General features: G+C 42.7%; 4 protein-coding genes and 1 long non-coding RNA gene across 5 annotated transcripts in view; 2 read left to right on the plus strand and 3 right to left on the minus strand.

Annotated features, from left to right (window-relative positions):
- LOC308310674 (sodium- and chloride-dependent GABA transporter 2-like) overlaps window positions 1-12,551 on the minus strand; it is a gene marked incomplete at its 5' end in the record, with an annotated part of 14,572 nt that extends 2,021 nt beyond the window's left edge. Inside the window, 11 exons of the mRNA XM_080757054.1 lie at window positions 943-1,080; window positions 1,411-1,523; window positions 2,616-2,740; window positions 3,830-3,933; window positions 5,861-5,995; window positions 6,402-6,534; window positions 6,989-7,070; window positions 7,361-7,501; window positions 8,433-8,567; window positions 10,918-11,112; window positions 12,497-12,551. Of these exons, the coding sequence (XP_080613180.1) occupies window positions 943-1,080; window positions 1,411-1,523; window positions 2,616-2,740; window positions 3,830-3,933; window positions 5,861-5,995; window positions 6,402-6,534; window positions 6,989-7,070; window positions 7,361-7,501; window positions 8,433-8,567; window positions 10,918-11,112; window positions 12,497-12,551 (1,356 nt within the window). The remainder of the gene's footprint in view (window positions 1-942; window positions 1,081-1,410; window positions 1,524-2,615; window positions 2,741-3,829; window positions 3,934-5,860; window positions 5,996-6,401; window positions 6,535-6,988; window positions 7,071-7,360; window positions 7,502-8,432; window positions 8,568-10,917; window positions 11,113-12,496) is intronic.
- Window positions 12,552-16,362: 3,811 nt separating this feature from the next.
- Window positions 16,363-44,176, minus strand: kdm5a (lysine demethylase 5A). Its single transcript, XM_080757618.1, has 29 exons — window positions 42,692-44,176; window positions 41,752-41,829; window positions 40,812-40,934; window positions 39,530-39,700; window positions 37,926-38,120; window positions 36,708-36,786; window positions 36,460-36,551; window positions 35,717-35,875; window positions 35,405-35,524; window positions 34,658-34,816; window positions 33,940-34,121; window positions 33,569-33,731; window positions 32,690-32,809; window positions 32,307-32,501; window positions 31,427-31,608; window positions 29,937-30,061; window positions 29,512-29,662; window positions 29,210-29,330; window positions 27,864-28,040; window positions 27,253-27,431; window positions 26,902-27,040; window positions 25,601-25,780; window positions 24,731-25,297; window positions 23,906-24,064; window positions 22,926-23,054; window positions 22,365-22,512; window positions 21,962-22,182; window positions 21,245-21,730; window positions 16,363-18,267 (listed from the first exon to the last, which is right to left on the minus strand). The coding sequence occupies exons 1-29, from the start codon at window positions 42,836-42,838 to the stop codon at window positions 17,929-17,931; spliced, it is 5,286 nt and encodes a 1,761-aa protein (XP_080613744.1). The 5' UTR covers window positions 42,839-44,176; the 3' UTR covers window positions 16,363-17,928.
- Window positions 44,177-44,713: 537 nt separating this feature from the next.
- On the minus strand, window positions 44,714-48,117 carry LOC308311077 (aldo-keto reductase family 1 member D1-like; the record flags this gene model as incomplete). The annotated part of the gene is made up of 9 exons (XM_080757597.1): window positions 44,714-44,809; window positions 45,566-45,648; window positions 45,753-45,918; window positions 46,126-46,235; window positions 46,409-46,531; window positions 46,948-47,025; window positions 47,408-47,524; window positions 47,667-47,834; window positions 48,025-48,117. 9 exons carry the CDS (start codon window positions 48,115-48,117, stop codon window positions 44,767-44,769), a joined length of 981 nt encoding a protein of 326 aa, XP_080613723.1. The 3' UTR covers window positions 44,714-44,766.
- Window positions 48,118-54,869: 6,752 nt separating this feature from the next.
- On the plus strand, window positions 54,870-56,253 carry LOC308310675 (uncharacterized protein; the record flags this gene model as incomplete). Its single annotated transcript, XM_080757055.1, has 4 exons — window positions 54,870-54,953; window positions 55,062-55,141; window positions 55,586-55,634; window positions 56,155-56,253. 4 exons carry the CDS (start codon window positions 54,870-54,872, stop codon window positions 56,251-56,253), a joined length of 312 nt encoding a protein of 103 aa, XP_080613181.1.
- A 970-nt stretch (window positions 56,254-57,223) lies between these two features.
- On the plus strand, window positions 57,224-59,594 carry LOC308311091. Its single transcript, XR_013963585.1, has 4 exons — window positions 57,224-57,349; window positions 57,576-57,672; window positions 58,113-58,199; window positions 59,331-59,594. It is a non-coding gene; the product is annotated as an uncharacterized lncRNA (long non-coding RNA).
- Window positions 59,595-60,948: the final 1,354 nt, after the last annotated feature.

The raw sequence follows: 60,948 nt of genomic DNA on the forward strand, positions 1-60,948 counted from the left end.
TACAGGACATAAATACAGTATGCACAGTCCAGAGTGTTAACCCATTTTGGCCTGACGTCAAAATAAAATAAAACGTTTGCTCTGAAAGAATATATATTCAAAGATTTGTGCCACATTTTTCAAAAATAGCAAATCTGCTATTTTTCAATAGTTAAAACACCAAAAGGGGTTCCCGTACAGAATGGGTTTTAATTGAACTCTGAAAGTACGTAGGAGAAGTGGACAGAACAGGTCAAGACAAAACAAAGCAAATAAATACTACACAAATCAAGCAAATATCATGCCCCAAAAACTCCCTCTGGGGACAAGAAAGTTTGGGAATCAAACAATTATTTAGAGATCATTCTAATCTGTATGTCACGCCATTCCTCAATTTCTGATGTGACGAATTGAAAGAAAAACACTCTAAATGCGAAAAGCAGGTTCTAAAGATTATTCTCCTACATTAACACGCTGCAGAGAGAGCTCTGGGAGGCAGCTGTGTCAGAGGCAAAAATGAGTGAACTGCATGAACAGTTTATTTCTCCAGAACAGAGCATCCTGACATGGATTATACTCCCACAACCTCCCAGGTGTGACCCCCAGCCTCAGCCACAGGAAGTGTGTGCGTGCATTCATCTATTTGTGCATGAGTGTGTGTGAGTGTGTGGTGAGGGTGCGAGTGTGAGTGAGTGTGTGTGTGTGTGTGTGTGTGTGTGTGTGTGTGTGTGTGTGTGTGTGTGTGTGTGTGTGTGTGTGTGTGTGTGTGTGTGTGTGTGTGTGTGTGCTCTGCTCAGGCGTTTTGCCTGTTGTGAGCTTGTATGTCGGCTATTTTGAGCTTCAGGGTTAGGGTTAAAATGCAAAGAAATTGTACAAATGGCATTCATATCGTCGCCATCATAAAACGCTGATGTCCTCAAAAGCATGCGTATGTGTACAGTATGTGTAGTGTGTGGCCCTCACCTCCATCAGCATCACAAGGCCCATGAGGAAAGACACGAACGCCACCACCAACAGAAAGAGCTCCCTGCGGTTCTTGCGCCGGAACGTGGCAGGGTACATGTCCACTATGGCCGTCACCAGGCTCTCCACGCACACAAACTGACAAGACACGTTCAAAGCCATGTTTACGCCACTTAAAGCTGCACTCGGTAACATCAATGTCACGATTTAACGCCGGGTCCACCGCACCAGTGGGAAAACATTTTACCCGTAGGGAAATTGAGCACACCTACTTGCTCGGGGGTGTAATAGATTTTGACCTCCCGCCAGTACCACTTGTCAATTTGTGAAAAAATCTAATAATATTGAAATATTTTAACACCACAATTATCTTCTCTTATGGGGGAACCTGGTACAACCATTTATCAGATCCAGGTCCACAGTCAAATACATGAAAATGTTTGAGAAACAATGCTGTAAGGTCTATACCTGACTGTCCAGCCCCAGGAAAACGATCATGATGAAGAACAGAACCGCCCAGACAGGAGAGTATGGCATCATGGACACAGCACGAGGGTAGGCTATGAACGCCAGCCCTGGACCTGAATGAAGACAGGACAAATCACCAGTTGATTGAAAATATTATTCAGGACAAATTGTAAAAAGTTTATGCACATCCGAAACACTTGCTGGAAAGAAGAACACATTCAAATAAACAAGTCAGTCCTCTTGAAATCTGGGCACCCGCATCTCAGCGGCATCGACTTCCATTCTAAAATGAGTATGAACTATTAAAAGAAAAAAAACACATGCAGGGAACTAAAAGTAACAACATGGGCCCGGGCGGGCCCAGCGGTCCGGTACCTAGGCTCCTAATGCAGCCTACAGCGGGTTTGAGTCCAGTTCCTGATGAACTACGCTGTATGTCACTCCCCGTCTCTCTCTCCTCCTTTCCTGTCAATCACCACTTACTCTATCAATAAAGGCAAAAAGCTTTCAAAGACTTTACCATTATTTTAAACTTTCCGCGCTATGAGCTTGTAGATCTGCCATTTTTACAAAATCCTGAAAACGTGTGTAAATCTTTGAATATATATTCTTTCACAGTGAACGTTTTTAACTCAAATATTTGCTTCTGGGGGTCCCTGGAACAAGTCTGCGGCCAAATACATATAATACATATAATCATGTCAAGGACCCACATATAATTATGTGGGTTGACATGAAAAGGTTTGAGCACCACCAGTGCACCACTGATACGTTTTTCAGAAAACTGTCAAGATTTAGAAGACATTTTGTAGAATCAGTTCTCAGGTCGTAAAGGGACACTTTTGCAACCAGAGCTTATTTGAATGATGTTTAGGACACAGAAACACTTTCCTGGGGTTTTTATGTGTGTGATATGTTTTTTTTTATATTTTAGTCACTCACTTCTTTCCTGGACTACAAAGTCACACCTCCATGCAGCCCTCCCCCTCGCCACAAGGAGGGGAAGTGCACTAAAGCATTATGGGCATTGTAGGAATTCAGCAATCCAGTCAAACACACAGACTTTATTATTATTATGGCTATAGGGTGCAAATAAAAAATTGCGCTACTGTTATCTACTACAAATACTATTAACATTGAGTGACTGCAGTTTCTTCCAGTGGTGAAATGTCCCTTTAATGGGTAAAGCTTGTTGGGTGACTCACCGGACTCCGCTACCTCCGAGATGTCGACGTTCTGTTCGTACGCCATGAAACCCAGGATGGAAAAGATGGCAAAGCCCGCCACAAAGCTTGTAGCGCTGTTCAGGACGCACAGCGACACGCAGTCTCTGGAAAACAGTTTGTTGTTGTTAGCCAAGCAATGGAATCGTTCGTTTCCAAAATGGTTCGTAAATAATTCAGTAGAGGAGCTGGTGAGATGTGTGAGAGTTACAACTTGATTCTAAACATCTCTAAAACCAAAGAGATGTTCATCGACTTTAGAAAAAATATCTCGAGTCCCCTTTTCATCAATGGAGAAGAGGTAGAAAGAGTCTCCTCCTTCCGGTTCCTCAGGACCACCATCCATGAATCCTTATCATGGGATCAAAACACCAACATCATAATAAGCAAATAACACCAGCGTCTCTATTTCCTGCGGCAGCTTAAGAAGTTTAAAGTCAGCCAAGCAGCCATGACTCACTTCTATAGGGCCACTATTGAAAGTGTTCTTACCTTCTCCATGCTTGTCTGGTTTGGTCACACAACCTCTCAAGACAAATCGAAGCTGGAAAGAGTAGTACGTCGTGCATCAAAAACCATTGGATGTAGCCTCCCTACACTTTTCTCACTCTACTCCACCAGAATAATTAGGAAGGCTAAGAAAATCATAACAGACAACTCCCATCCTGCACATTACCTCTTCAATCTCCTCCCAGCAGGCAGGAAATATAGAAGTATCAAGAGCTCAACATCTCGCTTCAGAGATAGCACTTACCTCGTAGCCATTAGACATCTGAACTTGACTCATTAGGCACAGTTGGGCTGATGTATGTATGTAGCAATATGCATATAGCACTTTAAAAAAACTGAATGTGCTGCTGGTTTTTGTAGTGTATTGTCTTTCTTGTTTTTGTATCTATGGTTGTCTGTATATGTTGAGTATGAACCAAGACAAATTCCTATCAACTTGTTGACATGGCAAGAAAAAAATTATTGAATCCTATCAATAATAAATCAATATATATTACATTTGTTCTCTTTCTCAAAAAAGAAACATTACATCCAGTCTGTAAAAAATATTTTGTTCTCCCTTAAACTACTATTTTTGAATGTTCCGAATGTATTTAGGAATTTCCAAATGTTCCCCCCAGTATACGTGATATGTGGTTAATTAAAGTGCCTTGATGTGCCAGTCATTTCCTGATATGAGTGTTTACCTGTAGCAGTTGTTGTTGTATTTGTTGTAGCTGCCCAGCGCTGTGAGTGAACCCAGACAGATGGCATATGAAAAGAAGATCTGAGTTCCGGCGTCCATCCACACCTAAACACACACAATAAACATCACGTTTATTTGAGACGGTGGTTTTCTAACGTTTTACCTGCATTTAAAGTACGTACGTAGAAACATATGTGAAACATTTCACCTATCGACATCGACATGAAGCCGGGTTGAAAGTGGTTAATCTCTGATGATCGGCCGATACAGATACAAATCTTGCATTCGAATATTTGCAAAAATATTATGCCAAAACTCACATCAAAACTGTAGGTTATAACTTATAACATAACCCTGGTTATGTAAACAAACATTAGCGAGCAATTAATTAAGAAGCCATCTTATAATAAGCACATTGCGAGCCTAATGTAGTTTAACATAACTATATAGCTGATTCACTTTTATACCACTTAAATGGTATAAAATAAAATATTGCAGTAATTTAAAGTGAAGTAGAAAAAATACAAAATTCTACAACTGTCACACACTATGACCCCGTTTCCACTGGTTGGGAACCGGTTCAGTTCAGAACCAATTCTTAGTCCATGAGCCAGAGCTCAGAAATTAGAACCTTAATTATCACTATGAATCAATTATGAGTTAATTATCAGGGTAATTATCGTGGTCAGAGGTTCAAAGAGAAAATAGTAAATATAAAATATAATATTATATTGATCCTCTAAACAATTATAGATATGGTTTTGCACACTCAATTCATAATTAACGTTCCAATTTTGGAGCTCTGGCTCGTGGACTAAGAATTGGTTCTGAACTGAACCGGTTCCCAACCAGTGGAAAAGGCTGTAACTGAGGAGATAACTATGATCTGAATCATCATTCTAACACTGCACATTCTCTCTTTAGGCTAACTTCTAGACAGATAAATTACATTTAAATTAATTCCCTGGACCCCACGTTGAGAAGTAAATTTACACACATTTGCCTCGAGTCGAGGCAAACATGTCGATGTGTGTTTGTAACAGGTGTATTATTGTGTTTGTATGCAGAAGGGTACACGTGTGGAGTGTTTACATGTTCTCATTAACTTCAGGTAATCACTGACCAACAAACCAATATGACACTAGGACACGTTACTACATTAGGCACATCTTGTGGTCCACTACTTATTAACTACTTCCAACCTGGCATCCCTATTTTTGGCATGTCATTATAGGTCAAAATGTTCACAGAAATTTCAGTTGAAAAAAATAATTTTATCTAAATGTTCTACTCTATCTGGGTAGCATCGAAAAATGTCTATGTTCAAATAAAGGCAATCGTGTGAAAATGCTTTGAGTAAAAACAATGTGCACAGCACTAGTATTCCTCAGATACCATGTTATAATGCATGAGTTTTAACTGTGTTAACGTAACTCAGAAAAAGTACAAATGGAACCAAATGGACCAGTAAGGGTCCAAAACTGAGCATTTGACTGTTCTTGTGTCTGGTTCTCAGCCGGTCTGGACCAGTTTAAGCTGTGGAGGGGGGTCGTGTCTCTAGCTGACCGACACACTCTGACATCTCTCCCTCCTTTTCTTTGTGTTTGCGAGCCCAGCGGTGTGCGGGCCCTCCGCGTGAACTCTGTGGTCTGGGACTCTTTCATGGAGCACAGATGGGCCCTCACACACACAACGACACCATCCCCACCCCACCGCACAGAACCCTGGGATGCCTGCATCTGGTGAGCCCCCTCGCCCAACGGGGTTGCAGAGCAATCCGGAAACAACCGCTGCGACGCTGCTTTTAGTGTATACTGAAGTGTATTGCTACTATATTGTTTCTTCATGGTTGAAATATATAATTATTATTTTTGTTTTCTGCCTTTATTTGATAGTGTACAGTAGACTGACTGCAGGAAACGGGGAGAGAGAGAGATGGGGAGTGAAACGCTGTCAGGCTGGCCACTCGATAAGCAGCCTAGGTGTGTGTGTGTCTGTGTGTCTGTCAGTCGTGTCAGTTGTGTCATGGTACCTGTGGATCAGCCAGTCTTCCCAGGTCAGGATAAAGGTAGAACTTGATTCCTATGGCAGCTCCAGGTAGAGTGAGTCCTCTGACCAGCAGCACGATCAGCATCAGATACGGGAAGGTGGCGGTGAAATATACCACCTGTACACGCAAACGTGCACACACACGCGCACACACACACACACACACACACACACACACACACACACACACACACACACACACACACACACACACACACACACACACACACACACACACACACACACACACACACACACACACACACACACACACACACACACAGATATTGATATTGCACTGACACACGTCAGTTACTCCTAGGGGTGCCATGTGGCTCACCTGCATGCTACATTAGTAACTGACTACAGTCATTCTTGCAGCTGACCCGGGTTCGAATTCGACCCAAGGCACTTTACTGTCTTTCATCTCACTGTCACAAATTAATACAATTAAAAACTACATCGAGGATGTGATTATTAGGCCGGATTGGACCCAGGAGATCCACTACCGTCCCCCTACCCACCTTCCCTGTGGATTTGGTCCCCTTCCAGATGCAGAAGTAGCACATGACCCAGGCAATGAACAAACACAGTGCCAGGTCCCAGTTCAGAGAGCCCATGTGGTCGATGCCCGGGGATATCCTCAGAGCTCTCCTCCTGCACAGAGAGAGAGAGAGAGAGAGAGAGAGAGAGAGAGAGAGTCGCAGTTGCGTTAATTTAACTTAGTAATGAATGGTTAGTTGAGCGGGTTACTTGGCCAGAGTTCGGGGGGAGGGGTATAGATATGAATGTGGGGGTTTAGTATACAGAAGTAATGCCTGGTAATCAGTAATCATACTAATCACTAGTAATACGTAATGTATCATTGAGCAGAGCAGTGGTTCTCAATCCTTTTAATTTCAAGCACCACCCCAGTTTGCTCCAGCAGCATTAGGCCGCGGATCCCCATAATTCTAAAAGTGTACAAATGGAACTAAATATAAATACTATAGCTACTATAACTATAAATAATTTAGCTGGGGACTCCCTGGAACCCCCCCCCCCACCCAAGGACCCCTGGGTCCCACTTTGAGAACCACTGGAGTAGAGGTTAGATGTCTGGAAAACTCACTCCCAGAATTCCATGACAGGTGAGGTAGCGTTTGGGTCCATTGTGACGTTGTCCACTCTCCTTTGGTACTCCACGCAGTTCTCTGAGGGGGAAAAGCCCAGCTGTCATTCAATGCAACTCCAGTTTCTCCACAGACATGGAACTTATTACTGTATACAGGGGTAGGGGGAGATTATGCCAAAGAGGAGAGGCTGGTCTGATTTCGATTTGAGATTTAAAATTGTAAGTCCCATAGCCTTGTACTACGCAGGGCAGAATCGTAGAAGCAGTAGAAGGCTATGGATCAGAGCTATTATCACCCAGGCTATGGCCAGTCTGAAACCTGTTTTATTAACGCCATGCTTATTAAACTAATCAAGTAATTCATATCACCTGTGTTCCACGTGTTATTGCAGGAGGACCAGGGCAGGTCCCAGGTGAAGGAGAAGGACAGGTAAAAGATACCCCAGGCCAACACAACGATGTAGTAGAAGTTGAGGAGAGTCACTATGACCTGCGTGCCATAACCTAGACCTGCACACATCATATCCAAATGTTACTGTACAGATATGGCCCTATATCTTGCGCCACCCCTTAATCCCTAAACTTATTTGCCATTTTTTACTATTTTAAAACATTTAAAAAAATAGTACAAATAGCCGATCTACAAGCTAACACCGTGTCGATGTAGATTGGCTAGTTGAACTATTTTAAAATGTTTTAAAATAGTAAAAAATGGCAAATAAGTTTAGGGATAAGGAGTAAGGGTTGGCGCAAGATGGAGCCCCCCATGCCATATACCTAGACTAGACCTGCACACATGGGTCCCTATTTTATCCAGTGCCTTCCTTACCCCTTATCCCTACACTGTCTTTTTTGGGTTTGTTCTTTTTACTATTTTGGAAAAACATCTTAAAATTGTTCAACTAGCCGATCGACACGTTGTAGGCTTGTAGATTCGCTATTTGAACTAAAAAATATAGTTCAACCTCACAACGTATCGATCAGGTAGTTGAACGATTTTAAAAAGTATTTCGAAATAGTAAAAATTAAAAAGAAGTTTAGGAATAAAATAGGATAAAATAGGGCCCATGATATCAGTTGATGTGCAAAGTTAATTCAGAGAGTTGGAGGTGGTCTCTCTACACTTCCATTGAGACATTTATCCTTGTGTCGGGTAGACAAAACGTACAGATTGTAGCTTTAAGTTTAGGGATGAGGTTAAACATGTCAGAGTAATCAGATTGTGCCCAGCGGGTCTAGTACATGTATATAATATACATCTAAACCCAAGTTAAAGAATGTCTCTTAGATTCTAAATTAATATCACCTTTTATTGTCAGCAACTTCCATCAATCTGCTCTGTGGCCTCTCTCAAAACTAAAACGACCATGCAGTCCCACGTTGGACACCGAGCCTGCCAGAGTCACCTTTACTGCTGTACCAGAAAGAGTAAACGTTGTACCTTCAAACAGAGGACTGATCTTCCTCCAACAAGTGATGCCTCCCTCGCTGGTGAACTGTCCCAGAGCCACCTCCAGGAAGAACACAGGGACTCCACAAGTAAACAGGAAGATCATGTAGGGGATCAGGAAGGCTCCTGGAGGGCAAAGAGGAACAGTTAAGAAGGGGAGGTTGGAGCAGGATTCTTTCATGCCTGACCCATAGCCGAGTGACCTCTGTAATGAGTGCTTTGAATGAGAGCTGACTGTCCAGGACAACACCAAGGTTCTTGGATGTTGGAACCGAAGTTACCAATATGGAAATAGTTAGCTCCTGCATGGGGCAGGACCAGGGGGGCAGTCAGACAGATATTTTGTGAAGCCACTAAGGTAATCGGGACTTCCTGAAAGTTCATATAATGGCCTGTTGTGGCGCTGTCATTGGGCCCAAAAAAATCCATATCTCCATAGAGGTCCATGTATTTGGGCCCAACTTTACCTAGACTGTATTAACTTAATAAACATGGTCATGAATACTTTCTGCTTCCAGTCACTAGTTTAAAGTCTCATTTCTCATGTCATATTTTCTTTTTGGAAAATTATGGTCCCATTTATAAAAGAAACTACCATAAAGTCGCGTATGTTCTGAGGGGCGTGGCTACCGTTACAGTCTATGATCGGGAGCCACCCCCGTTCGAGTCAAAATAAAAACCAACGCAGAAGAAGGGGGGAAGTCCCGCCTCGTTGTCTGGGCCAGCCAATGGCCAGCTGGGCCCAAACGGATCTATAAAGATGGCGATTTACAATTCAAGGACTGACTGGCTTCATATTACGTCCATATCAGACCCGGAGAACGCTTTGTCCATATCTTTTTACAGTCTATGGGCAGGACATAGCTGGGAAGAAGAGAAGCTCAGTCTTGCCTGGGTTCATAGCTTGAGGTGGTGAGAAGACATCCACTGTGAGATGTCAGACACACTCAGGAGTCAGGAGAGATTCACGTTTATTTTTACTATAAGTAAAAGTATCAATACTGCAATATAGAACAACTCAGTTACAAGTAAAAGTCCGGAATTCAAAATATACTTGAGTAAAAGTACAAGTATTGGCATCAAAATGTACTTAAAGTACTAAAAGTAAAAGTACTCATTATGCAGAATGTTAAAATATTTTGAAAATAGCAGATCTAAAAGGCATCACAACGCATTGTGAGCTTGTAGAACTGCTATTTTAAAATGGCTGAAATGTATATAGCGCTGAAGTGGTTACTGTATGTTTTGTAATAATAATCAAAATCTACTAAGTAATCAGTAAGTAAATAAATGTAGTGGAGTAAATGAAGAAAACAATATGAGCCTCTGAGATGTAGTGGAGTACAAGTAAAAGTACTGGAGATTGAAAATACTCAAGTAAAGTACAAATAACTAAAAATTGTACTTAAGTGCAATTACGTAAATGTACTTAGTTACTTTCCACCACTGCTTGCCCCTCTCTGCAATAAACCTGTTTGAATCAGGCCCAAACCACACCAGCTGCAACTCCTTGCAACAAAACAAACCACACCAGCTGCAACTCCTTGCAACAAAACAAACCACACCAGCTGCAACTCCTTGCAACAAAACAAACCACACCAATGCAACTTCTTGCAACTTCCATTGGGAATAATGGTTGCAAGTAGTTGCAACTTAAGTAGTTGTTGCAAGGAGTTGCATGGCGACCCTCTGGTGTGGTTAGGGCTTACCTGTCACCTCTGTCCCAGAATGTCAGAGGAACCGAACTTTACCGAAGCCAAAGTGGTGCCCAGACTTAACATCATTAACAAACATCATTATCACTGTTCTCTCACATAACACACACGCACACCTCATGCATGCACGCACGCACTCATGCAACTTCTGTGTGTTCCAAGTGACTTTGGGCAGCCCCGGGATGTGCAGAGCGCTCAGATTTCAGCCATGCTGTGCGATCCAGCAACAACAGCTGTCTGACCTTATTGACCCTTGACCCCTGACTCCCAACCACCCCACAGAGACACACAGAGAGACTAGGTATGTGTATGTGTGTGGGAGGGGGGTTCTGATATACCAGCTAGACAAGCACGCCCCCACAAATTACTCTGATCAAACGTTCTTGGCATTGGTCGTTGATACACAGATTTGCAGAGCGCTTAACTCTCCTATTAACTTTCATCAAGTGAATAATTGCAACTATTGACAATTCAAACATGCATAAATGCATACGGACATGTTTGCATGCTTATGGTATGAACACCTGCATTATACACATACAAAACAACATGCATACCTACCTGCATGCAATTGAACAGATACTCACGCATACACAAAACTTGCATTACTACATACAATACATGCATGCATTGTATGCACTATTGTACATATATACACACACACACACACACACACACACACACACACACACACACACACACACACACGTGCACGTGAACCATTGATGCATAGTTCTATAAAGTCCCGTGAAGTCCCTTACCTCCGCCGTTCTTGTAGCAGAGATAGGGGAAGCGCCACATGTTGCCCAGTCCGATGATGGACCCAGCCACAGAGAGGATGAACTCAATTTTATTGCCCCACTCTCCTCTCTCCTCCAACTTCTGCTCCGACTGCGGCAGAGCCTGCTGCTTGGGTCGGACGGAGCCATTGGAGATGCCTGCACTGGCCGCGTCTCCTGCAAGTCAATTAGGACACCTGTTTTCTGAAGCTTTCTCACAATGATACGCTAATCATTCTTTTCTTACTTTAGACCAGTGGCTCCAATGAATCTCCATAACGCCGAGCAGTGGTGGAAGAAGTACTCGGATATTTTAACTTAAGTAATAGTAGCGATATAAAGACTCATTAAAAGTATACATCTATGATCTGCTGCTATTGCTCCCACACCTTTATATCTTATCTCAGGTACTGTTTTTTGCTTTCTTGTTTGTTTGATTTTTTTTCAATAGAAATAACGACACGATGGAAACTATGCATGAAAACTAATTTCACCCACTTTTTTTTACCTTGTAAACCTGTGATGTCTGATGTGACAATACAATAATCTGCAAAGTAAAAGTATAGAAAATTGGAAATATTCCAGGAAAGTACCTCAGAATTGTAGGCCCTACTTAACTACAGTACTTGAGTAAATGTACTTAGTTACTTAACATTGACCCAGAGACTGTAAAAAAATGTAATCCCTTCAGCATATGGGAAAGGTACCTGCACCCCACACGCTCTAGATCAAAGGAAATATGCCTACAGTTAATTGAACTCAGAGTGTGTGTGAATGTTACCAATTTGACCTGAAAGGGTACATTTTACATTCGGTTACAAATGGATACATTACTAATAAATAAAGAAAAAATATTATAATATATATTTCAGTAATAGCAGCATTGTAAGAAATAAATAAGAAGTCAACTGATTGACAGCGTCTTGCAAAACCTTATTTGTAGTGCATCTTAGAATTGTCATTTGAGTTGTAAGTTCACATTGTTAATTTACTTTCTTCTTTGCACTATGTAGGACTGTATTGTATCAGTCCGAATTGCTAGGAACACGTTATATGTACAAATTATTTTTTTCATTGTAGACAAAATAACTTTTCATCTAGAACCGTTGGCTGAATTTTAAAAGCCATTATCTGCAGTAGTCAGTAGTCCCCAGCAAATATAATATGAATTCAGTCTCTCACTCACTTGTTAAAGGTTACAATATATTACTAAAACATGTCCTAATTATAACCTGAATTAAATTGTATAAAAATACATCTGTAACTGTACAAAAAAAATGAAATTTCACTACAGCCTCTAATCTAATGCACTAGTCCTAATGAACAATAATTAGAGAAATGGCAATTCACTTCACATGTCTTACCATGCATTGCAGTGCCAACCGATCTTCTGTGTCCAACTCTTGTGTCAAGGCTGAAGGGATGACAGATTTTTGATCTTTGGAGGTTGAAGTTTTAGTATTTAATGTGTGCGGGGATGGGGGTGGGGTCTAGTAATGCTAAACATAGGCCAGCCTCCACTTTTTGTCCCTTTGACTTCTCCCTGATCAAAGTGCAGCACCCAGCATGTCTGCAGGGGTGAAGAGGTCTTTTCCTGAGAGATTACTCTGTACCATGATCCATTGCCCATCCCCCCCCCCCCCCCCCCCCCCCCACACACACACAGTCAAAAGTGGGGTCTAAATGATGTGGTTTTTGACGAAGGTGTAAAGCTCTGTATTCTTATTGCAATCAATGGTAATCCCAACTGTTTAGTAAACAGACAATAGGAAGAGCAGAGGCTCCCGGAAGACGTCTGGCATGGCATTGTGAGCCTTTCTCTCTGTTCTTTATCTTATTTCAACTGACTGAATGCACTTCTCATTAGCGAATAGTACAAACTTGAACTCAAAATACTAGATGCTGCAATGGTGAAGGAAAAAGGTCATTTTAGGCTGATAGGATTTTGTCATTCGCATGAATGTACTGTAAACTATATACAGCATACCAACTGTTGATTTCTTTGACAAACTATGACAAAAAAAATGTTTGTTGACTTGACTACCTTTTTTCACTGAGGAAAACAAAATAAAAAACTAAGCTATGATGACTAAAACTATGACTAAATATATTGACAATTTCATCAAAACTAGACAATTTTTTTAGCGAGAGACTAGTGGAGAAAGCTATATCCAGTAGAACTAGAAGACAAGTCATTTTATACTTTGTTGAATCCCCAGATCTCTGCCCTAGGTGTAAGTGTAAAAAAAGAAGTAGGTCCTGTCTTGGCAATGACCCTTGATATCCAGGTACTGGAAAGACACAGGAGCTCAATATTCCACATATTTGTAAACGGATCAAGACTCGTTTCTCTACACCGAAACAGAACCAAATGGACCTTTACACTCTCAGGGTTAAGATAAGACTTGGTTCTGGACAGCTGATTTGAATGGCTTAACTTCTTCTGTCCCAGCTGATCAGGGAGGAACCCTTCTCAGTCATTCAGAGGTCCAGAGAAACATTTCAGGTTGGAACAACTCCAGTGGTGGAAAGTATTTGTTTTAAGCCCGATAGACCTGTAAATTATAGCCCAAACTATAAAAGCTTCCTGTGAACTCCCAGGACAATCATTATTCTCATTAAATGCTAAATGCTTCAAAGGATAAGGGCATAATGGGTAAGGACAGTGCTCTAACTTGTTGGATATTGTGCATGTGATTTCAAAGGACAGTATACCACTCACTGTGTGTGGCTCCTCGTATGTAGAGATTGGTCTGTAATGCGGCCCTCACATAACACGTCACACTACCGATCCAACCAATAACAGTTTTGGTTGTGTCGTGAACAGTGCACGTTTGTGACGTCCGCTGTCTAATTACAAGTGAAACCTACACAACAAACCACAGGGTAAACGGTCAAGTAAATAGAGTGTCAGTGCCAAGATATAATTTAAATGTTACAAAGTACAGTGCTGTGCACTGTGTATGGTTTGAAGGACAATAAAGTGAACTTTCAAATAACTGACTGTAAGGGTATCTCTGTCTAAATAACATGCCTACACAGCATTCGTGGACAAGCAAACAGCATGCTGTGTGTCTGTCTATATACAGCCAACATATTTCTGCTCAACTAGCATCTATCAAAGATATGGAACAAACGGAAAGGAAAGAAGAGTCTGGGGGGTGAGGTTGAGTCTGAGGAATTAAGGCTTCTTTTGTGTCATCAACGTGTCAATTGGTATTGGTACTATTAGGTTTAAGAGGACAAATAGGCTCTATGCACGCAGACCAGGCGGCGGCCCCTTCCCTACTTCCTTCACAAGTGTTACCGATGATATTAATTATATTAAGGCTCTATTCCATTTAGTGTACAGTGGTTCTCAAACTTTTAAATTTCAAAGACCCCTATAACTCAGTGTACACAAATGGAACCAATGGCCCAGTAACCTTACGGGTCCATTTGGTTCCATTTGTACATTCTCAGAGTTACACACCCTTACTTAAGGCCACTTTGAGACCCACTGGTGTTGCAGTGTTTTTCCAGTGAGCCACCATGCAATAGCAGCAGCAACCCGATTGCTGCACAATTAATCAAAAAAAGATCTAGATCTGGATTCAGACACCTATGCGATCTCATTTCCTGAATTTGCGCAAGAATCGTGCAGCACTAGTTGGCTCTCCAACTCATTTTAGTTACACTTATGTTTTTGCTACAAGAGAGACTTTAGGAGAGGTTTAAGTGAAGCCCTTTGATGTTGTCTGTCCACAGTAGTTGGCTCCCGGTGCCACATTTTGTATGTAGTAATGCTCAACAACTAGAGACTAAAGTAAAGACAATAAATATTTTCACGGAAATTACAATAGTCTGATAATCGTGATCTCAATTCTTGTGGAGGAAGATGGAGATTCACATTTGAGCAAGAATCGTGCAGCACTAACCCCGTTTGACCAGAATGTGCACCCACTTCCAATGCCATCAATGCATTCAAAGGGAGAAAATCACGTTACATCACAGCTTCCAATGGTCTCAGTAGACGACCTACTGACCTACCTGGCTAGCCGTCTAGGTTCTCCCTTTGAATGCATTGATGGCATTCGAACTGAAGCGGGTGAGAATGGAACAGAACAGAACAGAACCTGGTAAGGTATTAAGGTATTATCATAGGGCATAAACTGACTTCATTTCCCTTGACTGCACTATATATAAATAAAACTAGTCTCTGGGTTCCCAGATTGACATAACACAGGTTCTGGAAAGATTGTAAGTAAACATTCTGAGGTGTAACTGTAGAAGACAACATTTGTCATTAATAATCTGTCATATAATATATAGCCTATGACAGTACACAATAAAAACATTAACAAATACAACTGCTAGGGATGAGAAATGATCTCTGATCAACAATGTGGCAATTTTTGCTGAGGTCTGAAGGCTGATTAAGTGGAGCAAATTCCAAGGCTGCACCTGGGTCATTCTTGAGTATAAAAACAGCATACAGTACACACTGCAGTAGCTTCACAATGAATGTTTTTAACTAATAAGTAGTAGAACATCTTCTCAATTCTGTCATAGCATGAGTGTTGTAACTGTATAACAATGGGAATTCAAATACAACAGGACACATGTGAGATGCACAAAACCATGGTAACTGAGCAGAAATTACATAATCTACCTTGTGTATTGTGACAATGCCAGTGACAGTCCGTCCTGGTTAATGATCTAGTGCTCCTTCAACATGGCTAGGACTGGTGTTGGTGACCCATGGTTCCAAAAAAACCCGTGTGTGTCTGCAGGGTTCTAACTCACTTGTGGCAGCGGTCAACGGGGTGACAGAGGTGACTGGGTCAGGTAGAAGCAGCTGAGGTCAGTTCAGACCGGATTAGGCTCGCTTCCATCCCCTGATGCAGGCAGTACAGTAGATGGACTTCGATTGGATATCTGTTGGTCATTGGCCCATTAAGACCTGAGGCTGATTCTACAAATGCCTTCTAAATCAAATCAGCAGTTCTCAAAATGTTTCCGTAATTCAAAATTGTAAAAAGGTAACAGATGTTCAAGCTCGCAGCACGGCATAAAGAGACACGCTTGCAAGCTTGTACATCTGCTAATTTTGAATAGCCAACTCTCAAACCTAAAATGACAGATTCTTTCCCGGTTTTAAACCCTTCTGGACGGGAACCCCTCTTAGGGTTCTGTGCAGTATGTACAGTATTAAAATGCTGCTATATAAATATTTGAAGTTTTTCAGAAAGCTTAGGTCAGGATTTAGAGGGCTTCTTAGAATCAGCCTCAGTCCAAAATGGGGGTTAAAACAAAAAAAGACAAGATCAGAAGACCTTCAAATTGGTTTGAGCGTGTAGATGGGTTATTTTCAGGGGGCAACACCACTGAACACCAGAGAATAAATTCAGTAATGTCTAAACATTAATACTCTTAATAAATAAATGTGTTGCGTTGCAAGAGCATTGTGGCTTTTCGCATTTTGTTTTCCTACCGAATGGCAAGATTAAATAAACTAGAAACTAAATAGAGCACACCTTTAAACAACCTCCAAATTATTAATAATTAATGAACGAAAAGATGAAGCTCTTTGAGAAACGCATGGAAATATGAAAAATGTGGAAAGCTCTCAAGACAGTAGAGGCAGTACAGAGCAAAAAAAGAAAGAAAAAGACTACATACATTAAATCTGTGACTTGCTACTACAGTATGTCTGTCTCCTAATGAAGGTAAACGATTAACTCAGATAACTCAGTGTCATATTCCGTAATTTTCTCTGTAATATAGATTGGCTGACTGGAAAGGGCAAAAATGACAATTCGGTTATGCCATTTATGGAATAGGCGGGCCAACATCTTACATAATTTAAACAGAATTTAGGAAAATCAAATGTGTGAAGTAAAAAAAAAAAAAAAAAAAAACCCTGAAAGATAATTGTGTGATTTAACTAGGAATAGTTTTTTATTAAAGGTGAGAAAACAGAAAAGAAACTCAAAACAACAGCCACAATCCCGATTATTTAATCGCTTAAAACCTATATACATTATAAATAATTCCACTACATTACAACTGTTTACAACTGTTTGCATTTGTTCCTAGTTATTGTAATCCTAAAAAATTGAGATGTTATGTTTCTGAGGAGCAAGGCAGGGAGGAGGACCAGTTCCACATTAACTGCTGAGTTAAGAACAGTCAAACCTAGTAGATATTGGCGATACATCATATTCCGTGTTCCGACTGAACACGACAGCATAGGTTGAGGATGAAAAGGTATAGGGTCGCAAACTTCTGACGTTTAGACAGAGACAAATGAGTTACAGTAAACCGGCTGTGATGAGTAGATTGGAAACAGAAGCGCTGACCTGTGTGTGTGTGTGTGACTGTAACTCTGAGAGCATACAAATGGAACCAAACAGACCCGGGGACCGTTTGGATCCATTTGCACACTATCTAGAGTTACGGGTGTCCTTGAAATGACGTTTGAGAACCACTGGACTTTGGACACATCTCAATGCTCAGGACGCCGGGGAACATTCGGGACGAGCTTGAACGGTGGCGTCACGGTTAACTGTTCAGCGTCCATCACGTTATGTGCAAAGGACGGAGTTGTCCCTATCCGTCGCTTTGTGTGCGTTTGTGTCCACTCGATCGATTTTCCTCCTCTTGTCATCACGGCTCTGCACTCGGAAGGTCCAGTCTGTGAAAGGGAGGTCGCCGCTATCCCCTCTCTCTCTCTCTCTCCTCCTTTAATGGAGTGTTTTATCGTGTGCTCTGACATCCAGGCAGTAATGGGCAAGGTGCCATCTTCATTCTGCTCCCTTTTATACCAAATTCATTCATAAGCGGGCGAGCGGGAATGGGAGTGATCTCTAACCTCCGTTACGCCCGGATCCAGTAGCCCGGTCCGTTCGGTACAGTGGTTTCATCCGCACATACGTGCGTGTGTGCGTTTCGGCATTTTTGTTCCGTTAAAAATGTCCAGGGGCTTTTTTTTCTCCCCTGAGGGCACTAAGGCTAGCTGCCCTGCTGGGCTTGCTGCGGGTGTGAAGTCACCATGACGGTGGTTAGGTGCAGCACCGGCGGGAGGCTCTGCTGCTGCACAGCACTGCCCCCGCTGGCGGAGATGCACACGGACGGCCCCGCCAGCGTCACCACGGTCTCCTCCGTCACCACCTCCTCCTCCTCCAGCTTGACCTCCGCCGCCAAGGTCGGCGGCAGGCTGGCGCCGCCGGCGGCCTTGCGGGAGCAGTCGACGCAGATGTAGTCCTCGCTCTCGGCCATCTCACACGTCACGCCCACACACACCTGGTGGAACCACTCGTCGCAGCCGCCGTCACACTGCACCCAGTCCACCTGGAGGGGGCGACAGAGAGAGATGCAGAGCAAAATGACAAACGTGAGTGAGAATCAGTGATGTCATTAAGATAAAATAGGGAAGGGATTGAAAACAGGTGAAATCTGTAAAGATTATTGTACGTGCAATATCACTTACACCAGGGGTTCTCAAAGTGGGTCCTTGAGGGGGTTCCAGGGGGTTCCCAGTGACATTTGTTAATATATCATCAATCTGCTATATATCTGCTAAATCAGGCACAAAATCATTTCAGATGGTGGTCTGTGGCCAAATACACATTGCGTCTTTCACATTTAAGAATGCAGCGGCATCAGGACTTTGCGCACAAACTAGTACAGTGGTTCCCAAACGTTTTAGCCACGTGACCCAAAAGAGAAATTAGATGTTTGCCCGGGACCCAAACTAGTATAAAATAGCAAATGAATTTGGAGGTCCTTAACATGAAAAATGTTTCTACCACTGACTTACACATGGAAGGATAGGACCATGTCACTGTTTTACTGTACCCTCCCTAAAGAGGACTGACCGGTCACACCCCCCCTGTTAATACGTTATGTGTAACTCTCTTTAAGGTGTTCCAGTGCTGTTATCGGCTGTTGATATTCAATAAAGATCCATGTTCTTTAGAAGAAAAAACATGTTTTCTGTCTCTGTGGGGTGGGGGGGGGGGGGGGGCATCATCGGCTCCATGATCAGAAAATGGGTAAAAAAGAAGGCAGTCTCACATGGGAAAGGCCAGGATTTTAACACACACACACACACACACACACAGTCCAACTCCGCTTCTTAATCAGTATTGACAGCCCTCGTTAAAGCGAATCTTTTGTAGCTCATTTACATAATGTGGAATACACTCCGGGAACTGGTTACGTTTTAACACCGGTGACCTATTTTATCATCATTTGGGCCTTACTGTAACCAAAGCGTCTTTCACATTTCAAAATGCAGCGGCATCAGGACTTTGCGAAAGCTGGATAGAGCTGGTACGACTTGATCATATGGCCTAGTAGATGACGATGGCTGACATTTGGGACCTAGTAGCATGCAGTAGTGTCTGGGTGGATCTTTGTTGGTTTGTAAAGTGTCTTGAGACAACTTGTTGAGATTTGACACTTTAATAAAATATAATTGAATAGACGAATAATCGATTGATCAACCGATTTCTAAATTAATTATTTCTTGAAAAATCAAGCACACATCTCTTGTAAACATCTATATGTATTTTGTCGTAGACTTAATGGCAATGCAGCTAGGTTGCAAATATTATGTACACAGTGTGTGACACACAAGATTTGTCTTATTACCGTATAAAGCAATATTACTAAGCATTGTTTTGCGTGTTATGTAACCAGATAGCGATGATGGATTGTGTTGGTGCAAAGACGGCATCCTTGGGTGTGCCGAAGATTCCCAAGTCTGGCGTCCGCCGTCCTTTGCTGCGTGTCACTCCCCATCTCTTCCCGTTTACTGTCACTCTACACTGTACCATCCCAAATCAAGGCAGAAAAGCAACAACAATATCTTTAAACAATAAAACACGGCATCATTTAACCCATTAAATGAGACAAATTCTACAAAATGCCTTTCTAAATCAGTAGTTCCCACACTTTCAAGTGATGAGCTCGTAGATCTGCTATTTTTGAATAGCCAACGTGCAAAATCTAAAATGACACAGATGCTTTCCCGGTTATAATGGGTTATGGTTACCAGACTAATCCAGGCAACCTGTACTGAACTTTCAACAGTATCAGCTTTCTGTAGTTCATCTCAAACATTATTTAATTTGATGCAATTATCAGGCTGCATATAAACAACAGTATTGCAGAATAAAGATGGATATATCCTGCTGTGGGGAGCCCACAAACAGTTCTCTCTCCTGTCTGGATAAATGAGTATCCAGACCCAAAATGTTATTTTCTGTTTACTAAAGATCTAGAGACATTCTGAACATTAAACACACTTTAAAACAACGCTTACTATGTAGCCACATTTTAGTAAGTGATGGTTTGAACTCAGTCAGTAATGGATTGATTCTAAATGGATATGTTACTTTAGAAACAGATTCCCGTAAGTCTGTACAGATGCACTTCAGTTATGTGCTAGTCTTCTACATCACCTTTTGCCCTCTGTTACTTGCTAAGCTAAAGTTGTCTCCATCAATCATCTATGGGTCACCTGTGTGCCGTTCTACCAGAAGATTACTTCACTAGATGACACAGGCCTTTTTATGCCCATCAGTCAAGATCCCGTTTATCTGCCCCTCTGATCCAATGAACTTGCCACATGTGCACATGACTGTTCCCAGTGCTTTCTCCTGTCCGTTTTAATGTGCCTTTTGTATTGTCACATTGTTTTATTTATTTATTGTCAGCCTGTATTGCTGCAATCCCATGCAATCCCAATCCCATACAAATATCCCAAAGTCTGAATAAAATCTCGACCACTCTCTGGCCATTTGACACTCAAGTGTTTCTCATGAATAAAATGCATTTTGTAGACTGTCATAATAATAACATTCTGCAGCATCACCTCAGTAAAGTACCTCTCACGTAAGGGCAGTGAGCACAGAGCAGCCCCTCTATCCTGGAAACCAGACCAATCTGCCACAGGAAAAAAGCAAAAAAAATGCCCTGGGCAGATTTGTTTGGCTCTCCTCGGTTTACTTTCGTTCACACCCAGAGTTGTGGGTGACTAATCAGAGCCCACGATATTTTTAAGTGGTCCATTTTTTGTGATGTTTGAATCTGTTTTGTAACCACAAACTCCATGGAAATTAATCTTCCACACCGAAGTGGACGCAGTGATGATTAGTCTGGCCATGCCAGGCTACAGCCCCTCCCCCGTGCCTTCACAAAAAGGAAACCTATAGTCAAATCAATCAGGAATGCAATATTAACACATTTCCAAATACATGGACCAAAAGGCCTGCTACTCTGTAGACACGGACATGGACATGGACGGTTGACTGACCCTCACCTTATCCTTGCAGGGCCTCTGGCAGGTCTTGGAAGCACACACGGCGTTCTCGTCGTTGGAGTCCTCGGCTCCGGACCAGTCGTACTTGGAGGGGATGTCGAGGATCTTCTTCTCCTTCCTCTTCTCCAGGCCCTCCCGCACGGCCTCGGCCTTGGCCGCAGCCTTCTCCTTCCTCTTCCTCTCCTTCTCCTCCTTGGCCAGACGCTTGGCCAGCTGCTTCATCTCGCGGCTCTTCTCCAGGTTGAGCTTCAGCTTCTTCTTCTTGGGCTTGCCTCCGAGGCCCAGCTCCAGGCCCGACCTCTTCAGCTCCTTGGACTTGGCACCGCCGGGCCGGTGGTCGCCCAGGCCAGAGGCCCCGGTGCCCGAGGAGGAGGACGCGGCCACCATCATCATGTGGTGGTGCTCGGCTCGCTCCAACTTCCTCTTTCTCTTCTTTTCTGAATCCTTCAGCTTGAGCTTCAGCGGCTTCCCCATCAGGGAGTCAGACTGGAAAGAGAGAGAGGGGGGGGGGGGTAAAAAAACATGAAGTTGTATGCGACAAGGTATAAATTAACTTTAGAACCCTCTTCCCGACAGTCTTTACTGCATGTCACCCCCCCATCTCTCTCCCCATTTCCGGTCAGCCTACTGTCTGTCCCTCCATAAAAAAATAATAATAATAAAGGCGAAAGCCACAAAAAAACATAAAAAAATGATTAACTAGATTCAAAACCTTACCTCCATGACCTGCAAGAATCTCTCCTCTGAGGGGGGGTGTGTGGCCTGCAGGATCCTCCAGATGTGCTGGGTCTCGTCCAGGGAGACCTCCAGCAGGTCGCCCACCATCATCAGCTCCTCCAGCTGGGCTTTGGCCTGAGACGACAGCTCCAGCACCGGAGGTTCCAGGCTACGGGGGACCAGGGGGGTCTTTCTGGGCTGCTTCCTGGGGGTGCCCATGCCTGGCGAGGAGGGGGAGGGAGAAGGGAGAGCGAGAACTAAGAAAGGCAATATTTATTCTAATGAACTATTGTCCAGTGTGTTAACGGTGTCACAAAAACAAACCACAGGAAGGTAAATGCTCCTTTCAAAGCAGACAAAACCGGGTCAACAAACTATTATATAGGGTTTCAGGGCTTCTTACTCTGGACAGTGGACTTGGAGGCTGAGGAGTAGGCGTGTTCGGCGCAGAAGGAGGGCGTAGCGGCTGGCCACATGTGGCTCACCACTTCCTCAGACTTGACAGGGATCTCCTCGTCACAGAACAGGTAGGGCTTCACCTCCCCCGGGTCCTGAGGAACACACACCAATAGAACATTTTTTTTATGTGCTTTATAAAAGATACAAATAAACACTTTTAAAATAAATGGTATCAAATAACATCCGTTTAAAACAAGCGTAAACTAAAAAAAAGCACACCAGGAAATATGCGATGATATGAAGCATTGAAATAAACACTGGATAACACTCTCAACCACAGAAGTAGAGAGGTCCTAGACCACGTAATGGAATGATGAAGAAAATGCAGGAATGCAAGCATATTGGGCCATTTTAGGGATTATTGTTTTATTTTATTTTTATAGATAGATTAGATTGAGAGATGAGATAGATTAGGGATAGAGAAAAGGTTTAGCCATATACTGAAGATTAAGAGGAACATCCTCACGAGTATCGTAATACATATTGTGTGTGCGTTCTTGTGTACCTTCATATCGTAGCCGTATGTCTCCCTGATGTCCTCGTCAGAGTCCGTCTCCTCGTCGTCATAGTCTACAGACTGCCGCGGTGACATGGCCCGGCTGAAGCCGGCCTGTTGGAACGTCTGGATGTGGCCCTGGGGAGGGGGCACACAATCATGACTCAAGTATACGGTTGCAACAAAACTACACACTGACATTTAAGACACATTTGAATATTCTGGCTCTGTCTGCAGACTTTCTTCATGGTCTTGCACCTACCTAAATTCACTGACAAGTTTACATATTGAGAATCAATGTGTAGCCTATTGAGAAATGTGTATGTTCTGTGCCAACAGAAAGACATACATACATATTCAATATGCAATCAATAAGAAATCTTGTATGGGGGTGGGGGGGGTCCGTCGTCAAATACATGCACTGTTGTAGCCAGTGTGCTATTCTATGCAGTAGTATGCTGGGGGGGGGCATCAAGGCCAGGGAGATCAATAAGCTCAACAAAACCATCAAGAAGGCTCACCTTCCCTCTGAGGATGCATACGGAGCGATACAGAATCTCGTTCATGCCACTGCCATCAGACTCTATAATGCAAATGCATAAGAACTGCCTCCCCAAAGTTTGCGTATGATCCTGGTCTAGTGTGTTTGTCCACTTGTGTTATTTGCGTTTATTTTTTATTTTTTGTCCAGCTTGATTTTATGTGTCACTCTATGCTGTTGTAGCGCTTCAATTTCCCTTCAGGGATTAATAAAGTATATCTCATCTCTCAAGAGATTGCAGATTGAGGCGTTAGAGACATATCTGAGATCATTAGGGTTTTCTGGGAGACTGAAATAACTAATAACCAAAAATAGACTATCTATCTACAAGCTTACAACACATGCTGACTTCTATGGAATCCAAAAGACTGAAATCAGTTGTGGCGACTGAGAAATGTAATCCATGAGACTTTAGCACAGTTGATCAGTTCCTCATTTCCAGCAGTACCTGTAGATCAGGGTTGGCGGCAGCTTTCTGGAGCTCTGCGTTGATTATTTTCTCCGTCTTCTCCCTGGCGGCCTGCTCCACCATGCGCTGGCTGAGGACAGACAACTTGGCCAGGGCCGAGGACAGCTCGTCTGTGGCCAGCGCCTGACGTGCTCGGTCCTGGGAGGACAGGACAGGACAGACAGGAGAGCCGATGAGTAATTAGGGACATGCCAAATATAAGCCATAAGGAATACAATGAAAATATCAACTACAGCGTATTTATGGCCATTAAGGATGCACCAAATGGGATATTCTTGGCCAAAACCGAATATAGAAAACGGTTGGCCGAAAGCCGAATATGATTACTGGTAATATATATATTATTTTTTTAACCCTTTAAACTTCCGAAACAATATGTGGCAGATTGGAATATTAGCTTGATTATTCATGAAAAATACACAGAGCAATTTAAAGCACAAAATGGTACAGGAGATCAAGATTATGGATATATGATGAACTGTGAAGTATAAGTGGGCATGTTTTAGTGGCAGATAAATGGTCCGAGTGCATGGTAATGGAAACTCTCAAACTGCTGTGGTTAATAGATAGTTTAGTCGGCGACTCATTCTTACAAAGAACATTGCATTGTTTATATGCCAATACCTACAGCCCTGCTCCTGTTGTTCATAGGGCTGCTTTTCGTTTTTGTAAAAATTGTGATCGGGGAATTGTGCTGTTCTTAACAGCTTATAACAGCTATAACAACAAAATGTTTTAAAGATGACTAGATATGTTTCTCCATCCAACCAGTAGCACAGTGAGCATCGTTCTATGGATGTGTACCTGCCAGCCCATGGCCCTCTCCGTCAGACACTGGAGAGCCTCTCCTTCAGGCAGCCTCACTGGGAGCTTCTGCAGAGACACTAGCAGTGACAAGATGGTCTCCAGCCGCGGCCGCCTCGACCGCTGGCACAGCGGGCACAGGAACTTGGACTCCTTGCCGTTGCTCTGCCAGGCGGTGCCGGGCTTCCGCTGCTGGCCCGTCTTGGGCAGCGGCACGCAGGCTCCGTGGAACCAGTCCTTGCACAGCTCGCACTGCAGCATGAGGCCGCTCGCCGTCTTGCGACAGAGGCAGAACTTGACCTCCTCGATGCGGTCCGCCATGGCCATCTTGGCCAGGTTGGCAGCGCGCAGTGCGTGGATGGCCTCCACCTCCTTGTGCTCCTTGGCCTTGAAGGCCGCCACCACCACGGCCGGCTCGCGCACCTCGTCTGCGCCCTCCTCGGCGTCGCAGGCGCCGTCGGGGTCATAGCTGCCGCCACCGCGCTCCTTCTCCAACAGCTCCTTGACGCGCTTGCGCTTGCTCTTGCTGTTGCCGTAGACGCCGATGTCTGCTCGCGGGCTCAGCACCTGGTAGAGAGACGGAGGTATTTACAGTGTAGGTTGGGCTGGGGGACAATCCATGAATGGATTTGAAAAGCATCTGCGATAAGTTATTAGATACCGAATATCCCCATCTACTGCAACTTAACTACCCTACTGCATATACGAGGAATAGGAAAAATAGCCAATGGACAACTGTTAGCTTGTAGATCAGCTATTTTTTTTAAACAACATTTTCATTTTCTAAATAGGGAAGCCAGGTTGAAAATTGAAGTCTACACAACACAACGTTGGATGTCTCCTACAGTCATATACTAGGTGTGGTCCCACCTGCAGAAGGGTGTAGGTGGAGTTCTTCTTGAGAAAGGTGCGGCCTGTCCTCTCCCTCCAGGCTCTGGCCGAGGTGACCTGGGACTCCACCTGGGCCAGGGGGTCAAGGCGGACAGGGATGGACCGGCCCCTGGCGAGCAGGCTCTCCAGCTGGTCCAGGTATGCATAGCTATTGCCGTTCTGGAAAGGAGGTTAGAGCAGCGTTGCCAAAAAATACCATTATCCACCAGGCAAATAATCACAAATACTCTAACGTTGTACACATACACAATGCCCTAATAATATTTCTAACTTCATTTTAATAACTGAAAGTGCTTGATTTGCCTAATATATATATATCTATACAGCATATAGACTCTATATGCTGTACTGCAGTCCTTGCTATACAGATTCAAAAATGAATTAGGTAATATTGCAATAGTGGACCAGTCTGACATCTTAGCTAAGTAGACACCAGATGGCGTTCACTTCCACATTGAACCACGGACCCAGAGATCCACATGATTAGAAGCTGCTTCAGAATATCTCTGTTTGATACAGTGAAAAGCCACCAACAGATACTTTTCTTTTCAGAGTTAAATAAATGCTATCATTTCAATGGCAAATACATATGCATTTTTAAACACTAAACTATTGCAAGTAGTAAGCCTTGCCAAGCCATAAGGCCCATAGGGCAGGAGCCTATCTCCTGTTTCTGTAGCAAGAGGGGGTTTGTTGTAAAAGACAACACCCCCTGAACACGATGATGCTAACATGTCGCAGGGCTCCCTGGACATTACGCTATCATAATGACTTACGCCCAATCCAACCCTTCATGTTCAGTGGCAAGCAGGGAGGCATCAGGTCCCATTTTTTGTCTATGGTGTGGCCCGGAGAATCGAACCCCCGACTTCCCAATCTCAGACCAAACACTTACCACAAGGCCACTGAGCTGGTCTCAATGCATAAAAGTGTCACTCAAAACTAGTGAAACTAGCAGATCTACAAGCTCACAATTGAACACGATACGATGCCTTGTGAGTTTATAGATCGTCCATTTTCACTATTTTAATAGATTTCTTGAATCTATCTAGAATTAATAATAAACTGGCTTGTGAAGATAACTGTATGCACCAAGCACAGATCTTTGTTGAGATTTAGTTTCATTTTTATAAATGGGGGTTTGGCATTTGAACCAGTCGCCACCTTGTGGCTAATTCTGTTCAAACTGAACATGGCTGGGCCATTCTACAAAAACATAAAATGTGAACACATGAGAACAGTGGCGGAAACATGTAGTGTGTGCAAATTTGCAGTAGTACCTGAATGGCCTCCACTTTACCGGTCCAGTCCTTGGCTTTGTGCAGGGCCTCTCGGAGGGCCAGGACATTGGGCAGGTACGCTGGGATGTTCCTAGCCTCCAGCACAATGCTCTCTAGAGTTACCAGGCTGTGACGAGGCCTGTGGGGAAGGAAACACACCAGGCAACGTGTCACACAATCGACAGCCCTGAGCTAGATGTCAGAATGAAGAGTTGAGGATGTCAGCTTGAAGCTTGATTCGTATTTTGTTGTTAAGACACTGTCGCCTGCCGAAAATAGAAAATCTGCCGTCAGGCTCACAAGAATTGAAGCGGCCTAAGTGTTTGTGTGATGACTTGTGTGCGACCTGACCTGGCCTGCAGACAGGCGCGGGCTTTGTCCTCCCATCTCTCGGAGACGGTAAGGATCTCCTGGAGTTCCGCCATGGCTTTCTCTACGGCGTGGTGAGGCGCCAGGCCCACGCCAGAGTCTATCAGCCTCTTCATCAGCTCCAGGGTGACGCGGTGAGGCTCAGCCAGAGTAACACGCACCTAAAACGTGTGATTTTTTTTTTTAAATGTTACCACGTTGTTGGCTTGAGGGGATTAACTCTTGCAGTAGGGAGCTAGTAAGCTAATTAACTCTGTTCACTTTTACAGGTGCCAGAAAATACAATGTTACATATTACATACGCAAGTCTGGCTTGCACTCGTCAGTGCAGGGGAAAATTGTGTCCGAACCCATTATTCATGGAAAAACAACGGAAACCGTCTAGAACATAGCAAACCTGAGCGTGACTACAACGTACAAGTACAACTAATGTCATTACAGATTTAGGCCTTGTGTCGATTGACACATACAGACAGTATGCGTCTGCAACGAATTCCTTATCAGTATCAACATAATACTAATCAACATAAATACAGCTCATCCGTCCCAACTACGTGGAACCGCCAGGTGCTTCCAGATGGACGGAGCCCTACCTCGTCTAGCCAGCGGGCTTGCTGGAGCTCCTGCTTGAGGCGGGGAAGCTCGGGCAGCTCCACGTCCAGCCCACTGCCCAGGTCCAACAGAGCCTGCAGCTTGGAAGAGTCTGGCATCTCGTCCGCCAGGGCCACCTGGGCCCTCTCGTGGAAGTCTTCCACGTTCTCCAACAGCTCCTGGATAAGAGGAGCGAGAGAGAAAGGGACATGTCAAATTGTGACGGAGAGAGAGAGAGGAAGCTGGTTCAGAAAAGAGAATACTTTTTATTTAAAGAGGGGTGGGGGGCTGGAAAAGAGAGAAGGGGATACGGGAAGACAGCGATGTCACCAAGACTATAAAGACCGGCCTAAGTCAGGATACAAGCAGATTAAGATCGACACTAGTGAGACTACTTTACAATCGCTATTGGTATACTATGCTCAAGAACTGCTATTCTGCTCTAAGAGCAGTTCTCTGCCCCATACCGAACCCATGTGACCAGAGTCAGACCCCAGATTCTACTGCCAAACTTGGTCACAGGAGGTAGAGATAGAAAGACGGATGTGCAACAAACTCACTCATATTGTTAACACACATCAGCGGATGTGCGTAGCAAGTGGACTGAACAGTTTAATTGATTATTACAACTTGTTTAAAAGTTTTATTACAAAACACACTTTTATCCTGCGAAAATCATTTTGACTAGGGCTGACCAAATGGAGACATTTTATTAACCGGCTACGGTCAGGCCTTGTCAGCAGCGGTGGCCGAACGGTTTGCGGAGCAGTCTTGATATCGGAAGGTCGCTAGTTCGTATCCCCGGACCGGCACGTTAAAATTACCACCGCTGAAGTGCCCTTGGACAAGGCATTGAACCCCTACCATGAAATGTTCCATGAGCAGGGCCTGCTGTAAACAAGTTCTTGAGCTTAGTCCAGTTACCCTGGATAAACATAGTACCTTTCCTTTCCTTTCCTAATTAACCGTTAGCCTTTAAGGAATAAATACGCTATTTTTATCCTTAAAAAGGACACAGCATGCCATCATCTTCCTCAAGTGTCAAGGAATTTTATTTCCACTAGTTACTTTCAGGCAGCATTGTAATTCGGTGGCTGGCGAGCAGGTAAATGTATGGGGAAGAAATACCTCCCCTAACGCGCATGCACGAGCATGATATCCAACAGCCATCAGAATGTTCATGGTAGATGTCATTCAGCAAAGTTGACAATGGTTTACCCCATTTTGATTTCATGTGAGAAAGACATCCATTTTTGTTGTCTGAAATTAAACCATTTAGCTGAATCAACAACAGATGTTCTGTGTGTGTGTGTGTTGGGGGGGGGGGCATAGAATGGAAGGGACTTGCCTTGACTTGTCGAGCCTGGCTGATGATACAGGGCAGTTTGAAGAGCTGCTCGACGAAGGCCTTGAGCTCATCCACCGTCAGCTTACTGCGATTCCGAGTGCTCTCAGCACGCAGGCGACTACTGCATACATGCACAACGTACGCATACTCAGTGGACAGGTACACCACTTACAAAATGGAGACTCAAGACTATGTCATATTACCATTCAACACACCGCTTTCCATGAGTTGAGCAAAATTGTTTAGCATTTAGAGAGTAGTACTAGGCATGTAAAGAGGTGTGTGTGTGTGTGTGTGGTGACCTGTGCCTCTGCTTGCGGCTGAGCAGCAGCTGGGCCACAGAGGAGCAGGTCTCGGCTTCCTTCACCATCTCCCTGAGACGACGGAACAGAGAGTTCTCTGGGTACTTCCTGTCCTCAGCGTCTTCCAACAACACCTTCAGCTCGATCAGGTCTGAGGCAGACAGACAGACACACACACACACACACACACACACACACACACACACACACACACACACACACACACACACAGAAGGAGAGAAGTGAATAAAACAAAGACATAACACAGAACAGTAACAAAGGATCTAAGTCAAGATTAAGTATTCAAAAGCAGGCAGAGTAAGAATCTCTGCAATACTTGGTTGATGGGTAGAAAGATGTCATTCTGTAATATTAAGGGGGGAAAATACTTTACTTTAGATTATAAAAAGGTTATGCCTGCGTACCTTTCTTGTTCTTCTGTTCTGCAGCCAGGGCCTCAGTGACTCTCTTGGCCCAGGTGTCGTAGGACTGAGCCCTTGTCTTGACTCCATACAGCATGGACGGGAACTCGTCAAGGTCATATCGATATCTGGAAGACATCATAGAAAGAAGGATTCATGCCAGAAAGTGGCTTAAGCCCAAAATACACACCAAGCACACTAATGAATGTTGCTGTATATTCTATTCTCCCTGGGCAACATGAGCTGAATGCATAAGAGAAATCCAATGCAGCGTCTGGGTCACTCATAACAGTGGAGATTAGGTGTTTGAATCCTCTACGGACCGGTGCATCTGGCTTGGCCGGGCAGTACTACAAATACAATTAGCTGTGTTAGAGAGCCGGGTGGCTAGGGAGATCTCTGTTGCTATACTAGTGATTCCTGTAAGCTTGTCGTGTCTGAAAAGGTCCATCTGTACAGACAAAACAAAGACGTCAGATCGTTCTATGTAACATAATGTATGCTCAGTTGGAATGTTCAGTGCAAAAACAGGTTAGTCTGGTTTCAAACAGGCAAGGCGCTGCAATGAATGTTTTCATGTGGCACAACAAGCATTTATTATTTATAATACCACTTTATTATTATTATTCTGAACACAGACTCACAAGATAATAAAGACACAAAAGAAATAAATGATAATTTTTCTTTTTTTTTTTTAAAGTTTTTCAGAAAACTTAGGTCAGGATTTAGAGGCATTTTTAGAATCGGCCTCAGGCCTAAATGGGTTAATTGGCCGACGTAATAATAGACGTAGTGACCTTGGTTTATTGTCCATTTACTTACTAATCGTTTGTTTTTCTCTAAATTATACCATAGTTTACAAACTGAATATAATGCTGAATTGAAGAAGAATTGAAAGTAGTGAGGCACATGATGAACTCATTAGGAAGACTTGTTACCGAGTCGGTAACAATGGAAGTTGGAGATCCATGCCCCGCCTGGCTATGCAATACCTGTTGTACCCTTGTCAGTACCCGTTCCACCCATCTGTCTGTGTCCCTTTATTCCTATATATGGAGTTCTGTGTCAGGCTTATATGGAGATATAAGGGTGATCAGGTCCAGAGCCCGGGCAGACTCTTTTGTGCTGTTTCCGGACAACCGGACTCGACACAGGGCACTGCACTCCCTGTGGTGGTGTGGAACGTGTGTGTCGAATTTGAAGTCGGTTTTCGAGTTACGCAAATATTTGAATATTCTTTCAGATCTAAAAATTTTAACTCAAATCTTTGCTTCTGGGGAGTCCCTGGAACTACATATTTTCAGATGGGGGTCGGCGGCCAATTACATATATTTTTGGGGGTCCTTGACAGGAAAATGTTTGACGACTGACATAGAAACATGGGTTTTTCATTCGTAGAATCGTCTTCAGGTCTAAATGGGTTAAGTAACTATATTTCTCAGACCGGGAGCTTCCTGCTTGCCTTGGATATAATGATATAGTGCAAATCTCACCGCAGACACTTGTTTCCCATTGAGCAGTCGCAGAGGTCTTTGGCGTGGTAGAGACAGACCAGCCGGTCAGGGCTACAGTCGCAGGTGAGTGCGGACAGGAAGCAGGTGGTCTTGCACTTGTAGCACTGCCGCTCGTCGTCGGGGAGCAGTTCAAACACCTCCTGCTCCGAGGACAACACCCCCTGCAAGGTGCAACGAATGAGGAGGAATAATGTGGAGAAAATGTGATGCATTGGCTCTCATACAGTATATGAATATGGCGACAATAGCCTGACAAAATAACATCGCTATCAACCTAAAAACAAGCCACTGTTTAACCATCACCTGTCCTCCCAACATTAACACATCTAGTACAGGAAGTGCATCAAAATAGACGCTCCGGGGTGCCAGAGTAGTCGCCAGAGTAGTGATCGCTTTTACTCTGAAAGCCATGAACCGGAAACACTTTCTTAAAAAAATTGACTTGACAAAGTGAGCTCATAATCCCCGATCATCTTACTATATTTATATAAACTCCAAAAAGCGTTCATATTTTGCGGGAGAGACGGATGAGGAGCAGAAATGCAGCGCCAGCATATCGATCCATTCATCACCACGGAGAGCGCCCTGGATGAGGAGATACGAGTCATTCTTTCCGCCGCGCTAACATGGGAGTCAATGACAAGCTAATATTTGCACAGAGCGTTAGCATACGGCAAGCGAAAAGCGAAATGCCAAAAAAAAAAGAAGGAATAATTCTGAATATTATTATCTCGCCCCGCGTCGTTTGGACGTCGCTAGGACGTCCACAGACGTCTAAGGTACCACTCGGTTCTGATCCTTATGACGTTTCCAGACGTGTTTTGTACAGAATGTGTTAAGAATAAAAGTATCCTCTCACCAGTTCCTGGACAGCCTGTCTGAGTCGTGTCTCCTCCTCCATGGTCTCTCCCATCTCCTTAAAGACGGCGGCGGCCAGCTCCACATCCAGGCTCTCTGGGTCAGCAGCCATCTTGCACAGCAGCTCCTCGTGGGAGAAGACGCAGTAGCGATGGAGACGCCGGTAGTGAGCCACACACTGACGGCCCATGGGTAACTGGCCCCACAAAGAGACACACACACGATATGGAAGTAAGAATATAAGGCAAGTGTACATTATAAAAATGTAACACAATGTACACTCCGAGTGTATTCAACGGGATTGGGAAAGACATTTGTAAAACCTGTGAAAATAATAATATAATTATTATCATGCTGCTGTTTCTTTGTGTTGTTTTGGCTCACCCAGTCAGCAGTGCAGAAGTTGACGGCCTCTGCGAAGTTGTATCCCTGGTTGAAGCCGCTGTGGTAAGCTCTAGGGAAGGTCACGATAAACTCTCCAGCACACTGGTTGGTCCTGTACACCTGCGGGTGGAGGCAAAACAACATATAGTAATATGAGAAACACCCTAAAAGTCAAGTCAGAACGCTACTAAAAGCCAAATTGTACTCTAGGGTTATATGATATGATGCATGTAACCAACTCATGTTCATACACACACATCCGTGAGCCTCACACATTTTGTGACCGCGTGCCCTATGTGGAACATGTGCCCGTCTGTAGACAAGCATTAGAACCTTGCGGTTATACGTCAAGTATAATTTGACCTTTAAAGGTGAAAAGGGCTGGTCAGAGAATGAACACTAGTCACCATCACTAGTGTCTTTAATTTACTAGTGATGGGAGTTTAATCAGCAAACACATCGGTATCGGCCGATTCAAGTTGTTTTTTGATTAACACTTTGACGCGAGTTACTCAAGTTAATTGACTGTAGAACACTTTCCCTCCCGTTCGCGAGTTGCCAGAGTTATGTTTTCATTGTTTAATCAGTTTTAAGTCATACGAGCAATCCACCGGACAGTGGGATAGGAGACACGGTTTGATGACGTTATCACAAAAAGGTCCGGTCGCTCCGGTGTGCAAAGGGTTATGGCAAATTGAGTCCCCAATTCATTACAATGGCGGGGGTGGAGCGGTGCGGAGTGATTTCTGCTCCGTTCTGTTGTTGTGGTCGGCACTTTGGAATATTTTTTAACACTACGACAAGCGATTACACTGTTTTAAAGTGGATTTTTAAATCTGGACAGAGGACAATTCAGACAGGAGCATGTTTTATACGTACGGGAACTCCGTGTTCCATGAGGACGTTGGGGTTCATGATGGTAACCAGCTGGTGAAGGAGGTCTGGCTGAGAGTCAAACAGCTCTGGTGCCAACTTCTTCATAACGACCTCCAGCTGTTCGGCCGCCGAGGCTGGAATGCCGTACCACGTCTTTGGCTCGCCCCTGGACACGATGGGAGAGATTGAGATCAAATATAAGTGAAAGATTGCAAGAACACTGATTTTACGTAAAACCATAACAATACAAGTAAGAAATTACTTGATGGATAAATGCAGTAGCCGTCTCCCGATGGAGACGTTTGGAATTGTCACTTCAAAAGGATAGATAGTTTTAAAAAGCTAGAGGGCAGCATATAAATTGTATCTCTCACCAGTGCAGGAAGTTGATGGAGTAGCTCCAGTGATCCTCGATGTGCCAGCAGAAAGAGGAGAAACACATGCCCACATAGAGCCAGGGCACCTTCATCCCAGAGATGTCCACGTTGATGTGAGTCAGAACGGACTGCTCCAACACTGGCATGTTGTTCAGGTTCCAGCCTGAGTTGGCATACTCCTTCAGATGGAGGGCAGACAAAAGTACAGGTCAGATTTACAGGAGAAAAGGTCTCCTAAAGTAGATCAAATTACTACGGGTATTAGATCTTTGCACTGGCTTCCTGTCTGTCAAAGAACTGTTTTCAAAATGCCGTACTACTGTTGGTTTAAAAAGCATTGCATGGTTATGGGGCCAAAATATAGTGTGCGATACCATGAACCATCAAGACCTCTAAAGTCATCTGGGACAGGTATGCTTTCTGTTCCCCAGAATCAGACTAAAATGTTCTCAATTTTATTTATTTTTAACTATAACAACCTTGTTATAGCCTCCCCACCATAAAATAAACAAAATGAATCTCATCAGATCCACAAGGATTATCTTAAATGTGTATTCCGTTACAAATGATTGGGTGTGGTGTTAAGATAGGTGGCATGTTGCAACTTCCACCTGATCCATTTCTCATGCTGATGTGCAAGCTGTTCAGTGGCTTCATGGTCAGCAAGACCGTCCTGCAAATCCTCCACATCAGGTTTATTAAATAATCCACTCACCACTTCGTCTCCCAGCAGCCTCCTCTTGCCGTCGCGAACAGGGAAGCCGCTCCCCACATCCTTGGAGCTGATGTCGGCGCCGTACTCCACGATCACATCCTCTTCAATGCTGCTGACCAGGCGCCAAAACTCTTTCTCAACAAGCTCGGTGGGAACCATCTGGGACAGGGAGGAAGACACGGATCATAACATCATAACGTCTTACTGAGAACAGTCTAACTCAGGGTTCGCCAATAGGCGGCCGCGGGCCATCTGCGGCCCGCGGAGCGCCCCCTTGTGGCCCACGGAAGAATTTCCAAAAAATATTTTTTCTTTTTTGGGGGGGGGGGATCCCAGATATAAATGGCATTAAATTGGGGTCAGTAGGCTCTGCATGTCAAACTGGGGTTTGAACTCCTTTTCAAATGGGGTCTTGCCCTGAACATTAATTTCAGGGCAAGACCTCGACCTCGCTCGTGCCGACTCTGCCCCCAGCCTGGTACCGTAGTCAAAATATGGCCCTTGAGGAAAATTTATTGGGGAACCCTGGTCTAACTGGACATGACATATTACATATTTACATATTGTTGCTGTCAGGCAGAAACCTTATATCTCCATATCTGAAAATGTCTTTTGTATTAGTAATGCCTTATGCCTAATGTCCTTTAAGTGATTCATGTGCAAAAGATGAAAATGTGTGCAGTACTAGGGAAATGGTACAAGGGTTGCTTAGATATTCTAAAACAGAGATTTGCTAAATATACATACATGGACAGGCATGTTGAAGTAGTCGGACTTGAAGTGGTCAGCCATCTCTCCAAATGTCTGGAGGGTGTATTCCCTCACACCCTGTTCGAAGCCAAACGCTTCTCTGGGTTTGCTGCACTCCTGCAAAAAGTCAGGTACAAACCTTAGAGTATATATGAATGGAGACGGCACCCGGAGGAAACCCTGAGGCGAAATGGACATAGTGGCTGAATGTATGGTGGACTTTTACACAGCTTTTACTTTCTCATCAATTGTTCTCTAGTGCAAGACTCCGCTGGCAGAGAGACCCGTCAACTGCATTCTGCACCTTACCTCGGCCACACACTTTGGACACCGCCAGTCACCCTTGGGGATGTCCGGCAGAGGAGGGATGAGGCAGAAGCTGTGGTAGCTGTCATCGCAGCCGTCGCACAGCAACAGGCGGTCCTCCTCGTCGCCACGCCCACACATCAGGCACAGGTACAGGTCAATCTGGGACATTGACAGGTATGTGGCGGGTGTTTACATGAGCAGGGCTCGACGCTTAGCATTTTTCCAAGTAGCACGTGTGCGCCTAAGTTGAAAAATCTAGTAGCACACAAATTATTTTAGGAGCACGATGAAAAGTTATCAAATAATGTGTTTTTGAGGGGCTCCTATGTACAGCTTTAGTCCTCACACGTCTCAATATTTGCCATTGACAATGAACGGAGAAATTAGGTCAAAATTCCGCTAAATATGACGTAAATGTATGATGATAAGAGTGCCCCTCACTTCAGACAGGTGCTCTGCTCTTTTTGGCGAACGACACCGCCGTTCAGAAATATACATTTAGGTATAGAACCGCGACTATAGAATGTGCACTTGCTGTAGACAGAGACTTGTCTTTATCACGATTGAATGGTCAAATCCTGTAGTCGCACCTGTGCTACAAATTTAATTTTACAACTGATATTTTTAGTCGCAAATGCGAGTACCTAGTCGCACTGTCGAGCCCTGTACATGAGGGTGACTGTCACCGATTGTGCTTGATCCATGTTGCATTAAAATGTTTACAAAAGGTTAGTGGCACTTACAAAGTTGACCTCGAGGGTCTCCTTGCGTGGACGCATTTTGATGGCAAAGGCCTGGGCTTTGAGGTGACGTTGCTTCTTGTGGAATCCATCGTCTAAAAGTTAAATGTGTGGACGTTAAGAGTGGAAAGGCATACAGTATGTTCTGTATATATGTATGTACATCATCATCATCGGTTGTAGTTACAGGTTGTAAATGGTCAAAACCAGACATATATCTTAATTAAAGAACTGGGATGCTCTTCTCTTACCAGCCGGTACGATCTCCAAACCCACCATCTTGGGACTCGCACCAAAGAACTTCAGGCCTTTTGGCTCCTTGTTTTCCCGCTGGAGGAAAAAGAACAATGACAACAACATAAGATCATCATGGCATGTCAGTGAAACCGCCTGCTCCTGTCTGCTAATATGACAAATCCCCTGGGGAGCATGCCTGAAGCAGCTGGAAATCTAGGACAGACCAGAAGAGAAGATTTACAAGAAGAGAAGGAATAATTTGCCTTTGGGCAAACAAACTGAAACGATACATTTTTATTAGATGACACCAGGGGCGAGCTGACGGTAGGGCTATCCAGGGCGTGCATGCATATCGACGGTGACGGTAAATTGTGTCGATTGACTAAAGTAGCCTACTCTAGGTGTCTAAACTAAAGAGTTGGATAACAGTCGCTGAAATAATTTAATTACAGAGGTGACATTTGCAAGGTAAATGCTTAATTATGACAACACGAAGGTTTCCCCATTACGCAAATAAATAGAATACAATTAAATAATGTAATTTAATATAACCCATTGTTGTGGGTTAGCCTAATAAATAGGCCTACTACATTAAAGAGGTTAATTCAATTAGTAGTCGCTCGCGAGCTCGGGCACGTGCGCACGACATAGCCCTGCTAGTTAAAAAATCCAACAACGCTGGTCTAGTTTACCATTTTCGAAATTACAGTTACATACAGTAGTAGTAAGGTATACTGTATCATAAATTATAATATTTTAATAGCATTTACTTGTCCAAAGCTGGGTTATCATTAGCCTGGAACTCACCTATGCTTTCTATGGCATAGGCAGCTCCCGGCAGGATCCGCCGGGAGAAACTATGCGCAGCTGCGCGACATGAGACTAATTACTTACGACAGAGAGAGAGAGGAGTGTGTGTGTGTGTGTGTGTGTGTGTCAATTTAACAAAGGTGCAGATCAGAAATCAGCAGAGAGTGAGCGATGTTTGCGCTACTCTATGCTGAATTGAAGTGGACTCGGACCCAGACCTTTTTTTTCTCTCCCTGGAAATAAAAACGTCTGGGTTTCCATGGCTAGGTTATTATTACGGAATAAACATTAACATTCTATTACGAGACTATTCCACTCTGAATCCCTAGGTTACACAAATAAATATCTACTAGCATCATACTTATATCATACAAATTTGTTGCATTTTACTGAAACAAAATGTCGTCTCTTAGTCTTTGTACCTCTGACCGAAGGCGACGGGAACGCCTCTCGGGTCGTGACTGGTCTTTGGCATGTGGCACGTCACAGAAGCCCTGCCTGTCGTTGTCCCTCTCCTTGTCTTCGTCCTCCTCCAGCTCGTCCTCCTCCACCGTGTCCTCCCCTACTCCCTCGTCCGGCTCGTCGTCGTCACACTCATCGTACAGCCGCTGGATGCCCTGCGGGGTGGGGTGGGGGGGGGGGGGATCACAACCATCCGTCCACTTATAGAAGACAATAAAACAGTGGTTCCCTGCCTTTTTTCCTCTCCCGCTGACAAAGAAAAGCTGAGACCACTCCATACACGTTACCGGTAACTACTTATAGCTGCTCAATCATGTCATTATATTTCAGTGAATAAAAATGTACTTTGTTGAACCTGGTTTAATTGTATGTTAATATAAAATAATTATATAAATCACATTGAGAACATGCAGCAAAAATCTTGGACTACCTCCAAACAGAAACAATATTTATTGGATAAGTGGGGACTGGGGAGTCAATGGAGAGTATTGCAACTCTAGATTCATCCTAGGAATCCTCCCCATAGAGTGGATCCTCCCTCGTTTGACTAAGGATGCGCTGTGATTAGCCACAATGGCCAGTGCACTTGTGCAAGACGTGCTGTGATTGGCCAGTAGTAGCTACTTTGAGTGGCAGTCAGTTGGAAATGCTCTCGCCACATAAATTACTAGTATTCTGGCCATGATAATCATTCTGTGCGTCCCCAGCTGTTGGTACGCAGAAGCGCTTCCCGGTGCTTGATTGACAGCGCATTATGAATTTTAACGGCGCATGCGCAATGGCGCACCACTTATGTGCAGTCCTGCATATAGCTCAGTGGCCTTGTGGTTACTGTAGGCATTGAGCATTAAGGGTTGGATTTGGGGCAAGTCCCTGTGACATACTAGCGCCATGTCCAGGGGGTGTACTTGCACATCAAGCTGCATCACACTACAGAAACAGGAGATAGGCTCTCATAGCTCGGCAAGGCTTACTTATATGCACCCGGCCAAAATGTACTCACCTTTGGTTGGTGACTGGAGTAGAGTTAATGCCCTCCCCGACCCCTTGTTTGAACAGTGAGCTCACCGCGAAAAACATCTGGAGTGCTTGTGAGGACATGCAGTCTATGATTTACAATTTGGGCATTTAGAAGTCTATTAAAAGAGCAATAAGACTCACAGGAAAAGGATATGTCCTGGGTTATGACTCAGATGAAAGGTGTCGAATGAGTGTATAATGGCCAACGTGGCAGCTCTGAAGAGGCTGCCAACAACAGCAGGCAGCGACATCTGTGCTGATAGAAGTCAACAGCATCCTGGTATCTCCAGGCAGTAGCTCGGCAACATTGGAATTGGAATTAAACAATGCTATGCTACCACCTCCTTACTTGATCCATGTATGAGCGAGTGTACACAACTGTCTATACAATTAATTAATTAAACTCAGGGCTTTTAGTCACTTAGGATGATGGGGAACAACCATTTGTCTTTTTATTCACACTGAAGAAATCATTATACTCAATTGTACAATATGTTTGTTCAGAAAACTCCTACACCCCGTTAATCTGCTCGGCACCACTCACCGTGAGTGTGGCTCCAGATTGGAAGAGCTCATAGGGGTAGAGGATTCTCTCGTAGTGGGAACGCAACAGTGATCCGATACCTTTCCCTGGAGGGAAGCCCATCCTGCTGGCCACCTTGGACCAGCGCTTCTCCTTACATGCAGTCTCAAAGCCACCCTCTGATGACACAATCTGAAAATACAACAATTGATTGTTATACAAAAAAATGATTCATGATTAAATTGTGGTTTTGGGACTGAATATTGGAACACACAGATACAAAGTTTTGTTAACCAAAATTGCACATGTACAGGTAAGAGGGCAAATAACTTGATTATGACAAATTCATAATATACTATGACCAAAATATGACATACATTTTATAGTTTAAAATCTCTATATTTGTTTGAAAATGTGTGCAGATGAACGGAAACGATTCTGCTGATTACGCAAAAATAATTGCAGTCATCTAAAATAATTGCAATCAGACGATTAATTAATAATTGTGACTGGCCTAATTAGGGGCATGATGGAAACGACTAAGTCACAATAGGAAAGAGCTGGGGTGCATCTATGGATACAATAAATAAGGCTAGTTACATTCAATGTTTGGACAATTGTGAGCAGCCAGATTGTAGACCTACTTAAAAGATATATATTAGTGGTAGTTAATGTGATATGATGATGGTATTTGTGGCCTATGGCGACCTGCCCTCCTGTAAAAGGAATACTTGTATTCTTGTAAGCACTTGCAATGAATTCTGGATATTGTATTGCCAGTATTGCGTGTAATCAAAACATTGTTGACATCAATTGAATTACAGGACCATAAAATGTGGTATGGCATCATCAGCCCATTGACTACAATTTGTGGTATACTTGACATACCGGTAAGTGATAATGTGATCTGATTTTTAAAGATCGAGTCCAAGGCGAAGCACGCACATCCAGAAAAACAACTTCAACAGGTGCTGGACAAAAATACATACATTGAAAAGAATGTCTGCAATGCGGCTCTCAAGAGAATAACTTTAATGAGGACGGGACAATGTTTCAACCCAACAAGGGTTTGACCTGATGTAGACCTGTTATTTTTTAGAACATTTTATACATTTTTATTTACAATGATTATTTATAATGTTATAAAACATGCAGAGTTGCGATGAATGAGCGTCATCAGCCTCCACCCCAATTGTGTTCAGTACTTAATTTTCCCAAACTGACAAAAACATCCACAAATCTGTCAAGAGTGGAGCATTCCATTAACACAAAAATGAAGATATTGATCAGGGTCCAATTCTACCTTGCTCAGGCGGTACAGGTCCAGGATTTTCCTCTCGACATGAGGAAAGCGGATCTTAGAGCCCTGCAGCTCCCAGAACTTGGCGATCTGATCTAGGAAGTTGAGCTTGACCCGCGTGAGCGCCTGTAGGTGCAAAGGAAGAGGGGATAAGAGAAAATAAAGCCCAGCACACACTGCAAAGTGCAAGCATCAGTTGTGCACTATCAAAACCAGAAACCCCTCATTGTTTACAATGGCTGCAGCCACACTAGATCGACCAAAATTAGTTGGAGTAATGCGGCAAGTTAACCTTTTTATTTCAAACTCTGTCCTTAACACTTTCAGTGTGTCACAGCGTATATCTATTCTATGTCCGAGCATAGACATGGTAACACCCCGCCTGCCTCTGATTGGCCTACAGACACTGCCCGTCTAGCCCCCATGCTCTCACCAGACTGTCCTCCGAGACGCGAGGTTACTCCGTGGTGGGAAATAAAAGTACAAGAGAATGACAGCTTCTACAAAAAAATTAAAGTTACTGTCGCACGTGCCAAGCTGTCAGTCTTGTATTATATCGTACTTGTATTATTTATTTATTTCCTGGCCAGCAGGCCAATCAGAGGCAGGCGGGGCGTTACCATGTCTATGCTCGGACGTAGAATAGATATACGCCGTGTCACAGCCTTGGTTTAAAAATATGTCTTTCAAGTGGTTGCACTAAGACAATACTACTGTGATCTACTGCGTTGCCGTGGAAACGGCAACGCCATCACTCCAACTTTGGTGTATGTCATTTGTGAATGTTGACGACGTCTACCAAGTGAAGTGGCCCAACAGGTCTCCAAATAACACACGGCACTAATCATTTTAGCCTACATTTGAGATAGTCCAGGTGTACGTATGCCAAACACACACACACACACATATATAATATATATTCTCCAAGGCTTGTTAAACTCACCTCAAGTTCATTGAGTCGTTGGACTCTGGGGGTGAAGTGGAAGTTGCGTACATCACAGGCAAACGGAGGCTGCCAGTCCTAATAGACAGGCAAGTCATATTATTAGCTTTTACTCAGAAACAAATCACTGCATCACCACATTAACTTATACCTAAAGAAAGGACCAAAATGGGGACCCTGACTTTAGTTTTCTTATTTTCACAAATACATACATAGATGTCTTTGGTTAAAGCAGTGCATTTATGTTATTCCGATGTCTTTTTCCCCAAAAAAATATAACTTTCAGTCAAAATGATTATTCACCAGTTATATTCAGAAAAGAAGCTTTAACAGAGCTGAATTGGTGACAGGCAACAAATATTTGTTATAAAGCGACCAATCAATGAATTTGCAAAGAAAGGTAGTTAGTTATAGTCATCTCATTTCCTAAACCAAGCACACATCTCTTTCAAAGCACAACTGTGGTCAACTCAGGACTCATATTTTGCCTGGTGATATAATGCATATTCATATTAACGTTAGAGCAGGACTCAAACATTACATGATTAAGTAGCTTGAGGAATTATAAAGTTCTACTCTGTGTGTATTGCATTTCTCATAATTAAACCAGGCCCATATGCTACCAATCAGGGCCTTTATTTAATTGGCTTTAAGGTAAACAAAACTAATAACTCAATTTAGAATTCAAACAGACTGGTCTGATTGCTCATCGTGGTATAAATGAAGAGCGATTCAAAATAACAGCATAAGAACGGTGATGGATTTAAGCCTCACTTGACCTCTATTAGTGCAATGGCCATTAACGTTGCTATCGCAAAATGCACATAGGCCCAAAATGCCATGCAACATTGCAGCACAAAAAAACCCACAAAATGAGAATATATGGAGTTATTTAATAATCAGCTTATGTTTACTATTAATCACACGAAGTTAAGTTTACCTCTGGGGGTCGGATCTTGCAGATGCCCGTTTTCTCAGCAATGGGTCGTATCTTGTTAATAAATCCGAGCGGGTCCGAGAAATCTTCCCAACTGGGCTCAAAAACGGGACATTCTGGAGGGGGGACGAATTCTGCAAATCCAGACATGATGTTGTGGATGTGCAGCCGCCACTCTTCCCTCTTTTCAATTATTATTGTTATTTGATAATGTTATAAAACGCACTCAGTTGTGATGGGTTGAGTGTCATGTCAGCAGTCCATTATTCTTCTCCAAGAACGGCAATTGTCCTGTTTTTTCTGAGAACTTCGACTCAGTGTGATGCTGATGCATTATGGTTCTTCCATTTTAAAATAGCCATTTCTTGGTGCGTGTCCAAAAAGAAGAACATATACATATATTTATGTGGACGGTAAGTAAATGAACGGATATCTAAATCGTTTTAAATCATGTCCAAAGCATAATGTTTATGTCCGTCACCCGGAAGCCTCGGGCCTCGTCGGGAGTGTTGATCCACCACTCCCCTGTTGAATGACACAGGGCCGACGCTGAAATCCATCATCACACCGCCCGATGATCCTTCATCTCAACTCATAAATACATTTACACACGATCCACTGTCTTACGGAAAATTACACACACTTAATTCTGTTCAGGTCTGACAACCACACAAGTCTGGTTATTATCCGCTTATGATCTGCGACACGTCACGCCAGCAAACCAACTGCATCGTCCTGGTTGTTACGGCGTTTTACTACAATGCATTGATTTGTTTATTTTAAATACTGAATAGATGAGTGGGTGAGGGATCTTTCAGCGTTGTGGCTGTCTGATCAATGAAGCCCCTCCCGTGCGTGCATGGCATTAGTCTAGTGGTGCCGTGATGATGATGCAGATTGCAGAAGGGGTACTGGTTGTACTGGAAATGAACTAGTTGTACAAGCAAAATGTACTGGTTTTTATAGATGAGTATGTGTCCATTCACTCATTCATTGACGCTAACGTCCACATGCTAACACAGTTAGCTCCCCGTCTGGTCACCGGGTGTCACGGCACCCCCGGGGGTCGTTGCGCACCTCCCAGCCGTCGTGTCGACGTTACAATCCCGGGTCGGATGGTTGTGTTTGTCCAGAGACAAAACCATATGGTAAACACAAAACAAACGGCCCTCACTGACGGCAAAGGGCCTCCATTTTCAACGAACGTAAAAGCTAGCGTTTACTAGCCCAGCGTCAGGCTAGCAGTACAAAGTGACTACCGTGCTAAGACTAGCAGGTTAGCTTCCTGGAGGGGGTTGGTTGGTAGGAGATGAAAGCTTCGTTTGTTTTTATCCCAACAGGCTGAAGTCTTCTGCAGAAGGACGGCGATTGTGTGTCGCTGCTCGTATAACCTTCCAACGCGTTGTGTTCGTTATTTACAGTATATCGTAAAAAGTTCCTTACAGTTAGCATATTGCTAGCATTGCAAACAGACTACAGCCGCACGACCGCCGCTCAATAACAATGTGTTCCTCCGCCACTTCCGGCTCTCGGACTAGAGCCTGCTCTCCGCCCCTAAACTGAACTGAATGTAACAAAATGAAAATTGAAAAGTACACAGAATAGTAGAATACGTTGCACTCCGACTTACATTAAGTCCACTCTGACTCTGCACAAAAATAAATATAAATACTACTCATAGGCCCGTACTATTCAGTTACAAAGTGAGTAAAGCGTAACAGGATTGTGCTGTGTAGCCTTCTTAGTTGCATTTGTATTTGTATCTTACGTGAAATAAAACAAAAGCTTAAATACAAAACTGTATTGTTGTTATTCAAACTAGAAAAACCCTCTGTGGCATTGATAATCAATTGACAAAAAAAACAAAACAATGCAATGTGTTAAAGTTACAAATATCAGCCAGAAACAGAAGTGTTGAGTTATATGGTTGTAGGTTTGGTTGACAGTGACACCTGCTGGTTCAAGTCAATATTTCAAATTCATTATTATAAATACAGTAATGAAATGAGAGACAATGCTATAAAGTATTAAAGTATGTGTTTATTTGTTGAAATATAGAGGTGTCTTCATCGAAGGCTCTAGAAGTTGTCATGAAATGGATACTCAGGGTGATCATTCCACCTGTCAAAGTAAAGTAATACACAAATTACAAAAGCTATGGTTCCACGAAGAACAATCACGTACTAAAGAACCTTTAGTAGTGAATGGTTCTTCATTCAACTTTTTTGGGTCACATTTATTTGAGGAACCATATATAGATGTATTTTTTAAGGCATCATGACTTTCATATAGAGGGTATGCGCGTGACATCATACCCGGAAGTTATGCGGGAATGCCTACTGAGTGGCAAAAAAAAAAACTTTATGGCCTTCACAGCCCCTACATCCAAACAGATCTATCTGATTGCATTAAACAATGCTAAACTACCATAAACTCACTTTATGCATCATGCGCATTTGGATATAGCACACTGGGCACACTGTGCAATACAAACTAATACTGCACTCCTGGTGTGCATATCCAATTTGGAGACCAAGTGTAGTTCCCTGGGGGACCCGAGGTCCATGAACTCTAGGTCTTGGGGCCGAAACGATCTCAACGTATTTAATTCAAACTTTAAATGGGCGTGGAATTCCAGCGCCCAGTGGGACACTTTTGATAAGCAGAACTGGCGCTGCAGGATGAACCGAAAGCTGGGTTAAGGTGCCCGATGCCGACTATTATTATAGGCTAGGGTTTAAATGTTAAGGGTCCTTGGCATCACTCTGAAGAAGTAGTTTCGGTTCCAGCTGACACCTTTATTTTCCTGTGCATACAGTGTTTATAAGATAATTTGTTATTTGCTTATCGGTCTGCTGTGTAGGCCGGCCTACGCACATGAGAAGCTCCACAAAACGAATGTTCTTGTTCAGCCCCTCGATTGCCTTCATGTCTTCCTCAGAAAGCGAAAAGTCAAATATCTGCAAAGATTGACAAAACAAGCATGTTTTGGAGGTCCACACACTGAATAAACGAATAAATGCCGTTTGAAATGTGCAATATATAAATAAACTTGGGTTGACACCTGAAAGTTCTCCTTTATGCGCTGGGGACTGAAGCTCTTTGGAATGACCACCACACCTCTTTGGACATTGAAACGCAGGGCCACCTGGGCTGTGCTCTTTTGATACTTTTTGGCAATAGATACCAAAACTGCATCTTCCAGCAAGGGTGGGCATGTGAGGTTTACCCTATTGAAATTAATGGGAAATTGACCAACACACAGATAAGTACTTATACCATGGCCTCCGTGAGACAGATAGATTAGACATGCTGCTTTCCCATTCTTTGCATTATCATTCTCTCTCTACATTTCCAGCTGAAAAGTGACCAAAATAGGAATTCCAGGTTGAAAGTGGTTATCACAGTGTAATGAATAACACATTTCTCCAGCATACCATGAAGCATCTCTGGATGTTCCTATGGGGCTGTATCCCACAATGACGATATCTTTCTGTCGGCAGTATTCAAGCAACTTTGGCTGAGTGAAATACGGATGGCATTCAACCTGTGTATGACAAAATAAACAGTTGATTCAAATAAAAGTACATAAGATAAAATACTATCTTTCACGCTGGGTCCATGAGCCTGTAGTGGTCATAATTGAGTCAATTGCACCTTGCCTATAATAACTGTAATCGGCCAAGCTTAGGTCTGATTACGTGTGTACGGTGTGTCTACCTGATTTGAGACAGGTTTGTGTTTCAGCCCAGGTTTGTTTAGAATCAGTTCCAGCTGCCGCTTGTTGAAGTTGGACACTCCCAGAGATTTGACCAGTCCAGCATCTTTGCAAGCTTCCATTGCCTTTTTTAAGTGGGAAAAACAAATAGTCAGAATGTAGCACATTGAACCCGGGATATAGGTTAAAGATACAGCCAGGGCAATATGACTTGCTGCTGGTTAGTTGGGACTTTGGCCTTTATTCATTAGATTGTATGACATTTTATGGTTTTGTTCACCGGAGGTTAAGACACAATATGGGACAAATACAACAGAGGGTTTGTAGGCTGTGTATACACAATTATCTGCTACTCTGTTCTTTTTTAATTAAGAAGGAACAAAACAAATGTTTTGCTCAAGTTACGTAATGGATTGAAAGTAGGACAAACGTCCCAATATCAACGAGGAGTGAACTTCTGGTCAGTGTGTGTGTGTGTGTGTGTGTGTGTGTGTGTGTGTGTGTGTGTGTGTGTGTGTGTGTGTGTGTGTGTGTGTCTCACCTCCCATGTAGCACAGAGGTCTGTTTCATGGTAGGCCCATTTGCCATTCTCATCCTTGGGATAAAATGTGTCTCCTGGCTTTATAAAACAGACAAAGAATTTCACAACGCTCTACAAAAAAAAAAAGCATCAGTATATATGGCATATATGTCATCAGTGATCTCCATATGTGGGCATAAAAGCGACAAGAACTGACAGATACATAGATCTGCATATATATGGAGTCAGATCGGCGGTGCAACCGTAGGTGTGTGGATAGATGTGAGGATCACTATAGGCCCGGTATATACTGGTTAAAGTGGTTACTTACTTACTTCTCAACCAGGAGATGCTATAATGTTAACTGGGATCATATTATCATATGATTGCATTCCATTGATGCAATGCTGTATCACCATACTAAAGTATGGTGACATTTCCTGCATGGGATGCCGAATATGACGTACATTATACATTATACCTTGAAGGCTGTAGGCATTTCCATAATGTATAGATCAACATAGTCAAGTTGCAAGGTCTTCAGGGTTCGCTCCAAAGCAGGTCGTACCAATTCCGGGGGATGGAACGTGTTCCAAAGCTGCATGTCAATCAAAATCAAAAGACATGATATTAACCAGCAGATCACATCCACATTTCTAAAGGTTTTGAAGAGAATCACTCTATTACTAGCCTCGATACCCAGGCTTTCATTTCAGACATATATGTATGTTCTGACGAACTTTCCCACAGTAGAAGATGTCCTCTCTCTTCACAGTTCCATCTGCAAGTTTGTCCCGAATGGCCTGCCCAACTTCATGCTCATTGAAGTACACCAGAGCCCCATCAATGTGTCTATATCCGGTTTCAATAGCCAATTTCACTGATTGAAGTGCAGTTTCCTTAGCAGTCTAGCAAACACACAAACATCATATATCTTTAGTAGTGTCAAGTTACATTTACTCTGTATGCAATTATTTCTGTTGTACAGATATATAACATTATTGAAAATTTTAGCTTTCCTTACATAATTATTTGAACTAAGGTTGCCAGAAATCACTGTTCTGATGGTGGAATAAAACAATGTTATTTTCATCTTACCGTCCGGGGATCCCCATAAGTTCCTAATCCTATCAAAGGCATTTTGTTTCCATCACTCAAAGGGATAGAGTGACTCTCTGCTGTCAGGTCCATGTTCCTGAGAGATAATCACTGCAATGCAAATCAAGTGTGGTTTGCTTGGCTCTTAGTTAGTTAGTTAGTCAGTGTAGTATAAAGGTCAAGCTATAAACCTGCACATGAAGAGTATTGTATTATATGAGTATTCTCAGCTCTGCGTTCACTTGCCAAACTCCTCCCACAGAACCGCCTCCGTTACTCCGTTGTTGCTCAGTACACTACACTCTGGTGTGTTACACTGTAGCTATGGGTAATAAGTATAGCTATTCTTGACTACTACTAGTGCTGTGAAACATAGAGCATTTCACACAGGTTCGGTTGCTATGGTTCGGTTTCAGGTAAGTCTCTAATTTGGGCCTTGCTCGGGAGGTATAAAGGCAGAGTTCTGGGAACCCATTGGGAACTTATACAGAAAAGAATCACACCTGTGTGAAGTTAGGGGCCCTCAGTTAGGGGCATCAGAATGCCTGTTGCTTGTGATTGGTTAGCTGATTTGCTCGTTTACATTTGACGTAAAGTTTCCCTTCAATGTCAATGGCATGTAATGTTTTGATGTTTAATTTGTCATATTTAGTGGAATTCTGACGTCATTTCTCCGTTCATTGTCATTTGTCAATGGCAAATATTGAGACGTGTGGGGACAAGATTTAGCGGACATTTGACCTGAATTCCCCTTTCATTGTCAATGGCAAATCTTGAGACGTGTGGGGACAAAAGCTGTAGAAGGGGCTAGCGCCCCTTAAAAATCATTCGTCTACATAAGCATATTTGATACGTGTGGTTGATGACCATCAACTACTTTATCAGAGACTGACGTGCACAATGATACAAGATGCATGTTCTATAATCTATGGCTGTACATTCTGTGGTAATGATATGAGGAGAGGGTTTCACAATCTCTTATGACATCTCTCTGTCACTTATATATAACGGGTGTCCCCTGTGGCGCAACCGTTATGCGATGCTCAGCCAATGAACAGTGCAGAATGGCACACCTTCCAACACAGTGGCCAACCACAGCCCCAATTTCGGCACCATACATGGGCATTTTTGGGCGCCCCAAATTGCACCAATTCCGTCCTCAAAGATTGAGGGCATTACTAAAATGATTAGTTTAAGATATAATTATTAGGTGAGCTGACAGGGAGAGTCAAACCTCAACCCATAAATCCTGTGCATGCTCATGTTATATAAATTAAACAAAAATACACAAAAATAATACATCACATAAAGCCCAGACCAGGGTTTACTTCAGGGGTTTTGAACCGATTGTGAACGAGGGACCACCCTGACTTAGAATTAACCTGGGGCTGGGGACCACTGTTGTGTTGGGTGAGGATATGGGCTTTTGTAACACTTGCTATGCATCATGTGTATACATCCCACTGTTTCTCAACCAATGGTCCACGTACTGACCAGTAATAATTTCCTAGTAATGACTCAACCAGACAACCCGGTGCACTTCCTCTTGAGATTCGAAGTAACCCTTTTTCTGTTGGCTTTATGTGCCAACATAAAGCACTTTTTTCCTTTTTTTGAGGGGCATTATTCAGCTATTAAGTGTAGATTTTCGTGGAGAATTGACATCATGTGTCTGAGCACGACATTATGATGTACAATGATATTCAGCTATTAGTCTAGATTTTCGTCTTACACAAACATTAAATTCCCATTGACAATGAATGGAAAATGATGTCATGTGTTTGAGCTTAATTGGCTATTTTCGTCCTACACAAACATTAAATTCCCATTGACAATGAATGGAGAATTCATGTCATATGTGGACGAGAAAATCGTCTATTTTCGTCCCACACAAACATTACATTCCCATTGAATGGAGAATTTACGTCATAATGTAGACGAGCAAATGTTTGAGGGTAGCTAGCCCCTCCTATACATATCTTTTCGTCTCGTCTCACATTTGCCATTAACAATGAAAGGAGAATTTACGTCATATGTGCTTGAAATATGACTAAATTTGGAGCAACACAAACATTAAATGCCATTGACAATGAAAGGAAAATTTACGTCATATGTAGACGAGCAAATCAGCTAACCAATCACATAAATTCAGTTGTCATCTTACTTGATCATGGTGAAAAGATTCGTTTTTCGAGGGGCACTCCTATATACAGCTTTTGTCCCCACAGGTCTCAATATTTGCTATTAACAATGAAAGGAGAAATTAGATCATATATGCAAATTTGTGGCAACAAACATTAAATGCCATTGACAATGAAGGGAAAATGTACAGTTCACACAGGTGTGATTTATTTTAAACATTGTATCATGGTTAAAAGTTGACAAATTATTATGGGATTTTTAAAATTGGAAAAAAATTACAATTAGAGGTTCAACAGAAAGGTTCTTTTCTAGCTGGCAACCATTCATTACCTACTTTGAGAATCTGTGGGTACTTCCGACAGACTAATTGAACCAATAGGCCTACTATGTGTGTTTTTTTGCTTCCTCATAACGATAGAACTCTGTATAGAGGGTGCTGTATGCCTGTATGACAACGTTCCGATTCAACACAATATTTTCCAACATAACTTGTAACTTGGAAAAGCTCTTATTTTGAAAGGCTATGTGGGCAAACAGGAAGCTTGCTCACTCACCAGAGTCATGGCCTAATTGGCATCAATCATTGGTGTCAATCACTGATCATGAGTAGTCAGCACCTGGTGACAATCACTGATTGGGGCGAGGCCCTGAAAACAGGAAGTGTTTGTCCAGTATGAGAGCAGCAGCAGTGGAGAACACAGCATGGAGAGAAGCAGAACAAACTCAAAGACTTTTCATGAACTGAACTGCAAACATTGGAGCTGGGAAGACCGAAACCTCAAGCCATCAAGGGGAATGCCACTGGTGCGTTAATTGTTACTGCATTGAAGTTTATTTCATTACTTAAATTTGTTATAAAAGTTATTTATGTTTTTGTGCTGCTAGGCCAAATTTAACTGCTATAATTAGCTATAAGTTTGATTTAAGTTGCATATAGGCTTGCTAAGTTGATGTGATGATCTTGAATTGAATTATGGAAGAAATATGAGTTAAAACAACCTGTTTATTTAGATTACCCAAGTGACTAGTGATTCAGTCATGTAGGTTACATTAGTAACTATGGTTATTCGAGTGAAATGAGTGAATTTCAGTTATTGTTTTTGTTTAAGTATGACCTTACATAGTTAATGACAGCTTGTATTTGTTTTTTGTCTTTTTCTCTGTTTAAGGTTTTCAACCTAATGCCTAATACCCAATACAACTATACCTACTGTACTTACCTGTACTGTACCAACTAAATCTCAAGTAAAAACAAACAAAAGAGGAAAGAAGTGAGTTGACCACAGTACCCCCTGTCGGCTAAGCCGTTTTTCAAGTTTGGGCAAGAAAGGTTTCTGAAAAAATCCCGAATAACTTGACACATACTGTCTGATAAAGAAAGCCCAGCATGCATCAGTCAGGGAGAAAATGTTTGTTCCTCATGTGCTCCACCCTGATCTTTGAAAGCCAAGCCTAAACCAACAGGATGAAATGGAACACCAAACAGATCAAGTGAGTGCATACCAACAAAATAACAAATGGAATGGAAATGGAACTGCTGGATTTTAATTATATGATTTATTGGTTTTAGTGACTTTCCTGGAGAATTACATGGTTGAGTGACATCATGGTATTGGGACACCCGTTAACAAGTTAGCACCTAGCTGGAGAGGGAACAAGGTGAATGTCATTTTATGGTTATTGGTTTGTGTCATATTGTTGTGAGATCTTGTTTTATTGGTTTGTTTATATGGTATTATGGTTTGATATGAAACTTTTATTGGTTATTTGTAAACGTATTTGTTTATATGAATGCCTCACATTATTGGATATGTCTGCCTGTATTGATTATATGTTTGTGTCTTGTTTTTAGTTTTCACGTTGATCCATTAAAGAAACTTCACATCATCAATCGGCCTTCAACCTCTTTGTCCAGCCTGGTTCGCTACACACACAACACAAACTCCTACCATAATATCAACCTGTTGCAGTCATCATCAATCACCATCGACAAACAACTACAAGTGAGTAAACGACAAGACGACCAAGTGTGAGCACGTTGTTAAACCGTATATCTCTGGTGATAAAAGAAAGAAAGGCATATTGGCCCTACATTCAAGTTGAAATCTTTACTCTGATACGGACACAAGTATTGAAATTGAATCGATTGGAAGGATCTAACCATAATGGATGTGTCACGCTATTGAAGCTAATGAAATGAGCTATACCATACGGATGAATGAATGCGCAGAGCGCGACATTTAATGTGGATTGGAATGAATTGATGTCGCTATTAAGCAAGCTTTGTGCAACGCTAAGTTTGGATCTGGAAAATAAGCGCTGCTGTTGTATTCTAAATACGGACGTCACGTCACGTTTTACTGATGTCTGTAAATGAAGTGGATGAATTACTCCAGTATGAAAGAGGCCTGTCCGTGTGTTTGCTAATACAAAAACAGCTTAATTGATATAAGCATCAAAGCAATATTTTAAGTACTTTTTATTAGCAAGTGCATTCCATAGCGCTGGACCACACATGGACATCATAAACCTGCGACGGGAACAGTTCCTGTAAAAGATTATATGAAAGAAATAAAATATTTAACTGGTTTATATTTTAGTTATAGATGGCAAGTATAATGTTAAGGAATATTTGTCTTATTAGCCAGAGATCCTTTTAAAATGTTTCTATTACTGTGAGTGATATGGTCAGCTTCTGATGTCTTTTTTTCTAGATGTAGATGGAGATGACCGTAGATGCTGCTGGAACACTGAACCTGGTCTCCTGTGTGAACGACCCCATCATGGCTGCTAAGATGTCCATGTGGACATTATGAGTGTTTGTATAGAGAGAAGCATGGCTGAAGAGCTTTGCATATCAGTCGTTTCTTGCTGCTGCCAAAGTCAAGTTGTGATATCTGTAGTGTTTAGTTCATGGCCGCTTATGAGATGTAGATATAAGTACACCTGACTGGTGGAATAGCCTTGTGATACATACTGGGTGTGCTCTTTGGTCGTTCACAAAAAAAAAAAAAAAAGCTGCACAAAATGCCACAAACTCACTAAACTGCACACAAATCACACAAATCAAGGGATGTCCTACAGTCAGTGTTGGATCTTGTCCAACTCCTAATTGCCGATATCAACAGATACCGATATATATATATATTATATGCAGGCTTTTTCCAGTGGTGGAAACATAACTCAAAAATTTTACTTAAATAAAAGTAGGCAATACTGCAATATAGAAATACTCCGTTACAATTCAACATGTACTCGAGTAAAGGTACAAAGGTTTTGGTATAAAATGTCTCATCTAAAATGATCTAATCTCTCATCTCAAGTTTTCAAATGTATAAAAATATTATGAAAATGGCAGATCTACAAGCTCACATGTCTTATTGTATTGTGAGCTTGTAGATGTTTTTAATAAAATTAAGGGTTAGAGTTATTAATTTTTAATGCCTTTATCGGCCGATAATATCGGACATCCCTAACAAAAACATATATCAAACGTGTCAATACATTTCAAAGAATGCCACAAGTGGCACTAAAACTTCACCAATAAATAAAGAAACATCCACATGTTCCATAAATTATATGCCACAAAGGTTTGCCGAAAAAATGAAGAAATTACAAAAAATAAGTTTCTTAAACATCTTCTGCCGTATGTCCATAGAACTTCAGCTCTGTTGCCGCAAGCCAGTACAATGTGTCATTGTCTAGGTCACCTAAGCCACGATCACCATTCGGTGGCCGGTATTTGGGGCAAATGGTCATTACGTGTTCCACAGTCTGTAGTGGATCCTCGCATTCACAGTGGGCACTGTCTGAGATGTCCCACTTCTGCTTTGAGGGTTGTCCACTCCTTGCATGGGAGGTGCTGGCAAAGAACATATTTGGGGTCCTCGATGTATTCCACTGGTCCCTCTGTCTTGCCTTCACCCAAGATGCCTTGGAGGTGTCAGCTGGTGTTGTGTGGAGCATTTCCTGGGCCTGTGTGGCAAAGGGGCAACGTGACTTTATGCGTGTGTGTGTGTGTGTGTGTGTGTTGTGGCAAAGGGCACCGTGACTTGATGCACGTGTGCTGTGGTGTCTCTGACGACCTTGTGGAGGAGGTGGCTGGGATTCACTCAGCTGTGCCTTCCCGGTGAGGGCTAGCGTGGCTGCTTCTCGTCTGATCTCTGTTGGAGTGATTCCAGCGAGGGCAGGCAGTTGTTTGTTTTGGGGTGGCCCATCCGGTGTTGAGGGCTGCATCCAGCTTCTTGACGTGAGTGCTACGGCTCCAGACTGGGGCACAGTACTCGGGTTGTCTGCATAGCCATACTTGATGTTGTTGCAGGGAGGTCGTGGGTTTGTAGATGTTGAACAGCATCATTCAGTGCCAGCACTGACCCCCTATGGGACGCCATTCTTGAGCTTTCTCACCCTGCTGCCTCGGTCGTTACTGGTGTGGAACCGAAAAGCTTCACAAACATGCCAAAAAATGATTTCTAGTTTTTAAACCTTAACTACTTTATTTTCTAATTTGTTTTTACTTCTGTTTTGTGAAGCAACTTTGGGTACCTTGAAAAGTGCTATATAAATTGTATGTATTATTAAAAATAAATAAGAATGGACAGACACAGAAATTGTCGCCACACAGACATCACAAATTCCTATTGGCGGCAGCAACAAGTGAGTGATGTGCAAAGCTCTTCAGCCATTCATAGACTATAACCACCATGTCTTCCTTCCAGATGCTGCGATCGAGGCTCAACCGGCGCCCATACAGGTGGATATCTGCAGTTCTCGCTGTCCATGGAATGGTATGGTCAGCTTCTGTTTTAAATGTTCTCTATACATTTTGTGTATGATGTGAAAGTACACAATGTCTCTTGGTCACTTTAATTAATCTTTTGTTCTTTCTTTGTCAGGGTGGATGCGTCGTGGAAGGACAGAGATCCGTTCCAAAGCTTCCCTCCCGGGGGTTTCCTCTGCGAACTTCTGATGAGCTGTGAGTAGGAATATTTCTTTGTTTCTGAGGATGGATATCTGCTTTTGTACTGTGATGGCACGAAGTATAGCATGGCAGTATGATGCCTCTTAGTGGCACTGGTTGAATGTCTGTCAGCTCTCCAAGCTAATCAAAGTCTAATGACACTTTTGAACCACTTCAACCCCAGCATCCCTATTCTGGGGGGGAGCGTTCAGCAAAAATAGCAGATCTACAAGCTCACACCGCGTTGCAACATGTTTGTTGTAGATCTGCTATTTTTGGCAAATCAATCTGTGTAGAGTGAAATCGGAGCATATACCAAATGCTCTCTTTAAAGGTCTGTTTTATCAAATTATATATATATATATATATATATATATATATATGAGGGTTTAAGTGGTTCTGAATTTGCAGCTCAACAAAAGCTGCAAAATATTGTCTTTACATGTCTTTCTTTCTTAGGCCGGAGATCTGGGTAGATGCCGGAGGACTTCGGACCTGGGCCTGCCAGGTGAGGAACCGCACAGTAAGAACTCTATAGTAAAAAAAGATCCCACTCAGTCTGCTTCTCATAGGAGGACTGTGCTGTTCAGAAACTCATCCACCAGTGACATCATCGTTAGGCAGATTCTTTTTAAACAATATTTATTTACAAAAATGTTTAGATTTTTATTATCGTGAGAACGATGGCTTCCATTTTTGCATTGCAACTTTTCAGGACTAGAAAGCCTGCCGTTTCTAATAGCTTGGAATCCTTATCGATGATGTCACTGGTGGACGGGTTTCTGAACTGCCCACAGTCCTATGAGACACCAAAAAAATGGTAGCCATTATTAGTGAGGACTAGTATAATGAAGATAGGTTGAAAGGTGGTGAAGTGGTCCTTTAAACGTTGATTACTGCAAGTGATATGTTTAGCTTCTGTTTTAAAATTTCTCTATAAATAAAAGTTTGATGTAGGACTAGGCTATATATATATATATATATATCTGGCTCTTGGTCACTCTAATCAATCTTTATTTCTTTGTTAGGATGGAGATCGTGGGAGACGTCGCTGGAACGCCACTGCTGGACAGGGTACACGCGCACACACACACACACACACACATGCACACACAGAGCAACGCTAATTTGGTGTGTTTTTTTTCTTTTCTTTCTTTGTCAGAATGGAGATATCGATAGACGAGCTGATGTTCCCGGACAGAGATCCGTTCCAAAGCTCCCCCCCCCTTCCTCAGAGGACTCTGATGAGCTGTGAGTAGGAATAGTTCTTTCTTGTTTCTGAGGATGGATAACTGCTTTTGTACTGTTATGGCACGAAGAATGGCATCATTTACTACAGTCATCCAAATGTTTTAAATATTTTATGATAAATCTAAATGACTCTGCACAATAGTTTGAGAGTCAATATCTCATCTGCTTTTAGAAGCACTTGAATAAAAAATGACAAAAGATGTTGAGGACTGTACATGTGTTGATGCCTCCTAGTGGCACTGTGGTTGAATGTCTGTCAGCCTTCCAAGCTAATCAAAGTCTTAAAACCCCAGCATCCCTATTCTGGGGGGAGCGTTCAGCAAAAAATAGCAGATCTACAAGCTCACACCGCGTTGCAACGTGTTGTGAGCTTGTAGAGCTAATGCTTTCTTCTTTCTCTCTCGGGATGGAAATGGCAGACGCAGCTGAAGCCTCTAGAGATCTGCAGGTCTGTCCATGGATGGATGGGAGGACGGAGATCTGGGTAGACGTCGCTGGAACGCCACTGCTGGACAGGGTACACGCACACACACACACACGCACACACAGAGCAAAGCTAATTTGGTGTGTTTTTTTTCTTTTCTTTCTATGTTAGAATGGAGATATCGATAGACGAGCTGATGTTCCCGGACAGAGATCCGTTCCAAAGCTCCCCCAAGATCTGGGTAGACGCTGGAGGACTTCGCACCTGGGCCTGGATGGATGGGAGGACAGAGGACGGAGATCTGGGTAGACGCTGGAGGACTTCGGACCTGGGCCTGGATGGATGGGAGGACAGAGGACGGAGATCTGGGTAGACGCTGGAGGACTCCCGACCTGGGCCTGGATGGATGGGAGGACAGAGGACGGAGATCTGTGTAGACGCTGGAGGACTTCGGACCTGGGCCTGGATGGATGGGAGGACGGAGGACGGAGATCTGGGTAGACGCTGGAGGACTTCGGAGAGGAACTCAACATATACGAACCGCTTCGGTGAGGAACTCGACAGTACGAACCGCTTTAGGGTTGGGGCTTTTTTATAGGCTTTATAGTAAAAAGCCAATAATCGTCCGTTGCCGATAATCGGTCAATCCCTATTCTTAAACGTTACTGTAAGTGCATGTGTATGTTGTGACAGGACACACACCCCCACACACACACAGCAAAGCTAATTTGGGGTGCGTGTGTGTCTGTCTGTCTGTCTTTCGTTCTTTGTTAGAATGGAGATCTCAGCCGATGCCCGAGATCCGAAGCTTTCCCTGGGTGTTTCCGCTGAGGACTTCTGGGTCGCTGGGAGGCTCGGATGGAGCTGGAAGGTTCGGTAGACATCACTGGAACCCGTTTAGGCCTGTCGGAATTTTAGGTTTTATAATGGCCGATTTAATTGTTTCTCAAATAAATTACTAGTAACAATTTAATTGCGTCATAACATAACATTCTAAATAAAACTTTGGCTTTTGTAGGCTTTGTAAAGAAAAAGCTGCACATGGCATAATTCAACAACTTTATACACTAAAAGAGAAGAAAATTACAAAGTGACACGTTTAGAGCTTGTATATCGGTTGCTTCCATTATTTCTTTAAAATGTTTGACAATATATGAACATTTTCAACATGGAGACGATTATGACTAATCTCTAAAAAAGTATCTCAAATACTTGGCGATTAGGTAATTGTGACAGGCCTAAATCCTTCTAGTTGTGTTTTTTTATATCATGTTCTGTAATCAGTTAGGGTTGACTATAGACTTTTTTTAGGAACAAGATCATCATGCCGGTGAAGAGCACGTTTCTAGCCGATGGAGCAACTATTTCTGATCACCTTTGGAGTTACATCACAGCAAGGTAACTATATATACAACACACGCACACACACTATGATCATGACATGACATCAGCTTGTGACTGCAACTTGTTCCTGTTCGCAGATGACTCTGCACTGCTAGTCTCGGACAGGAACAAACTGCAGGTTGAAAAGGCCCTCAGCTCTGAACTCGGTAGAATCTGCACCTGGCTCGCTGATAACAAACTATCTTTACACCTGGGAAAAACTGAATCCATTCTCTTTGGATCTAATAGTAATCTCAGCAAGGCAAATGGCTTCTTGGTTAGAGTTGGTGACAATGTTATCACACGTAAAGATGAAATTACCTACCTAGGTTCCATCCTGGAGGCTAATCTTTCCGGTGATAAAATGGCCACCAACGTAATCAAAAAAGTCAACCAAAGAACAAGATTCCTTTACAGGATCTCCTCACTGGAGCCCTCGTACAAGGTTTCTTTGACTATGCATGCACCTCCTGGTACCACAGCACCTCAAAGGACCTTAAAACTAGGCTCCAGACCTCCCAAAACAAACTGGTCAGGCTCCTACTTGGCCTCACCCCCCGAACCTACCTCACTCCTGCCCACTTTGACAGGCTGGAATGGCTTAGGGTCGACGACAGAGTACAGCATCTTGCAATGGGTCTGGTCCACAAGATTCGATACACCACCTAGATACTTCCTTTATGTTAACGAAGTCCACACCCACAACACCAGAGGGAGTGCAACGAACCATGTACAACCCAGATTCGGCACAAACAAGGGACTAAATTATTTTCACTCCTATGCCACCAAAATGTGGAACGCCCTACCAACAGTCATTAAGACATGTGAATCCCTTGACTCCCTTTTTCCCCTCACTGTATACGTTTATTTTCCCTTTTTACCTCCTTTATGATGAATTCCTGTTCTGTTCTTTGACTATATAGAAGTGTCTTATTTGTACGTCTCTAAATGTTTTGAAGAATTGAACATGGTGGACCCTCTTGTAAACAAGTGTAATGCTTAATTGGGTCGTCCACTTGCAGTTAACAGTCTTTGTATTGAGTTTGTGCTTGACATGTACTGTAATTCTGCAAACTGTTAATAAATATTTCAATCAATATTGTTTTATGAACAAAGTAGTAATGAGCATTTCTTTCTTTTCTTTAGGACGTTGCTGGTCTCCTGTGTGGCTCCATCTGGAGGTCACCAGGGTTCTGAGTCACTCAGATCCTGACTGGTAGTGGTGATATGTAGATGTGATCAATCAGGGCTCTAAACAATAAAATAATAAACCAATATAAATAACTAGATAATAATATAAATAAATGGATAAAACGAACGATAAAAAAATAGATTATAGTAAAATAAAAGTAAATTAAAATAGTAAAATAAAAGTAAATTAAAATGAGTAATACATAAAATAAAATTAGTAATAGCATAGTAATGGATAAAATAAATATAATTAGTAATAGACAATAATACATAAAATAAATTAAATTATCAATATAGAAATGCATAAAATTAGTAATAACAGTAATACATAAAATAAATAAATGCATAAAAATAAAATGAGTAATAACAGTAATACATAAAACAAATACAATTTGTAATGCATGAAGTAAAATTAGTAATAACATAGTAATACATCAAATAAATACAATTAGTAATATAGTTATACATAAAATTAGTAATAACATAGTAATATATAAAATACAATTAATACATAAAATAAATTCAATTACTTTGTTGTTATAGAATGACTTAAAAAAACAAACAAAAAATATCAATCCCATCTACATATCACAACCAGGCTATATTGCCAGCAGGCAGGTGGACTGTAGACTCACTACAGCTGTCACAATGTGGTATACTTTGTTTTGACCCAACTGGCCTCCAAGGAGAGGCGAGCATGGAGCCGGACATCTGATGATACACGAGAGAAGACGCCATAGTCAAAAGAAAATGTAAAAAAAGTAATATGTTTCATGTTGATTGTAATTTATGCATGATGCTGTCCGTACTGACTCCCCACATCTCAGTCAGGCTTCAGCTTAAATACATTATTACCCCCCACCCCAGGGGTGGGTGGGTCTTGTACACATGACATCAGAGACCTCCAGACCACACATGTCACAGAAAACAGCTTCTCATGGCTTGGTTTATGACGTCCTTAAATGTACAAGCGTTCCACATTTCCTTGACATTTGAGAATGCCCTGTACGCTTATGCTCCGTTTAGTTTAAGTTAGGTTATGTATTTTCTTTGTGTATAACACTGGTTTCCTTTATTTTTCAGATATATGATAATGATGCGTGGCTAGTCTGCTATCCGCGAATGTCTCCACGCTGGTTTCCTAAATGAGGGATATAAGTGCTGTTGGCACTCTGGACTCTGAATTCTGCAATCATGTGCTTCGGAAGAATGATGCGTCACCTGTGCCGTGCGGTGACAATTTCTGGTCTTTGGAAAGCTGTTCTGTCAAGATGGCCAATCTGCAAGTTGAGCTCGTGGATGAGATGCGCAGTAGCCTAGTGCTTTGTGCTTGAGCCCTGTGCAGGAGCTACAAGACTGCCGGTTTGGATTGCTCTGTGCAGTTTTAACCACGTGACGCCTGCAGCACACTGTCAAGTGTGCAGGTGGACAGTTCTGAGCGGACGGCTTCGCCTTGTTTGTTGTTATAAAACTGTGGTGACGCTGTGTAACGTAGGCCTGAGGGCGGTTGCTCTGATAGACTTAAAGAGAGCCTTGTAGGAATTTTTTTACCTGATATGTGATTTCAGGGTCG

The sequence above is a fragment of the Protomyctophum bolini genome (genome assembly GCF_963924005.1).
Source record: "Protomyctophum bolini genome assembly, chromosome: 23".
NCBI lineage: Eukaryota > Metazoa > Chordata > Actinopteri > Myctophiformes > Myctophidae > Protomyctophum > Protomyctophum bolini.

What these genes read in the sequence shown, in the direction of transcription:
- kdm5a (XM_080757618.1), bottom strand. Translation starts at nt 42,838, where the DNA reads ATGTCTGGATTTGCAGAATTCGTCCCCCCTCCAGAATGTCCCGTTTTT. An exon ending in AGAACAGAAGAACAAGAAAG is followed by an intron (nt 29,663 to 29,936) that starts GTACGCAGGCAT and finishes TGTCTGCCTCAG; the next exon opens with ACCTGATCGAGCTGAAGGTG. An exon ending in CTCCAAGTCCACTGTCCAGA is followed by an intron (nt 22,183 to 22,364) that starts GTAAGAAGCCCT and finishes CCTCCTCGCCAG; the next exon opens with GCATGGGCACCCCCAGGAAG.